Here is a 72,089-nt window from a genome sequence, read left to right on the forward strand (position 1 = left end):
AGCATACAATTCAACCGTGAAAGTAGGATACGATTTGTATAAGTGAAGTACTCCACCATAATATTCAATTACGGACCGTATGAGAGGCAAGTGTACCCTATTTTCTTGGGTCGATTTCTTTGATTCTCATAGCTAATTACAACTAGTAATTGATCCTTTCTTGGTTGATAATTAGTTCTTGTGTCCGTATTTTCGTTCGTGCTAGTTCTTTTCGTGTTTTTCTCGTTTTCGCTTCGTTGTTAATTTCTTGGATCAAGTCCGTTAGTTTGTATCGAGTCGTCTGCTCTTCATTTAACAAGAATCCATTCCGACCTTGAGTAGTAATTGTGCACCTTACGAACCACCGGAGCAAAATAAGATTCAACAATTATCGACCAATCAAGTGGTAAAAGGCAAGAGAGTATGAGTTCAATTGAGTGGTGCTAGCCAAGCACAAAGGTGTGTAAACACGAGCGATTGTGTGGTTTGCTTTACTACTATGTTTGTTAGTTTTGTTGAGTGTTTTTAAATAGGTACTTATCCATGTGTTACGGTTCGCTTTTACGACGGTAAGACATAAAGTTACTACGAGGTTGTTAGTGCTCTAATTCGATTTTAGTATTTTTTTTTTAGAGTAGCCACCTAATTTATTATGGAAAACTAGGAAAACTGGGTTTAAAGTTTTTTCCTAAAATAAGTAAAATCTTTTAGACCAAAGTTCGAGATAAGGGTTCTGGTGATCCCCAAGGGAAGGTCTTACGCACCTTAGTATTAGAGATCCGTAGAATACGGTTGACCTACGAGCTTCAATGTGTGATTTAATGTACTTATTTGTTTACAAATGTTTAATTTTCATCAAAAAGATGTCATTTTTATATCATATCATAATTTTCAAGGAAAAATTCGGCAAAAAGTCCCCTTATAAAAAGGGGTTTTGGGTTTTTAAAATCCGCGTAAGTGTTCAACTCACTTTGTTGTCGGACTAGGACATACTTGGGATTTCTCCTGAGTAAAGTCACTACTGTTCGAGTCCTAACAAAATGGGTATAGTACCTACGGGTTTTTATACGTATATATGGAAATATGGACTATATCTCCGTTTTTTGTACTTATATATACATATCTATGTATGAAAAAATACAAGTTTATTATAAAAAATCAGTTCCGTTTTTATTGTTGAAGCCATAGGTCAATAGAACTCTAAGTCCAAATCCATCTTATCCTCATACTTGGTCCAAAATGTATTTCAGTCCCATAAAGTTTTGGGCCTTAGCCCAACAATTGAAAATGTTTGAGTTCAAAAGCAGTCCATTTCCACCAACCCAATTTTCTCAAAACCTCAAGTTTCCAGTTTTTTAAACCATTTCCAGATTTTGCTCAAATATTAAAATGCCTCAAGACCCCTTTGCCATCAAAATAAGCCACATTTCCCATTTTTCCATCCAAATTCATTCCTTAGCTCAACATCAAACTCACAAATAATCAAAGCCAATGGGTTGAAGGCCCAAAATCATTTTTTCACCTCTTTTCAAGTAAATTGTTTCCAGATTTTTCTTGCCAAAGATCCAAAATTTGCCACTTAGCCATTTGAGAAAAACCATTTACCTTATCCTAAAAAAATGTAGAGTTAATTGTTAAACTTTTAGCAAAATCAGGTTGAGTACCAATTTTAGTCGTGCAAAACTAGAATTAATCGAGTTTGAAAATGTTTTGAGCGACTTCCTAAAATACTAAACGTTGATTTCCTAAGTTCTACACATGCATAAGGGTTTCACTATTTACATGTTTGATACATATACAACATATATACATGTCAAAAACAAAGAGGAGAAAGAAAGTAGACTTTCAAACTGACGGGCCTATCCAAGCACATCAGTGCCATTTTCACCCATTGGCTGGGCCTTCTAACACGAATATTTGCTTCCCTTTCCATTCCTTAGCGGACTCAATCAAAGAGAAGGAGGTTGGGCCTTAGGCCCAACAAGTATTGATGCAAGAGACGGCCAGAAGGGCCCAAGATTGGTTCCCATGAAACACACAAGAAGACTAGGATTAGTATTTGTCCAAGTAAGGATACTAAGAGCCTGTTTGGATGGGCTTAAAAAAAGCAGCTTATAAGCTGAAAACAGCTTATAAGCCAAAAAAAAAAAAAAATTGGGGTAGCCCAACTTATTTTTTTGGCTATAAGTTGCTTTTTTTAAGCTAAGCCAAACGAGCCTAATTATTTTTTTGGGCTTATTTTAAGCACAAAATGGCTTATAAGCTGGTCAGCCAAACACTCAAAAAAGCTAAGCCAAACGGGCTCTAAGTCACAAAACAACTACATTCAAGCCAAACAAATGCATAAGCTAAACAAGTAGGTCATTAAGTGGTAATATAAGTTTTTGGCAAAAACAGTGTAAGGCCCAAATGATAAAGAAAATCCCAAAGTCCACATGAACTATTTACTCAGATTCAGGAAGAAAAGAGAAATATTCAACCCAAGTACAAAAATCATTTAAAGTGCTAGAAGAGGCCCAAACACTAATCAAAACAAAACAGTCAGCCCAAGAGACTTAAACTGACACAATGCAGGCTCATATTCACAAATGGCAAGAATGATATACCTTAAGCATGACAAAGACTCCAAAGCATTAACTGAAACTCATTAAAACCAAGTAAGGATGATGAACTTTACAAGCATGTTGTGATCAAACAACTTTAAAACTATCAGATGTTTAAATTTACCTATTACCTTTTCCTAATCACTTAGCCAAGTAATAACCTTCACTTTTATTCAAATATCATGTGACAGTATCAAACTCTTCCTTTTAAGTGAATGATTTGCAATCAAATGCATCCTAGAGTCACAAACATCCCTCATGCCACTCAACCACAAAGGAAATAATATGTGTAAACTAAAAAAAAAGGACTAATGATATTCCTCAGATTTCCTTAGACACTGATCAACATGCCTCTTTCAGGCTCATAAGTTGACAAGTGACTAGGGTCCAATATTACCCAAAAAAAAAAAAACACTTTCAAACACTTAACAGTTATGTTAAAAGCAAACAGAATTCACAGACCAAGATACTAATACGATAATCATGTCACATTACTTCATTCAAAATGTAGATGACTCAAACTTATTCAAGTATCCCAGATTTCATGAATGATTCACACTTAGAGCAGAGCCATTCCTATAAAATAGACAAGAAAACTATAAACCAAGTCATTACTTTCTAATCACAGGGGCATACTAATTAGCTAGCATGGTCATCATCCAAACACACATACCTAGTGAATTTATAACAATATATGAACAAGAGACAAGGCAAGTGAAAACATGGTTAAATAGACCCTAAGCTTTATCACATATGACTGATCAAGGTTAAACTAATATAACTAAGCTAAGAATTTCTAGATTAAAAAAAGACTCATAACTAATTAATTCTTGAACACATAGGTCACACTTCAAACTATCATAAGCCAGAAAGAGCATGGCCTAACAAGGAAACTCAAACCACTGATCATGAAGAAATAAAACACATATTTACATAATTAATACTCCCTCTGTCTCAAAAAAATTGTCCTCCTTTCCTTTTTAGTCTGTCCCAAAAAGATTGTCTCCTTTCTATATTTACAAACAATTTAACTTTATGAGATAATTTACAGCCATACAAATATCTAAGGTTTATTTTGGATCACACATTTCAAAAGTCTTCCTTAATTTCTTAAACTTTGTGCCAAGTCAAAAGAGACAATCTTTTGGGGACGGAGGGAGTAGGTTATTTATCTAAACTAATTCATAACTTAATCAAAGGATATACAAATGAGTTCTTAAAATCTACATAACTAATCTTCTAAGTGTACATAAGACTAAACCATTACAAAATTAAGTAAAACAAGATTAAGCTAAAACAAAACTAGTATTATAAGACTAAAAACATCACAAATAAACACAAACATCAAGCCATACAAGCATTAGAATACATAAATGACTGAAATGAACTAAAAGAAATAACTAAGGAAAGAAAATCACCTCTTTAATGCGCAACCCTGGTCGAGTGTTGAAATTGGAAAGTCTTATACTTCTTTCACCTCATAATCAGCCACAGAATAAAGAAAAAGAAACTTAAAATTTTAACTTAGGACTCCAAATCAAAGTTTCAAAGAAAAAATTGCCAAAACTAGAGCGAATTGAGTTCTTTTAGTGAATATATGTATATTCTTTCCCTCCAAAAGTCCTCCTTCTTTTGCAAAGTTGGAATAGAACCCCTAAATCATAAAACCTTAAGTCCCAAACGATGTGGGACTTCTGAAATTTCTCAATAGCATGCTATCATAAAAACATCAACGGCTAAGGAAAAACAAATGAACAGATAAAGGGTTAGATTTAACCCACAATGAGTCGATCTTCTCGGTTCTTCATGAACCAATAGCAACCAAGGATTCAAATTCACAAACAACCAAAAACAATTAAGGATTCGCAGAGTATTACCGTTGAATCGTCCAAAAAGCAAAGAAAAGTAGCGAGATATGCCGTGTTTGGACAGTATTTGATAAGAGAAATGTAAAAAATTAAATGTTTTGCTCAATATGGTCACACTAGACCTGATAAAAGCATGGTCCACCTGCAAATTTGCCGAAAATGGCAAGGATGACATAGGAGTGGGTCCATCGCCCCATGGTGGCGCTAGGGTTTCCCAGGGAATGAGGGAAAGGGGAAAGGGCGAGGCTGTTTGGTCAATGAAAATAAAAAAGAAGGGGCTTTTGCCCCTCTTTAGTTGATCATTGGGCCGGTTCTAGCCCTTGTTGGGCTGGACTCAGCCAACTTAAAAAAAAAAGGCCCGGTTTTTTTCCCACATATATATATATACACACATAGTGTACAAATGCATACACACACATAGTGTACAAATGCATATATTAGTGTATATATATGTATAAAGGACAAATTGTGCAAATTAATAAGTAGACAAAATTAAAAGGGTTGATTACTAAAGCAATTTAATGAGAAAATAGTCAGATGCCCCCTCAACATCTGGCTGATTTAATTATGACACAGCCAACCTTTGCGGGCGTCCTATTAACCCCCTGGCCTTATTTTTTCTATATTTTTGTACCTTTTTTCGGCCATTTTTACACGACCCCCACTTTTTTAGTGTTAGGTGAGATACACGCGCCCATGTCTTCTTCTTCGTCATTTTTTTTCCAGTTTGCTCAATTCTTTCTTTCCAACTGATTCAAATCTATTGTCTCTTCAATTTTTCTTCTTTACATCACCAAACCCTAACTGAAATTGAACCAAAGTGAAAATCGAATCACTTAGTAAATAAAATTTCAACTGTTAGAATAAAAAATTCAGTCACTTAATTTCAACGCCCCCACCGCAACACCATCTCCACCACCCAGTCACGCACTTAATTTTTGTTCAATTGCACTTTAAAATTTTAAAAATTTCATGATTCTTGAACCCAAATTGTTTGATTTCTTGAAAATATATGTATGATTGATGATGAAATTGAATGTGGGTGTGTTAATGGATGAAGAAAATGGGTTTTAATTGTGAGGAAGATAAAGGAAAGAAAAAGAAAAAAAAATCATGATTCTTGAACCCAAATAGGTTGATTTCTTGAAAATATATGTATGTTTGATGATGAAATGGAATGTGGGTGTATTAATGGAGGAAGAAAATGAGTTTTAATTGAGGAAGATAAAGGAAAGAAAAGAAAAAAAAATCATGATTCTTGAACCCAAAGAGGTTGATTTCTTGAAAATATATGTATGTTTGATGATGAAATGGAATGTGGGTGTGTTAATGGAGGAAGAAAATGGGTTTTAATTGAGGAAGATAAAGGAAAGAAAAAGAAAAAAAATCATGATTCTTGAACCCCAATAGGTTGATTTCTTGAAAAGATATGTATGTTTGATGATGAAATGGAATGTGGGTGTGTTAATGGAGGAAGAAAATGAGTTTTAATTAAGGAAGATAAAGGGAGGAAGATACATTTGAAAAGATATCTTCCGTTAATTGAGGAAGATAATGGAGGTGGCGGCGGATATGGTCTTTCCGGTGAGATATGGTGGTGGAATTTTTTAGTGATGAAGAAGATAAAATTATTGGATGATTTTAGTGGTCAATTAGAGTTTAATTAGTGTAAATATAATTAATAAAAGAAAAATCAAATGAATAATAAGGAAAAGACTAAAATTTTAAAAAATTCTGACATGGCCATGTTAAAAAATGCCCTCACGCACTGCTGCTTCGTGTTGACACGCCCATGTAAGAAATGGCCAAAAATGGGTACAAAAATACAGAAAAAATAAGGCCAGGGTGGTAATAGGACGCCTGCAAAGGTTGGGTGCGTCATAATTAAACCGACCAAACGTTGAGGGGGCATTTGACTATTTTCTCCAATTTAATTAAAACTAATTAATCAATTAATTTAAAAACATGGTTGATTTCATAAAATAAACTGGATTTACAAGCATGGCCTTAATTGAATCAAAACATGAAATTTGTTATTTCAATTATGGCCCTAATTGACTAAATAATTGATTATTTCAATTGTAGCCATAATTAAACACATAATAATGACCAACATCGTGGTTGTTACATTTCTTCTCATGTCGTAGTCCGCTAAGATTAAAATGGACTAAGAGAGAAGACCCTTATATTGGCAAAACGAAATATTTGGTCGATATGGTGAATGTATCATTTTCTTATGGAGAGTATCAAGAGGAGGTGTGGTGTGTTGTACTTGAGGTGGGTACATGTGACTTGTGTTTGGGATATTCTTGCTTTGAAGATCATGGGGTTGCTTATAAGCGTGATTGGCATAGGTATGTAGTGGATAAAAGGAGAAAACTTGTCTTTCCATATGTACTACCTAGAAAGAATCCAAGTGGCAAAAAGCCAATGTGAAATGTCCTACCTTGTCTATGGAAGCTAGTGGCGAAGAGTATGACCAATGGGAGTTCATGATGGATGAAATCTGTTACATCCCGTACATCTGAAGAAGCACTTGTTAAATTTAAGCGTAAGTATGTCGAGCTATGGCTAAGTAAAATAACTTTGGAATACATGAAGCGAAGCATTATTAAGTATATTTTATGATTAAAGGATGTAAATAAGGAATACCGGAAGATCCTATAAGGAAATGAGTAGAAGAAATTGAGTAGTATGACTTTGGAGAAAAGATGGGCAAGGTTTCGTACGATAATTCTGGTCTAACTTGGGGAAGGAATATCTTTTAGAGTATGAGGAGTTTTGAGGTGAAACAAAAGCATAAAATGAATTTCGTCGAGTCTAGTTTTCAATACAACAAACCGCTTGTCGATATGACATCAGAGTAGAGAATTATGGAAGTTACAAGTTAGGCTGATAGAGCAGAACTGCGTGCTACAGTAACTGCTACAGTAACCGGCTTGCTACATTACTACTACAGTACCGACCTTGAGCTCCTATTTAAGACCAAAATTTGGTCTTTGGCTTCATTTTCTCCACTCCTCTCCACCAAAAAGCTCCCAAGAGACCCAAGAAACATTGAAGGATCTTTTTGTTTTAGTGGATTAAAGTAACGGGAATACATCCGAGGCTCGGGAAGCATAGAGAGTTTTGTAGTTCCTGTTTTATACATCAAATCTTGATGGATCAAAGGAGTCTATTGAAGATAAATATGATTTCAAGTTCTTCCAACCTTGATTGAGGTAAGGATATTCCTTATTATTGATATTACGAATTGTATCAAGGAGATTTAGTAGTTAAATCTTCGTAAAGTCGATTGATTAGTTGAGAAATTGGGTAAACATCGTGTGGGATGTTTTATTGAGTATATTTTGGTATTGAGGATGATGTTGTTAATGTTAGCGTTGTTGTTTTTGTTGTTGTTTTGTTGGTATTGTGATTTCGGGCTAGGAATATAAACGGGGGGATACTGCCCAAATTTTAGCAAATTTTAAGAGGATTTAATTTGAAGGCTTAAGACAAGCATATGATAATGATCCTAACAATAGTATGAATGGTTTTATATGTAGATTACGAGACTACGAATGATCTTATGTAGATTGCAAGACAGAAAGTAAGTTGAAAAAGTCGAGAAGTAAGCTTCCAGGTATGTTAAGGCTTTTCCTTTCTTTCATTTTGGCATGATCCTATGACATGAGTGAACAACGAGTAATCGAGTCTCCATATTACTCTACTCTTAGAAGTACTAGGAGTATCTCAGTTCTTGATCATCCTATACCCCTTGTTATGATTGTTCCTTCTGTTCATGGGTCCTGAGTTTTATACCATGATTATGTTAGTTCACATTCATGCATTGCATTCATTTACATATATGCAAATTGACCCGTGACCAGAAGGCATTATATACGCGTATATTATGTATCTATATATATATATATGGGGTATAGGGAAATGGGCGAGGCGTTATATACGCATTACCACCTGATCAGCTGGTGCACAATGATGATGATTATGATGCCCGAAGGGGCCATTATGCTATTATGCCCAAAGGGGTCATTATGTTATTATGCCCGAAGGGGCCTATATGGGATATGGATCGGGTCGTACATTCCTCGACACTATGACCTATGCATATCATACGCCCTCAGTGGCATTTTCAGTAAGCAGATGCATTCATACAGGTATGTTTAGATAGTCAGACCTATAGCTGCATTCATACAAATATGTTCAGACAGTCAGACATACAGACGTATTCAGTCAGTCAGTTTAGCTTATGATTTTCATATTTCATTCATGACTCCTATGTGTATGTTACTCTTCTGCCCTACATACTCGGTACATTTTTCATACTGACGTCCCTTTTGCTGGGGGGCACTGCATTCATGCCTGCAAGTACAGATCGACAGATTGACAGAACTCCTCAGTAAACAGTACTTGACTTCCGCTGGTGGTGAACTCCCTTTGTTTCGGAGTTGCCAGGTCTATGTGGAGTCTTCCTTTTGCGTTTATGGACGACGGGTGATCCGGAGCCCTGTCCTGCCCATGACTCAGTTACGCTTCTTCAGAGGCTTGTAGACGCATGTACAGTACAGTCAGTCAGTCTGTGGCCCTGTGGCCCATCCTTTGATGCATAGTTACTTATGAGAGCCGTTTCGGCTCGTACAGTGGTTTGAGCAGTTTTGCATACATTCCATGAGGGGATCGGACCGCATACAATTATGTTTTGTTTCTTGAGGAGGCGGCCAGACCGCATAGAGTTATCTGTATATATCTGTGTTGGGATTTTTCTGAGTACAGATGGCCACTCTAGGCCTATCCACTTTCTTAGCTAAATGTAAGTTTAAATGTTGGTTCGCCCGGTCCAGGTAGGCACAGGGTGCCGGTCGCGGCCCTCCAGATTTGGGGCGTGACAAAATCTTTGCTAGCTACAACTATTCACAAGGAACGAAGATAGAGTTGGCTCTTAATACCTTTGAAAGAAAGCTCGTCAACTATTAGGCGGCCTATATCAAGAGAGAGAAGGAGGAGGGAACGCTAATTGAGACTTGGGGTGCTTTGAAGAGATACTTGAGATACCATTATGCCGAGCCACAAGAAAGGGGATATAAAACAATAACCACTTCCCAAAAGCAGGGGAGCAGAATGCCTCTTGTGAGATACCATAAGAAGGGGAGATTGCCGTACCCTTTGAGAGACAAAAGATAGAGAGGAGTAAGGAAGTGCAAAGTGGCAACTCACGAGTGGAAAAAGGAGAGGATGTGCGGAGTGAAGTGAGGGAGTTTCCATACATTCAAACTAACCTTTCTACTTCTTCATTTTGTTGTGAAGAAGCTTTTGTAGGTACCCAAGGAAACGAATTGCTAAATGAGTCTTCACATGAAGAACTCCTGTACTTGAAAGGAGGAAAGGAGAACAAGATCATCTCTATGATTGGCCAAGTGAGCTTGCCATGGAAAGCTCAAGGTAAAGAAGATTCTTCGTGTGAACTTCAAGGTACAATAGCTAAACCCAATACTTCCAACTTTTTGAATGAACAATTTTGTGATGAGAGTATGAGTAATAGCTTGTCTTTGTGTGAGCTTAATGATTCTTTACCATGTGTTGATAATGTCCTTGTTGAGAGTGCACATACACTAGTTGATCCTTTTGATGACTGAATTGATTCTTCTTGTGAGGTCAATCTGTGTCCACCTAGTGTTGGCACTTGTGATAAAAGTGATAGTGCATTATCATGTGATAAAAGTGCTCATACACTAGTTGATCCTTTTGATCACCGAATTGATTCTCCTTGCGGGATCGATTTGTGTCCACCTAGTGTTGACACTTTTGATTCGAATGGCGGCACATTATCATGTGGTAATTATGTTAGTAAATCGTGTGAGCTTGACATGCTACCAACTTGTGTTGATATTTGTGATAATCAACTTGCTTGTAATGTTAATTCACTACTTGAGGAATCTTGTAATGTGCTTAATGAGCCTCTAGTTAGTGGTGATATTGATGTAGTTTGTCATTTGAAAGGATGTGACACCTCCCCTTTGTTTGTTTCATATCAAATTGAGTTTCTTGATCTTTCTTTAGTGTCATATGATAAGATTCAAGATTGTAATGGTGACGTGTGTCATGTAGATAGTCATGTGAATGAAAGTACTTTGAAAGATGACGTTTGTCTTTATGAGAATGAAATTGCATGCTTTGACTCCTCATTGTTCATGGATTACTCTCTCATAAAAGATAATGTCTTATTTGATGCCAACATAACTATTGAAAGTGAAATATCTAGTGGAATGTATTGTAATTTTGAAAGTGTAGCCGCTTTTGGGAATCACATGGTGTTTGAAAATCCACTATGGAGTGATGACACTATTCCCTATGATGGAGAACCTCCCTTGGGGATTCTATTACACTTGCGGGGAAGGAGTGTTTTGAAAAGGAAGGTGATACTTGTTTACAAATTGTTACTTCTTCCTTGTGTGTTCAAAATTGTAGTAGCATGCTAGATCTTGTTTTTGAACCTAATAGTGAGGCTACGTTTGAGGACACCATAGATGAATTTGTTTTACATGACACCTTTCTTTACTATCTATTTGCATATGATGACAATCATGCTATTATTGGGAGTGTATCTTATGTTGGGCGGGGTCCTATTGGGGTATATAGTTATTGCCTTGATCATGATATGTGGGTATCTTTCCCTTTTGACCCTGGTGAAGTCTCCAATTTGTGTGATTGGTCTAGTTTGGAATTAGAGGATAATTTGTGCTTCATGTCTCCTAGAACCAATGTGACATTGTCTACTTGGTATTTTGAAACCATTGGTATCTTTAGGATATCCTCATTTCATGACCTTTGGGATAGCCAATTGCGTAGTGCTCTATGTGAGAGCTTGTTCTTCGTAAAAGCAGTTGATACTTGGCTATATCATAAATTTGTGCATCCTTGGCATGCTGGTAGATTGGTTTATTCTTACGCTAACCCTCATACTTTGAGGACCTTGTTTTTGCTTGTCTCCCTTATGGTTTTGCAAGATCTAGATTCGAGGACGAATCCTTTTCAAGAAGGGAAGAATGATACAAGCCCAACTCCATCAAGCTTCATGAAGATGGAGTCTTTGAAGATCATGGGAGGTCAACATAGGACGGCCTTCAAGACATGGGAGACATCTTGGATGGAGGGCTTCAAGAACATCACATTCAAGATACGGAAGATAGCTTGGGAGGCTATTATCCCAAAAAGGGGTTATTCCATAAATTCAAGACTTTCATCCCTTGAGAAGACTACCAAACAAGGCCCTTGTTTCATTAAGGGTATTATTGTAATAACCATAGTAGTCTTCTTTCCTTAGTTAGTAGGGCAATTTAATTATATGTGACTCTTAAGTCTTTTTTTCTAGTTGAGGTGACTCAACTTTTAATTATTGAATGGAGGTGATGTTTTTTTATTAGTGATTAAGAGGTTTTGACCTTGCCCAAAAGTTTTCATTTTGAGACTTTGACCCTTAACTTTATTTTTAACACTTTGCCCTCAAGTTTTATTTTTAACACTTTGACCCAGCCAATATAAACCCTAAAATACCAAATTGGGTCCAAAAAAAAAGGGCGCCAATAGTCGCACCCGTTTTTGCTCTTTTCCCTCCACTGTTCTTCTTTTCCTTTATCGGTTCATTCTTTCTTCTTCTTCTTCTTCTCCATCCGCCTGTTCTCATTCTTTTTTCTCCCTCCATTCTTCTTCCTCATCTTCCATTGCTTCTTTCCCTGCTTCTTCTTCATCCATTGCTGTGCCATTTTGAAGAATCTGCTCAACAAAAGAAAAAACTAAACCACCAGATTTGCAATTTTTTTGGCTAGATTTCGTTAATGTCTACATGGGCATTACTTCATAAGTATTGCTGCTTCCCCTGCTTCTTCTTCTTCCATTAGTGCGACATTTTGAAGAATTTGCTCAACAAAGAAAAAACGAAACCAACAGATTTTGCAATTTTTTCGTTGGGTATTACTTCAGAAGTAATTTCCGCTCATTTGTTAAGTAAAATATTGTTGTTTTGTTTCAATTATTTATCTGGGTTTTCGTGCTAATTTTCCAAAAATTTACAGTAGCAATTGTACTTGTTGCAACAAGTGCTAAAGCTGCTGTATAAGAGCTTCTAAATTTTTGCAACAACTGTTGTAGTTTCTGCAGAAGCTGCTGTAGTTTATGCAACAGCTATTGTAATTGCTGCCACAATTACAACAGATTATGTAGTTGTTGCAACTTCTATACTAATTGTTGTTAAATACGTAGTATGAATAAGTTGCAACAAATTTGTGAGTTGTTGCAAGTAGTGTACTACCTATTGCAACAAGTATCTTACTTATTGCAACAACTCACTGATCCGTTGGATTCAGCTTCAGTCCAACAGAACCCAAAAACTGGATCCAAAAAACTGTAGCTGACTCCAACAGATTAGTTAGTTGCTGCAACAAGTGTATTACCTGTTGCAACAAGTAATATACTTGTTGCAACAACTCACTAATCTGTTGGATATCTTCAACTGTTTTGGATTAAACAGAACTCAAAAAACTGAAGCTGACTCCAACAGATTAGTTAGTTGTTGCAACAAGGATAGTACTTGTTGCAACAGGTAATCCACTTGTTGCAACACCTGATTCATCTGTTCCAACAAGTCATTAAGTTATTGTATTTTGTTACTATACTGTCATGACCTTTTTAAAAAAAATAATAATATTCAGGTAGCATTAATGGGGGACTCAATAACAATAGGTGTTGATTGCCATGGCGAATGGATCGAGAAGAACAATCGATATATTTGGCGATGGAAGGGTAGTCACATGTTAGAGACGATAGCGATGAGTGTCCAAAGAGAAGTTGTGTTTGATGATTTTGTGAACTTAATCATCACCTATTGTGAATTAACTTGTGAACCGAAAGATCTTGCCATCACTTATATGCATAGCTCTTTTGAAAACCAGAGGATCTTTCCTTTTAAGATAACCGATCATGATCGTTTGCGTACTTATTTGAATGATGTAGCTAGGTCCATTTTAAGGGTATACGTGGTTGGAAGCCCCGTAGAGAACCATAATTTAGGTCAAGACCAACAAGATTTGTTAAATGATAAATTGGATGGGGTGGATGTGGATATGGATATTCCAGATAATGGAAGTGGGGGTGAGCCGATTCCTACACCCGAAGTTGCGAGCAATACACCGTGTTCTACATAATTTTCACAGTACAGCCATGTTCAAGATGATGAAACAGGCTTTTATAAAGGAATGCCATTCAAGAACAAGGAACAACTAGCAACTATGTTGAAACTTGCTTGCTTGAAGAAAGATTTTACACTCAAGAAGGTGATTAATCCGCGCATTGTGTATTGCTTTAGATGTGTACATCCAGAGTGCAAGTGGTGGCTGAGGGCTATGAAGCTTTTAAGTTCTGACAGATTTTATATTACAACCTACGTAAAGTATCACACATGTGGTTCTGAGCATATTACTAGCCATAATCCACACGCCACAGCGAAAGTCATTGGTGAATACTTCAAAGATAGGTTTCCCGACAGTAAAGGCCCATCTACAAAAGATATGAGCCAATCATTCCGCACAGAACTGGGTTGTAAGGTAAGTTATTGGAAGGTCTGGAAGGGCATGGAGATTACAAAATCTTTGACAAGGGGGACACATGAGCACGGGTATGCAGTGCTTGATGCGTACCGTTATATGCTTCGTTCCGCAAATCTAGGAAGTAAGACGACATTAAAGGTTGATGCTAATGGGAAGTTCAAGTACTTTTTTGTAGCCTACAAGGCTTGGATGCTTGGTTTTGCGCAAATAAAAAAACTCATAGCTGTCGATGGGACATTCTTGAAGAGCAAGTACGAAAGAGTGTTGTTGTCAGCCGTGACGCAAGATGCGGAGAATATATTTTTCCTGTGGCATTTTGTGTAGTGGACAAGGAGTGTGATGCCTCATACAAATTTTTTTTTGAACAAATGAGAAGCTTTGTAGATGATACCAAAGAGTTGTGCATAATTTCTGATAGGCATCCAAGTATCAAAAGGGCAGTTTCAATTGTCTTTCCTTTATCTCATTATGGTTGTTACATGAAGAACCTTGGGAAAAATCTCCGAACCACCTTTCACAATACGAAGGTCATATCTCAGTTTTATAAAGCAGCAAAATCGTATAATATAGATGAGTTCAATGACCATTTCAATCAAATCAGAGATACCGTCCCTGGGGCCGCCGAACATGTTGAACGTGTTGGATTCCACAGATAGAGCAGGGTATTCTTCCCCGAAAATAGGTATTCATACATTACTTTTTCAACAAATAACACATCTGTTGGAACAACTAACTCACTTGTTGCAACAGGTAAGTTAGTTGTTCCAACAACTCACTTAGTTGTTGCATTTTGTTATGACATAGAGACAATAACTGAAGATCTCTCTAACAAGTAACACATCTGTTGGAACAACTAACTCACTTGTTGCAACAGGTAAGTTAGTTGTTCCAACAACTCACTTAGTTGTTGCATTTTGGTATGACACAGAGACTATAACTGAAGCTCTTTCCAACAAGTAACACATCTGTTGGAACAACTAACTCACTTATTGTAACAGGTAAGTTAGTTGTTCCAACAACTCACTTAGTTGTTGCATTTTGGTATGACACAGAGACTTTAACTGAAGCTCTTTCCAACAAGTAACACATCTGTTGGAACAACTAACTCACTTGTTGCAACAGGTAAGTTAGTTGTTCCAACAACTCACTTAGTTGTTGCATTTTGGTATGACACAGAGACAATAACTGAAGCTCTCTCCAACAAGTAACACATCTGTTGGAACAACTAACTCACTTGTTGCAACAGGTAAGTTAGTTGTTCCAACAACTCAATTAATTGTTGGATTTTGTTATGACACAGAGACAATAACTGAAGCTCTTTCCAACAAGTAACACATCTGTTGCAACAACAAACTCACTTGTTGCAACATGTCACTTAGTTGTTGTAACATATTTAAGCAGCTATTTGATATTTTCCAACAACTATAATCGTTTGTACGTTAAGGATTACGTTATTGTTTATTTTCACAGGTATAATCTTATGACGTCAAACATTGCTGAGTCGGTGAACTCAATGTTCAATGTTGAAAGAGAATTTCCCATTACTGCTTTATTTGATGCCATAAACAGGAGATTTGCAAAAACAATTCACGAGAGGCGTATGGAGTTCATCGACTCACCAAACATCTTTGTTCCTTCAGTTGATTTTTTTTTCAAAATTTGTCAACTTGGGGAACAAGTTATTAGCCCATCAAATAGCCAACTACAAGTTCAGCGTCATCGGTCACGGTGCAGTTGCGACAGTCGATCTGTAAAGTAGATCTTGTACTTGTAGCGTTTTTTACCCGGACAAAATACCTTGTCCACATGCAATGGTAGCGCTTCGTGTCCAATATGGTGACGACTTTGGAAGGCGGATTTATGACTACTCATCTCCATATTATAAGGTGGAGAATTACATAATTGCATATTGTGAGGAAATTTGTCCTATGCCTTCTGAAGAATCTTAGGAAGTTCCTTTGGAGATTTTAGAGAGAGAAATACCTCCTCCATATGTTGATCCAAGCAAACCTGGAAGAAGGCGGTCAAAGAGGAAGCGTGGAATCGAGGAATCATTTCCAACGAGGAAAAACAAATGCTCTTTATGCAAAACAGCTGGCCACAAAAAAACATGTCCAAGCCTAAATGCTCCATAGTTGTAAATTGCATTGTGCTTTAATAATAGTTATTTGTTGGAACTTTATGACATTTTAATGTTATTGTTTCTTAGCATGGTAATTTATGTTTAACTTGTTCAAATCACAAATGTGTGTATTTGTTAATAAATTATTGAATAGTTTCCAACAAGTAATAAACCTGCTGCAACAACTAAGTTACATGTTGGGGTTTTTTCAACTAAGTTATGTGTTACAACTTGTGTTTTATCCAACAAGAGTAAGGATTTGTTCAACAACTTAATCACTTGCTGCACAGATACTACAATTGTTGTAACAGATTCTACATGTGCTGCAACATATATTGTACTTGCTGCAACGGATACTACAGCCGCTGCAACAGATACTACAGTTGTTGCAACAGATTCCTCACGTGCTGCAGCAGATACTACACTTGCTGCAACAGATACTACTTGGTTCACCCATATTTAGTGATAAACAAAGGAAATCAACCATATTTAGTTATAAACAATGGAATACTTAATCAATTTGATGTATTTTGAGGCAGCAAAGAGGATCTCCTAAGTCAGCATGCACTAAATCGAGTGATCATTAGAGTGAATTGATGTGAACTACTCGATTCACCCATATTTAGTGATAAACAAAGGAAATCAACCATATTTAGTGATAAACAATGGAATACTTAATCAATTTGATGTATTTTGAGTCAGCAAAGAGGATCTCCTAAGTCATCATGTACTAAATCGAGTGATCATTATAGTGAATTGATGTGAACTACATATTTAGTGATAAACTAAGGAAATCAACCATATTTAGTTATAAACAATGGAATACTTAATCAATTTGATGTATTTTGAGTCAGCAAAGAGGATCTCCTGAGTCAGCATGCACTAAATCGAGTGATCATTAGAGTGAATTGATGTGAACTACTCGATCCACCCATATTTAGTGATAAACAAAGGAAATCAACCATATTTAGTGATAAACAATGGAATACTTAATCAATTTGATGTATTTTGAGTCAGCAAAGTGGATCTCCTAAGTCAGCATGCACTAAATCGAGTGATCATTAGAGTGAATTGATGTGAATTACTCGATTCACCCATATTTAGTGATAAACAAAGGAAATAAACCATATTTAGTGCTAAACAATGGAATACTTAATCAATTTGATGTATTGTGAGTCAGCAAAGAGGATCTCCTAAGTCGGCATGCAGTAAATCGAGTGATCATTAGAGTGAATTGATGTGAACTACCCGATTCACCCATATTTAGTGATAAACAAAAGAAATCAACCATATTTAGTGATAAACAATGGAATACTTATGTCACAATGCAAGTACATTGTTGCAACAACTATGTAAATTGTTGCAACAGAAGATCCATATGTTCCAACAGATTCCTTACTTGTTGCAACAACTAAGCAAATTGTTGTAACAGAAGATCCACATGTTCCAACAGATTCCTTGTTGCAACATCTTCAGCAGTTGCTGGATTATTTGTAACAGAAGATCCATATGTTCCAACAGATTCCTTAATTGTTGCAACAACTAAGTAAATTGCTGCAACAGAAGATTCATATGTTGCAACAGATTCCTTACTTGTTGCAACATCTTCAGCATTTGCTGGATTATTTACAACAAAAGATCCATATGTTCCAATAGATTCCTTAATTTTTGCAACAACTAAATAAATTGTTGCAACAGAAGATCCATATGCTCCAACAGATTCTTACTTGTTGCAACATCTTCACATCTGTTGCAATATTTGCACTAGTTGTTTTATTTTTATCAAAAATTTAGGTATTTGTTCCAACATATATGTCACTTGCGTAAAACTACTGAAACAACTTAAACAATATATAAGGGTACTGAGCATAGAATATATATTTAACAAATTTACATAATGTGTTCATCTACCATAATTCAAATGCAAGCAAAATATGAGAGAAATTATTTAATGCAAACATAGTTTAAGAGAAATTTTTTGTCCCCACATTAGGGCTCCAACACCTTATCAATAATTCCACAAGCCCACCTCTATTGCATCCTCTCCACAGTATTGTCACTCAATAAGGTATCAGGCTTAGTCATATTCGTGCAGGTAAGCAAAGCTTCAACAAAAGCAAGTGACCAGGAAGCACATGCCTTATTGGTCTCATTGCGGGGGATATCCTTCTTTCGATCAAACTTCCATGATTCATTCAACAACTTTTCAGGTAAGTGTAAGAACATGCCACTCTGCTTTAGCAACTTGGGGAACAAATCCAATAACAGCTGCATGTGGTAGAAGATAGCACTGTCTTCATTACATGGGATATTGCAATCATAAGCATTTATGATACCCTCCTCAATGATAATCTCAATAGTGACAAAATGGTTGTCATTAATATTCATGACAGCTATGATCCTTTTGGCACCAATCCACTCACAGCCACCTGGGTAGGGCACACTACCTCTGGGAAAAGCGACACCATCATCGTCCCACCTAAAGAGAGCAAGTCTTTGATCATAGGGCACGGCAACCACATTTGTAGACTCATCGGACAACCCTAAGTACCTATTGCGACAGTGACGGTAGAAGTTGAGGTCCATGATTCTATCAGAGGAATCATAGTGCTTAGGGAAATTGAGCTGCCTCATACGCATCAGCAATAAGATTTCATCTACATACTGCAGTAAAAGTATCAAAAAAGTATCATTACAACAGGTAGTTAGAGTTGCTGGAACAACTGGTGAACTTGCTGCAACAGGTTGTTCACTTGTTGGAACAACTAGTTAACTTGTTGCAACAAGTTCATCGAATTACATGACTTGTTCAAACAGCATACTGAATTATATAGATATATATAAGTGTTGAAACTTACCCAATCCTCCCACCATTCGTGCATGTTTGTCATAACCTTGAAGTCTTCGGCCCCAAATTCATGCATTGAGTACATTGCTCTCCCACTCTTTTTGGATTTGATCAAGGTTTCAAACTTCTTCTTTTTTTGGGGGGTTTACACGCTTGAAAATATCAACTTTTTTCAGCACTTGTGGCACAACTTCAGCAGGAGGAGTAGCAATAGACTTCTGTGGAGTACTTGTTTTCTTGCTCTACAATCAGCAAGTGCCTTGGAAATTGTTTTTGCCCTCTTGCGAATCCCAATAGGAGTATAAGGTGAGCTGAGCTTTTTGGATGGCTGGACACCCCTCTTGGACATCAAACTCTTTATAGCTGAATTTGTATCTTTTTGTGCCTAAAGCAACTCTTCAACCTTGTTTATCAAACCCTCCATTTTCAGCCTGCAAGTACTGCATTCACAAGCACAAGAATACACCTTGGAGGAATCGGCACCAACTGAAGAATATCTACCCAACCTATAAGGGATATATGTGGTCTGCCCACCACCACCACCACTTTGGGGAGTATATCCACCAACTCCACCACCAACTCCATCACCACCACCATCATCATCTCTTCTTTTATCAGCAAGACCTTCTACTACTTGTCTTGCAACATCAACAACAGTATTAATATCAACAGCATCCCTAACACCATCACTATCACCAACAACATTAACATCAACATCATCATCACCATCACCACCACCACCATCAACAACAACACCAGCCCTTATGATGGTTGTGGCTCCAGCCAATTCTTCTTTTATCTGATCAATCAATTCATCATGCACAGATTCCCTATGCCCTAAACTAACAAGACATGGCATCGACACCTCTCGTTTTGTCGGGATAAGCCTTGGGTGCACAACCTACAACAAACAAACAGATATATTCAACCAATAAGTGTGTAATCTATTGGAACAACCCCCACATATGTTCCAACAACCTCCTAGGTTGTTGCAGCATATTCTTTAGCTGTTAGAAAAATCAAAACAGTTGCTGAGGAAGTTGCAGCAACTGTTCTGATATTTTCCAACAGATTGTGAACCTGTTGCAACAACTGAGTAAGTTGTTCTAACATCTTAGGAGTTGTTGCAACATATTCACTATCTGTTGGAAAATATCAGAACAGTTGCTGCAACTTCCTCAGCAACTGTTTTGATTTTTCCAACATATTATGAGGTTGTTGCAGCAGATAAATGTATATGTTGCAACAAGTAGTTACTTGTTATAAAACTATTCAGCGATATTTTCCAACAGATTCTGACTTACTGCTTCCTTGGGGGGGGGGGGGTTAAAAGGATCAAGAATCATTTTTTTGTTGCTATTTTTGGTAGTCAACCATCTTAGGATCCTTGGAAAACAAACTTCTTCCGAGTAGTCCCTGACTTGACTCCGTAGGTGAGGAATGACTTCAAATGCCCAAGCCTAGAAAAAATTATGCCACCAAAAATCAGAATAATTAATGAAGGAAAAGAATTAAAAAGATAAAACATTGAAGAAAGAAAGTTTACCATGAAGGCCCAAGGGAAGCCATAAATGTTGGAAGTCTTCACATTAGGGTTCAAAGCTTTGCACAAATATTCAACAGTCAACTTAAAACTTTTATGACCCCATGGGTAGTTATTGAATGCCTCAAACCAAGTTGTATATTATTCTTTACATCCCTTGCCCAAAGAATGGAATTCACAAACCAAACTAAGCACAATGACTCTTTGTGCTTTCTTAACATAGTTTCTGACTTCAAGTCTGCTAGCAAATCCGCTACCTTGTAGCTCTTTCCAACAACATCCACTAAATCCAAATCATCATCAACCTTGGCTTTGCCTTTCTTGGCTGCCTTGGATGACTTGGGTGCCTTGGCTTCCTTGGATGACTTGGGTGTCTTGGCTCCCTTCTTTAATGTAACTGTAGGAAGAGGCTGAGAAGGAGCATGACACCTCAGTTCGGTGATTATGTCAAACTCCTTGATGCCAAAACAAACTGGCATGCCTCAGTAGTTTATCCAAATCTCATCAGTTTTGCTGCAGATAATTCTTCATTTGAGAAGACCATACACAATGGTCATTTGAAACCTTGCATTGTTGTCCTCAAGCAAATCTAGATACATGCCAAAACATGTGGCCCTGAAGAAATCCTCCATGTCCTCCTCCTGAAGTATCTTCCTAAAGTAATCAAAGGGCTTGCCCATGACTGATTTTACAACAAGATCACCATTCAAATCACCTAGTTTATCCATTGGCATCTGCACATGGAACTTCTCAATACTGAAAGTTTTGACAACTTCATCAGTGGAAGGTCTGTCAATATCAGTCCCAATAGAAAAATCAACAACCCCGGTCGTCGACCTTTCAAAAGATGCAGTTTTATCCTCTTCATTGTCATCATTATTTACATCATGTTCTTCTTCTTCTTCTTCTTCTTCTTCTTCTTCTTCTTCTTCTTCTTCTTCTTCTTCTTCTTCTTCTTCTTCTTCTTCTTCATCATTTTCATCATTGTTTTCTTTTTCTTCTTCTTCTTCTTCTTCTTCTTCTTCTTCTTATTTATCTTGTTCATCTACTTGATCTTCTTTACTTTCTTGGCCAGAAACTCCTACTTGAGGGGTTTCCTGTTCAACAGTTTGTTCAGAAAGAATATTTGCCTGTTCAGCAAGATCATCTAATGATGCCCCCTTAGCTCTTTTACTAACTGTAGATGATTCCTCCCCTTTTCTTTTTCGTGAAGACATTTTATCTGCACACAGGAGATAAGCAAAAACACTTTCAATTTATTTGTGCACCATTTAAAGTAAATAAATAATGAATTTTTACAACAGCTGAAGCATATGTTGCAACAAGTGTGTAATATATTGGAACAACTCCATTATATGTTCCAACAACTTCATAAGTTGTTGCAACAGATTATACATCTGTTGGAAAATATCAATACAGTTGCTGCAGCTTCCTCACCAACTGTATTGATTATTTCCAACAGATGGATAATCTGTTGCAACAACCGGTAAAGTTGTTGGAACATATGATTGGGTTGTTCCAACAGACTAATCTGTTAGAACCATCAGAACAGTTGATGCAGCTTCCTCAGCAACTGTTTTAACAATTTTCAACAGATTTTAAATCTGTTGCAACAACATATTCACTTGCTGCAACAACCTCAACAACTGTTTGGGTTTTTACCAATAGATTAGAAATCTGTTGCAACAGATTACTCAGCTGTTGGGTAAAAACAAAAATAAAAAAGGAAAGGCCCTTTTTCCTAAGCCTTACAAGGACAACAACAGGACAACAACATCTATTTCACTATCAGAGTGCAATATCAGCGTATTACAAACACACAACAGTCAAAAATTGAACAAAATACACAGCATTGCATAGACACCCTGCCCATGTTCTTCCTCTTCTTCTTTAACCAAAATTAATCATTTTCATACTATTTCAAAACCCTAACTTTTGAACCAGAAAAAACATCTATTTCAATACAAACACACAACCATCATAAGTTAAACAAAATAAACCAACCTCAACTGTCAAACAAGTGCTGAAGTTGCTGCAACAACTTACTCAGCTGTTGGAAAAAATCCAAAAAACAATAAAACCCTTTTTTCGAAACCCCAAGGAGAACAAGAACACAAACAGTACCAAAAACCATAATTTCACAACCACATACGCTATTTAACAACACAGAAACCCCAACAAGTGGAACAAATAGAGCAAATACAGGTTTTGTCAAGCCCAATAAGCCCTTTTTCGAACTCCTAAGGAGAACGAGAACACAAACAACACCAAAAACCAGAATTTCACAACCACATACACTATTTACAAACACACAAACCCCAACAACTCGAACAAATACAACAAATAAGGGTTTCTCAAGCATTGAACAACAAAATAAACAACATTGCAGACAAACCCATGTTCTTCTTCTTCTTCTTCTCTGACCAAAATCATCATTTTCTCACTTTGATTTCAAAACCCTAACTTTAAAAGAAGAAAAAGTTGAGCGATTTTACCTGAGAGAAAGGGAGAGCAGCAGTTCATTACTGAGTCGGCTTTTGAAGAGGTTGACGACGGTTTGAAGAAGCACATTTAGTAGTTGAGATCAGTTCGTGGGTTTGAATGTTGAAAGTTTGAAGGAGCAGTTGAGATGATCGTGTGTTTTGAATGAAGTTCGTGTGTTTTGATATGGACCGATGTTGAGTTTGAAATAAATGTAGGGTTGGATTAAATGGTTTGGGGTCTTTTTTGTATTTTATAAAAGATTAACAAGTTTGGCAAAATACATTTTCAACCCCAATTTTCTTAATCCCAAATTTAATTGGGTTTTGACTTGGTGTGGTCCCTACAAGTCACCTCTAGTAATTTCCAAACTTAAAAGTCACCTTGAGTTAAATTTTCGTAGTTAGTATACATACTACTTTAGTTTATTTCATTAGGAAGTTTTTGCTTAGGATGAATATTGAGTGTTGAATGTTATATCTAGAGAGAGAAACATATGAGAGGCCTAGGAAGGCTCTTATTGAATCTTGTTTTGTTGAGAGGTTGGTTGCTTGGGGCATAGTTCCCTTGAGGTCAACTTAAGATATTTGGTTAATAGAGTGTAATTAGGAGGTCTTGATTATTATAGAATCTTGGTTGCCTAATTGTGCCTATTTTTGTATCAATCTATCTATCCTTCTACGTTTCTTATTATTTTCTTGTTTCCGCATATCCGTTATTATATCAAGGTATGCAGCAACAAACAGCGATAACATTCCAATGACACAAAACAGCGATGCCCATATTGCAGGTTCATCCAAACTCTTAAATGTATTTTATACATATAAAGAGACTATCCTATCCCTAAACAGCTGATGTGTAAACTCAACATGGCTAGTTGTTTCTTCTACTGATAAATTACAGATACTCTAACCAAAGTAAAAAGACTTATAGCTCATAATTCAATCGGACATGTAGGTTATATTCACTTTTTTCGTTTTGCAACCATATTCTTAAGCATTGAGTTATTCCTAACTGATGTAAGCTCAAGATCATACATGTCATAGTTCAAGAAGTTGTCAATAGCCGCAATCATAGTTGATTTTCCAGTTCCTGGTGGACCGTAAAGAAGATAGGGGCGCTTCCATGCCTTACCAACCTTGGAATAATAGTCCTTCCCCTTGCAAAAAGCAGTGAGATCATTGATTATTCTCCTCCTCCTTAGGGTCCATAGCCAGGTATCAAAAGTTGCAGGATGCTCGAAATTGATGTGGCTCCACATGCCATACCAATACGAATACCCCAACTATTCCCATTGGCAGTAGAGTAAATCCTTTATTTTTCTTATTCTTGAACTCAAAGGCGTTGTCTTATTTCATCACAAGCCTCGGGTATTGTCCAGTGACCACATCTCTATATTGTTGATTGAAAGTCAGCGTGTAATATTTCTTTTCAATCAGAAGTTGGGAATGGTCGTGCCCTGTAGCATCACCGGGCAATGTTTCCTTGTAAGAGCGCTACCTGAGTTTCGCACCTTGGAATCATCAATGACCTCTTCTCCTTTATCCAAGCTAATTGCTAAAGATTTGCTCTTCTTGAATTAGTATACTGTTTTGCTTTTTTTGTTTTTACGAAAGAAAAACAATGAGGGAATTGATAAGGACTCTCCTAATTTTCGTTCGGGACACATCTTTTGGTGGGGTAATATTACAAATTTACAATGGTGGTTCATACGTGGATTCGAAGTGAGCCAGTGATGTTGTAAGAATAATATATATAGATAGATATTTACATTGGTTGTTTACATCAAATCATACTAATTCATCATGTTTAAGTAATTTAATAAGGTGAGAATATATTACTTAACCATGATCAAGTAAGACAAGTGTAGCTTGAAATTAGAATTAAAAAAATATATATATATACAAATATACGCATCGTGTTTTGATTTTCTTAAGCATCGTGTTTTGATTTTCTTTCCGATGTAGTCTTACATTATATATTTAGTTTCACTTTTCGTATTATGAAAAATTTATTTTTTAGCTTGACTAAATTTATAAAAGACCAAGTTTGTCAGTTCAGATGTTGACCGCGCGAAGTGTGGGTAAATTGACTAGTTTAAAAAATAACCGATAATTTCAAGACCTCCTTCTCAGGTTTCGCTTCATAACATTAAGTTTTTGAATAAATCTCATTAAATCCCCTTAACCTTTTAGGTTTGGAAACAATACTCTCTTCAACTTTTGAGACTTTTTTGGGGGAGAATCACTCGGCGCGGGGCCTCCCGTGTGAGGGCAGGTGATGGTCAACAACTCAGGCAGGAAATGCTGAAAAGCGGCTAACGATGCAAGAGCTCAATCTTCCTTTTCTGATTGAAAGTAGCAAGCCACTCTACTATTGGTACAGAGGCCAGATAGAAGGTTGCTCTTCCTCTTATTGTCAGAAGTCAAATGGTTAAGTCCAGTTGGGGCAACTGGGCCAGACGACATTGATAGCGGGGAAGTCAAATTAATCCTTGTTCATACATAGGCTTCTCTGGTACGAAATGAGCCACTTCAAATAGGTTCATTGCGTGAACCTCCTTGATTTGAAATATGATTTAATTCGTTCTCAATAGCCATAAGTTGATCATCTTAGGGCGGTCCTTTGATCGGCGGATGTTCTTATTACACTCGTATTCTCTGAAGGATTATCAAAGATGAGTTGGATCATTGCATATATTTAAAAAGTAAAAAATGACCTTTAATCAAGATCAACTATTATAATTTTTTATAAAAAGTGAAAAGAATAACTAAAAGTGCCAATATTTATAGTGTATAGAAAGGAGTAATTTCATTTAATTTACCTAAATAATTTTTAGGTAAATAAATAATACGGCATGCATTTCATCTTTTGCATGAAATAAAAAATCACTTAAATTAACATAGTCAGGTGATTTCAAAATTTTGAAATATTATCTCACCTATAAGTTATATTGTCATTCGAAGTTGTTTATTTTTAAAAGATAGTTCCCTTTAGATATGCAAAACCGACATGAAAATAGAATAATTGTGTTACAGAAAATTAATCAATTAAAGTAAAATTTTCGATACTAGCAAAAATACAAGTGACAAGATGGATAGAGATAAATTTTGAGCTCAACAAAAAGAATATTCTAGGAAACAAAATGAGGTTCTGAAAATCAAAGGATAGCTAAGAAAGAAAAGTGGAGACGAAAGTTTAAATTTTTTTACAATATAAGTACAGTTGCTTAAATTTTTTACCTGTTGAAAGAAGTACATGTTATAATCCATGTTAATTGAGCGCTATTTTTAACATTTTGATATATATGCAATGATTCAATTCATATTTGGCCATTGATTTAAAATTGAAGGAGTTCGTTATCTCTTTCAAAAGGTGAAGGGGTATTATTATCCACACCCAAAAGGTTAAGGGGGTTAAGTGAGATTTACTCGACGCGATTGTCCCCCATGAGTTGCTGGGCCGAGCAATCCCTAGCTAGTCCAGGTGTACGCAGGTGTTGAGGATATTGGGTTATTTGGTTTTGGCCATGAGTTGTCACTTTACATGATATGCATAGTATTTGATATCATATGAGTGCCTCTACTTGATTGAGTTGATTCTATGTTAAATCTCCATTACTGTTTGTTGAGTTATTCTCTTTCCTTGTTAATTATTAATCGTTGAAGATTATTCTATATGTTCAAGTTTGTAACCGATGATACTTACTGAGTAGATATTGTTTTTTGTACTCATGCTACACTTACTTCACTCTTTTGTGCAAATTCAACTATGTGTACTAGTGGAGCTTGTGGTCATGTTTGAGCATCCGTGACTTGGAGATATTCGGAGTGAGATGCCTAGCTGATCCGCAACACCAAATTCGTTCTCTATTTACTTCATTTTTATTTTGTTTAGTCTTATATAGTGTATCACCACTTTTCGGATTTATATTGCTTACTCTTAGAGGCTCTTGTACTCATATCACCATAGATTTTGTGTCTATTTCTGCTATTTCCACATTATGATTATTGAGACTCAGTGATGACTTATCACTAATTCACATGCTTATTTTTCTGCTTAAATTAAATGAAACTGGTAATGGTTTGCCTACGTGGTTAAGATCACGACTTAGTGATTTTGAATCGTGACGACTATCTGTATTAGTGAAATATGTAGGGAACGCAAACCTACCCGCTTGGAATAATCTGTGGAAGGTTGTGAGCCACCTTTGATTGACTGGGTCAAAAGGGAACTAGACCCTACAAAGACAGATGGCCCAGCGAGTCATAAGGATATCAGTGATATTAACATCTGGAATGATTCCTTAATCAAAGCGATCCAGATGTGATAAGCTAGATAACGTTTAAGTTCCGAGATACACAGGATTTCACCTAACCTCATTTAGAGCCCTCGATCTCAGCTATAACATGTGAAGTATTAGGGAAGTTAGTTAATGTCATCTATTCTACAAAAATCTCCTTTATCCCATTTAATTTTTCACTTGAATACTGAAAGCTCGCACATTCTCTCTATAAACACGATCATTCAGCATTGTTCTTAAGCAACATTTGTTGCTTGATAAAGTAGATTGAATAAGAATTTCTCTCTTGTATTATTTCGTCTTTTGATTATTTTTATTTGTTGCGCTTGTTATTTCGGTTATTATTTCATTGCTTCAATCATATAATCAAAGATTTAATTATATCATTTGAATTGATTATGTTGCTTAAACCTCATTCAAATAATCAAATTCAATTGATTTCTCTAATAAATAGATTTTAGACTAAACGTTCAGAATTATTTACAAAAAGTAAAATCAAACACAACTCCAACTTCAAAAATTTCAAATAAAGTGTAAAATATTTGGTTTATATGGCCAAAAGCCTACTTAATATGTTGAGAACTTTTCTGATGCAATGAGGTAAGCGTTCGTTTTGCTTGCTAATAGACTGATAAGAAGTAAACTTTTCTGTAAGCTTTACGCTACTCATGCATGTTGCACAGTACGAGAGAAACTCTCAGCTATTGGAAATTATAATTAACCATAGGCTAAATCTTCATATTCAAATAATCAAAATTCATAATTTTAACTGCTCAAATTTAGGAGACTAATTTTAGGTGAATAATACATGTTTTTTTTTCTTTTTTTTTTTTAATGTAATTAACTAGCATTCGACTTTGGGCCAGAGGCTGACTCAAATGGAAGAGTGGGAGTGCACGTGCACTCGTTAGCTTCGAAAAAAATTATGTATATATATGTGTATATACCTTGAGGAATTAGCATATATTTAATTGCGCACTCTAACAAACAAAAGTATCTTTGGGGCACGTTGGTTGCAACTGCTGCTTCCCTTATATGTCATCCCGGATCGAACCCGAATGTCACTTTTAATTAATTTTTTTAGCTTAGGAAAACAATAATCGTTAAATGAGCTCGCTCAGATTCGAATATGCACCGTTAACACATGTTAGCATCTTTTATTTGCTTCACTGTGTTAAATTTTATTTATTACTAAAAAATCATATTTGACCTATACACTTATATTTTCAACACACAGCTACTCTATTAGTGAACGATCAGGCACGGTATTATTGCTCAATGTTCATTAAAAATTTTGTTGAAATTTATGTTAAGATAATGATGTCCCGCCCTCTTAAAATATTGGGTCCACCTCTGCCTTGGGCCCATATATAGATTTTTTGTCCTTCTAATAAGTACACGCCTTAAACCTCAAAAATCACACACAGCCACCGTTTATTCATACGATGGACGACATAGACATGGATGCCTGGTCACCCCAACATGAAGACGACGAACATGAAGATGACTTTGAGGACTACTACGACGACTACGATCAACATGAAATATTACAAGAAATAGACTTTGATGAACAAGGTAGACAAAAAATAATCCAATCTTTTTCCCTTAACTCTTGTTTTATTTATTCATAGTTAAATTTATGGCCACTTAATACATGGGCAGAGCTAGGGTACCTGGAGGGGTTCATTCGTCGAAAATTTACCCTGTACATAAAAGGTCATATTATTTTTAGCACCTATATAATATCTGCTGAATCTGTTAGAAAAATAGGTAAACATAATCGAAGAAGAAATGGCCTTAAGAGATATTGATCGTATACGGATTGGGAAAAATACAAGCAATTTCCTTCAGGAAACAATAAAGCCCATGTTTATACTTGCAGATCTTTCTTATGCTACTTCATGAATGTCCTCATATTTATAAAATTTGAGAGATGATTTTTCGGAATTATCATATTTTTTCACTAACAAACGTGTGTCTCTTCAATTTAAGACCTCTATATATTACAAACTATCTAAAAGAATCCCCTTAGCTTCATTATATGTTTACAGCTTTCTATTTGACTCAACTACTTCAGCAAGACAGCAACTTCTTAAACTTTTTGTGATGGTGTAAAAAATATTGACATAATTAAGCTTTTTTTTTTTTTTTATAATATAATTACAGGTTATTAAATCTCTAAATAAATACTACTTACTTAGTAGTGTAAGTAATTTAGTTGAAGCTGATGGGGGTGGGGTGGGGTGGGGGTGCTTAGTTCAAACTTACTTGTTCTTTGTTAATTAGCATACTGATATGGATATTTGGGATAATGGTTTTCAGATGAAGCTGATGATTCCCTTCATACATTCACAGGCCATACTGGTATATTGTACTTTTTAGTATTCTTTTTATTTGATATTGAATAATGAACAATGCTCAGTTGATATGCTATTTTGTTGCAACTAGCCAGTAGCGGAGCCAGGATTTTGGCGAAGGGTGTGCAAATTTTCTTCTCACTTATGTTAAGAGTGTGCAAAATTAAATATATACTCATAATACCTAAGATTTAACCTATGTACACCACATAATTTCTGGCGAAGGGTGTGCACCTGACTACCCTTCACCTAAGGTGGCTCCGCCCATGAAACTAGCATTTTAGTCCTGCAGTAGTTGGAAAACCTGAATTTGCCTGATGTTATGTTGAGTTCACAATTATGGACATGAAGGAAGAACATTCAGTTTCTTGGCCTTTTTGTGTTGGTTATTGCTAGGTTGTTTAGCTGACTAAAATGTTGCAATTTCAGTCACATACAATTGTATGCATAGGAGTTATATTTCCTTTGAACGACGTTGCTTAAGATAAGTGGCGCATATTTTAGTGCGAAATGAATTATCAATCTTCAATCAAAGCGAGCTAATTTGTCTAAGAGGCAAGCTTGAATTGACGATAAGTACTATAAAGAAAGATCCTAGGAGTCAAGCAGTAATAGTGGAGCAGACATACCATTGATGAAGACACAAACGGATCATGGTGTAGTAGAAGTCGTAGAAAGTAGATACCAGATTCCAAGGCTTAATACCAAACAAGTTTTATATGTGGAATATGAAATTGGAAAAAGGGCTATGATCAGCGTGGCCTTTCAGCCTTTTCTTGGATCTAGATTGTTCCCGGAGGACTAGATTCAACTTTGCCCAAATTAAGGTAAAATTTAGGACTAAGTTTATAGCCAACTAAATCCTCGTGATTTCATTTTGAGAGTTATATAACATGCTTTTGGAAGTCGACATAATTCAATGGAAGAATAAATATGTTATGATTCTAGCGAATTGATCCAGTTGTTAATATTGTGATAAGAACTTAATCTGGAAATACAATCAAGATTTTGCATCAGATTTTAGTCCTCCTATACATGAATTTTTCCTATATATTACATAATAAAAAATTGCATCACATGTTTGTGGAGTCTACTTCACATAAGATGATTTTACCTCATCGGCAAAATAATTTTATATATTGAGGCCGTTAGATGTGTTCTCATGGATCTCATAGTAGTTAATAGTTTGATGCAATCATGTGTTAATTGTAGTCGATGCCTCTGGATTGGGTATAGTCTATTATTAGTTTGTACTTGGATATTGATTTCTTTTACTGTTTTCTTTAGAAGTTAATTGTTTCAATTCTTTTTCCTCTTAATAGGTGAACTATACACTGTTGCCTGCAGCCCAACAGATGCTAATTTGGTGGCAACAGGTGGTGGAGATGATAGAGGATTCATGTGGAGGATTGGTCAAGATGATATGCCTTTTGAGTTACAAGGTAATTAAGTCATGACTAACACCAAGAATATAATTTGTCTTGTGTTCATCATCTGAATGATTCATGGTTTTGTATTGCTAACTAGATGAGTCTTATTCGTCACGCTTTTTTATTTAAGCCCTTTGAGACATGGTGCAGGTCACGATGATTCTGTATCTAGTGTGGCATTTAGTACTGATGGTCAGTTGCTTGCTTCTGGGAGCTTTGATGGGAATATAAGAGTGTGTAACATAGCCTTGGGTGGTCCGAACAGCATACTTGAAGGTCCTGAAGAGGGAATAGAGGTGAAGCATTTGCTTGTGCGTAACAAATCCAATTTTGTGTTACAATTTGAGATCAATTATGAATTGTGAGGTTGCTCAGTGGGTCAGGTGGCATCCGAGAGGACATGTAGTGTTGGCAGGTTCAGAGGATTCTTCTGTTTGGATGTGGAATGCTGATAACAATACTTTCATGAACACATTTTTAGGTCATCATGGTAGTGTAACCTGTGGTGATTTCACTCCTGATGGTACATCCTTGTTTCTCCATTAAAGTTTCTTGTTTTTTTCTTCTTTTAGTAGAAGCTACATTTCATATATATATGCTTTCTCAGGTAGATTAATTTGTACCGGGTCCGATGATGCGACCCTGAGGATATGGGACCCAAGGAATGCCCAAAGTATCCATGTTATAGAAGGTGAGTTTTTTTTTGCTTTCTGGCTGCTAAATCTTGATTTCTTTTGCATTATGCGTTTCAAATTCTGGTGAAAAGTAAAGTTATAACTCCACTTAACCCCCGCTCCCCACTACACACCCAAAAAGAAGAGTATGGGGCCCACAATTAGAAGGCTTTCTGGCACTTGTTAAAGGGAAAAAAGGGAGTAGAAGCCTAGAAGGATTTCTGGCAATCATAATAAAATGTGTTTCTCCATATTTAGGGGATGCGCTTGAGATATAAAATGCTGGATAAAAGTTGTGGATTGCAGCTTATATTAATATTGCTAACTTAACGTTTCTCTTCTCTCATCATCAAGGAAACTTTTCTAAATTAATATTCCATGAATCTCAAGATGTGGTCTTATTATTATAGTAATTATTTATTGTGTCTTATTATTATAGTAATTATTTATTGTTTAAAGGTCATCCATATCACACAGACGGCCTGACATGCTTGACTATCAGCTTGGATTCAACCCGTGCTCTCACAGGCTCAAAGGATCACTCTGCTCGCATAGTGAATATTATTACTGGAAATGTCAGAATCCTTGATGGATGATCATTTATACTAGGCTTACATATTCACAACAATTTTTTTTATGTAAGTGATGCTTCCAGACCTTGGAGACAGTTTGTCTGATCACTGATTAATATTTTCTGTGTCAGGTTGTCACTTCTCTGATTGCTCATACAGATTCGATAGAATGTGTCGGCTTTTCAGCAAGGTTTTGTCTACATTTGACGTCTTTCTGTCTATCCTTGTATTTTTACCCTTTGATGTCTTTTATCTGAAAGATGATGGAGGACAATTTGAAAAAAAATTGCAACAACTAAACCACAAATATGTGAATGTGCCTTCACCACTGAGACCTGACTGTCATATTGTAAAATTGCATCAAGGGGAACCAAATTCTATCTGCAAGCCTGAGGATAATTTTACTGAAGAGAGAGTAGTTATGTGGGCATAGTCCATCATAACAAATTAAATTTATTGGTTAAGAACATATTAAAAAAAAAAACTCTGATGCACCTTCAGTATTAACTGTGTCTAAGCAGAAATCTATCAATTTATGTGAGGATATTTTATTGGTGTAAAATTGGATTAGCATGGATTTGCTGTGTTGTATTCAGGTATTTTGGAGTCTTCTTGTCGTATATTTCTGGATTTGATCTCTAGTCGTCTAAGAAACAGATTGTGGTTTCAAATGAGAGCATTCTGCTTAACAACTTCTTATCCTTAAGAAGGTTCAAAAAAGTGTAAATCGTCATGGCTGAAACTAGAAAACTGTTTATGCCAGGTCTCGCCTTTCTCCTGAGTGAGAGACTATTAAAATTTTGTTGAACTTTGGTCACCTCAAACTTTTAATGAGTTGATCCAGTTGGGAAACACATGCGATGAGATAAATTGGTTATGGACTTCATCATGGCTCAAAGTTCCAATAATAAGACATGAATTTTACCTAAGAGAGCATCAAGCTTTTCAGGGAGAGAAAGTCATGGTGGAGCAATATAGCATCAGTTTAGTCATGTGTCTGTCAAACTAGCATGTCAAAAACTGTTTCCAGAAGAATTTAATAGCTTGGGATGTGAATGGAGAAGAATGGCTATATATTTTTGATGAGTCATGGTGGAGTAATGTAGCAACAGTTTAAATATTTACCTGGCGAACTAGTACGTGTTGGGATACATAGTAGTTAGGACTTTATATTGATTTTCACTGGTGCGGCTGTACTCACCCTTTGCCTGCCAACAGATCCTGATATCCTGGATTGCATGCCTTGAATGTTCCTTTCTCTGTTAGTAATTTTTTGTTTGCTAAATTAATTTCGGTGCTTTAGACTACTTTCATAATGTTTCAGCGCTACTTGGGTTGCAACTGGAGGCATGGATAATAATCTCATTATTTGGGATTTACAGCAGTCCACACCTCGTTCCATATGCGAACATGAGGTTTGAGCTTCCTTGTGCTCTTTAGTGTATATACTTGTATCTTTAAATGCAGTTGAACATCCATTTGCTTCTGTGACTACCCTATGCTAGTTCCAGATTTTGGAGTAAACCACAGTGCATAGATCCAAGTTTTGTAATAAACCACAGTTTTTTCTATTCGCTGACAGTAACTTTGTTTTAGGACGGTGTAACATCCTTATTGTGGCTGGGGCAACATAGATATGTGGCAACAGGCTGTGTTGATGGGAAAGTGCGGATATGGGATAGCCTTTCTGGAGAATGTGTGAGGACCTTTAGCGGACACACTGATGCAATTCAGTCTCTATCTGCATCTTTCAATGGGGAATACCTTGTTTCTGCCTCTTCTGATGGAACAGCACGCGTTTTTGGGATAGCAGAGTTCAACTAAGAGGAGACCCCCATCTTTGTGTGTTGGTGAAGAGTTAAGCCCAGAGTTGCACTTTGCAAAGCATTTGTCTGATTCTTCTTTTCAGTTTTGCACATACACTTGATATATTAGCAGAATGAGTATTCTAAAATCTTGAAGCAAGCTCCAATTGTTTTTTAAAAATATACTCTTTTTAGCTATTGACTCCTTTTTTTTTTTTTTTTTTGGGGGGGGGGGGGGGGGGGGGGGGGGGAGTGCGGGGGTTGTTTATACCCACTTCAGGTGTACATGGACGAGAAAAAGGAAAAATGTTTAGGTGCATCTGAGTGAGTTTGGAGAATTTAGTTAAACACTCCTTTCTTTTTACTCCGTTTTAAAAAGAATGACACTTCTAAATTTAAAAATAATTAATGACACTTCTAAATTTGAAAATAATTAGTTTTACACTCGCGGTTGTACCCTTAATGAGAAGGTTTTATAACTAAACAAATATTATGACATGTTTTAGACCATATGTTTCAAAAGTTTTATAACTATCGTTATGACATGTTCAGGGCCATCAATTTCAAAAATTATATAAGTATACAAATTACATGTTTAAGAATATAAGTTTCAGAAATCTTTATTATATTTTTAAATTTCATGCTGATTCAAACAAGTCAAATAAATTGAAATGGATGAAGTACAGTAAGAAAATGGGAGATTTTTTTTTTTAAAATTGAAAATCAATACAATCAAACCTCTCTATAATGACAGTGTTTGTTTGAAAATTTAATGACTGCTATAATGAGGTGTTGTTATGTATGTATACTGGCATTTGATGCTTAGATCTCACTTAGTTGTTTAGATACAAAAGAAAGTACGAAAAATCTGTACTTTTTATGTTATAAACGAAAACAAAATACTTGTTAAATTTAAAACCTCAGTTGAATGATCACTTACAAAATAGGCTGAAGTGGTTAAAACGTCCCCAAATTTGGCATGAATTATTACGTTCATCCTCGAACTATGCCCAGTACTAAAAATGCCCCTACGCTTGGATAAGTGAATTTAAAAATGCCCCCGAGGCGCCACATGGCATAGCAAGTGGTCTCAGGCTCTTTTATATGCGTGAGAGCGTAACAAAATGCCACATAAGCAGCCAAACGGTAAAAAAAAATAAAAAATTATAACATACCCCTTTATTTTTAATCCCAACCCAACACTAAAAAGTCTCTTTCTTTCCTATCTAGGTGTTCCTCCATTAGAACACACCCCAAGTTCGGACTTAAATTTGCTTCTTGTCCTTCTTCTTTAATGGCTAAAGTCTTAAGTCATATTTGTAGGTTTCTATCTCAATTGTCTTGATGGCTAAATTTTGTAATGGCGGTGTTTGACTGAAAATTCCATGACTGTTATAATGAGATATTGTTATATATATACTGTCATTTGATGTTTAAATCTCATTCCAGATCCAAAAGAAAGTACACAAAAATCTTTACTTTTTATGTTATAAGCGAAAACAAAATACTTGTTAAATTTATAATTTCAATTGAATGATCACATAAAAAATAGGTTAAAGTGGTTAAAACACCCCCAAAGTCGGCGTGGATTATTACTTTCATTCCGAACTATGCCTAGTACTAAAAATGCCCCTACGCTTGGATAAGTGAATTTAAAAACCCCCCCGAGGTGCCACATGGCATAGCAAGTGGTCTCATGCTCTTTTATGTGCGGGAGAGCGTAGAAAAATGCCACATAACAGCCGAACGGAAAAAAATTAAACTTTTTAAACATATCCCTTTATTTTTAATCCCAATTCAACGCTAAAAAGTCTTTTTCTTCCCTATTTAGGTGTTCCTCCATTAAAACACGCCCCAAGTTCGAACTTAAATTTTCTTCTTCTCCTTCTTCTTTAATTGCTTAAGTTCTTAGTCATAATTGTAGGCTTCTGTCTCAATTGTCTTGATGGCTAAATTTTGTAGATGTGGTACCCGAATTTTGAGAATTTCATTATAAGCGACAATTCTGGAAGCAGATTTTGAAGTCGATGATTGTCATAAATATTTTAATATTTTATTTTTATATTACATTTCTACAAAATATTATTACACAATATTTGAGTATGCTGTTATAGAGAGGTAATTTTACAAAGAGTGTACCACTGTAATGAATGACACTGCTGTTATAAGTAGAATGATGTTATAGAGAAGTAAAATATAATATGTAACATCTGTGCCGGAAAAAATCATACCATAATAAAATGTTGTTATAACGAATGATAATTATAGAGAAGATTGATTGCAGAAGTAAGAGTATACTTGATGCAGCTGTTAGAAGATGCATGAAACCATACTACTTGGTGTTACACTTATCCACCCTCTCATTTTCACCTTTTTGATTATACCTAATATAATTTTTGTTCTTACTATATTTTCTCCTTTAAATATACAGTATTCAAATATCGCTTATTAATTAATTCAAATTCACGTCAAGTATATTCAAATAACGAGATTCTTACCGTTGTATGATCTTTTTAATCCCACGCTTAAAACCTCACCTCTGACAATATGAAAGTGTTTGTCTAAGTTTATAAACACCTTTAAGTTTATCTAAGAATTTGGTAACTCAAAGTGCTTATCAGTCAAGATAAACTAAAAGTTGTAAGTCAAAATACCTTTTTCAAAACAATACCCCAAACTTTTTCTCCATTCCATATCATCGTTCATCTATTTTCTTGCAAAGATATTTTACATTTATATCTTCGGATAAGGGTTAAAAATGCCCTTAAACTATGTGAAGTTGAACGAAAATGCCTTGCGTTCATAGTTTGGTCCAAAAATGTCTTTAAACTATACAAAATTGAACAAAAATTCTCTATTGTTACTTAATTCGGTCAAAAATGCCCTTTTCCAATAAACATATTGTTTCTTTTTCTTTTAAATACATTATTTTTATAAAAATATTATTTTTAAAGAAACCTTTTCTTATTTCTTTATTTTAAAATCCCTTTACCTAATAAAAAAGTGAGCGATAATTTTTTTCTTCTTAATTTCATTTTATCAATTAAAATAAAATTACCCCATATACTTTCCTAACTACAATATAATGCTTATCAACCAATCCCAGAGACAAAGAAAAGAAAAAGAACACACACTCAAAGAAACACTCAAAAGAAAACTCACAATCTCATCGGCATTGCTAGAATTTTAGTTCTAATTCAATTTTCAAATTGTCAAAATTTATTATTTAAACCGTTTAAATTAATTTTTTATTTTTTTTTGCGCGGATTGCCCTTCATTGGGGTGTTCTTTAATTTTTGCCCCTCAAATTGGTGGTCTTTAATTTTTGCTCCTCAAATTGGCGGTCTTTAAGTTTTACTCGTCAATTGGTGAGCTTTAATTTTTGTCCTCTGCCTTTGCAAATTCTGCCTTAAGGCCCAAGGTAGAGTTTGCAAAGGCAGAGGATAAAAATTAAAGAACACCAATTTGAGGGACAAAAAATTAAGACCACCCCCAGCGAAGGACAATCCTGCAAATTGCCCAATTAAATTAGGACAGTACTCCAATTTAGGTTGCACATGGAGTATTTGTTTTTTGCGCGGATTGTCCTTCAAAGGTACTAGTCTTTAATTTTTGTCCCTTAAATCACTGGTCTTTAATTTTAGGCGATTCCCAGGATTTTGGGTTCGAACCAGAGTCGGTAAAAAAAAAAACAATTTGCAAGGCAGAGTTTTATAGCAAAATTAAGTATAATCGAGCAAAAGTTAGACCTTAAGACAGAGGTTTGCAAAATTCAGTTGAGTAAAATAATTAAAAAAAAATCTATCTTAAGGCAAAACTCCACTTAGTTTGCCTTAAATAGAATTTGCAGGCAAACTCTGTCTTGTGATTTTTTTTTTAAATTTTAACTGAACTGGAGTTCAAACACGAAATTCAAAAATTTAAGCAAAGGACAAAAATTAAAGACCAGCAATAAGAGGGACAAATATTTAAGACCCCTCCCGAATAAGGCCAATCGTGCAAATTGCCATGGCTATTTATTTAAATTTTAAAACTCATTTTCCAATTTTGGGCCATAGATTATCTTCCTTCTAATACCCTCCTTAAACCCCAAATCAAACATCCACAGCCAACCTCATACATACGACGTCGGTTTAGCGTATAATAATGAATGCTCCATCACCCCACCACGAAGACGATGAACATGAAGAGGATGTCTTCATAGATGAAAGTGATATCATTCAAGAAATCAACGTTGATGAAGAAGGTACCGAAAAAAAAAAATCCAATCTTTTTCCCTAAAAACTTCATTTATTTGCTTATTTGTAGCATAAAAAATTCAATTATCCCCCTCAAAATTCTTCATTTATTTGCTTAACTTTAGTTAGATTTATGGACAATTACAAAATTAAAAAAAGATTTCTTTAATTTATGGTTGCAGAGCTTGTTGATGCTGATGAAGATGATGATGAAGAACAAGAAGGAGAAGGATTCATAGGTAACTGAATTTGGTTCAATTACTTCCAGAAACTTCCTTTTTTTTAAAAAATAAAATAAAATAATTACGTACTCCGTTTGACTTGGCACAAAGTTTAATAAAGTAAGAAAGACTTTTGAAATTTTGTGTTCTTAAACTAAGTAGGCGTCTGGCCCAGTGTTGTCAACGGCGTGCTTAAGCCCTGAAGCAATGCTCAAAACATGTTGAGCACTTCGCCTCGCTTTATGTGCCCTTCAGTGTCATCATCAAGGCTCTAAGACATATTTTTCCTTGCCAATGAGCCTCTCTTGAAGAGGTGACACTTGATAATTGATATTTTTCTTTATCATAATGTTTTTACAATTTCTTTGTCCATATATTAGTTATTCATGCTTATTATTATTATTAGTCTATGTAGAAACTATCCAATCTTGACTTGTTCCATTCATTCATCAAGAGAGAATATATATAGGATACAATCTTGAACCCTAGTGAAACAAGAAAACTAAGATCCTAGTGAAACAAGGAAACTAATTAATATATGGTAATTAGTGAAACAAGGAAACTAACTAATGTATGGTAATTATCTCCCTACAAATATGCTACCAAATAATATAAAGATATTATATCGCAATACCCCCCTCAAGTTGGAGCATGGGAATAAAAAATGCCCAACTTGGAAAGCAAGAAGTCAAATTGAGTTTTGCCGAGAGCTTTGGTAAAAATGTCTGCCAATTGTGAAGATGTTGAAACGTGTGACGGTGAAATCAAACCTTCATTAATTGCATCACGAACAAAGTGACAATCTACCTCAATGTGCTTTGTTCGTTCATGGAAAACCGGATTTTTTGCAATGTGCAAAGCGGACTGACTATCACAAAACAATTTGATCGCCTTGGGATGTTGTATACTTAAACTCAACAACAGACCTCTCAGCCACTTCAACTCACAAGTGACCGCAGCCATGGACCTATATTCAGCCTCTGCAGAAGATCTAGAAACTGTGTGCTGCTTCTTTGTCTTCCAAGAGATGGGAGATTGACCTAGAAATACTAGCCAACCTGTCAACGAACGATGAGTAAGCGGACAAGCCGCCCAATCAGAATCACACCATTCCTGCAAAGTCAACTCACTGTCAGCACGTAACAAAATACCCTATCCTGGTGTGCCTTTCAAATAACGGATCACTCGTAAGGCCGCTTCCCAATGTTCAATCAGGGGTTCTTGCATGAATTGAGACAAAATATGAATAGAATATGCCAAGTCCGGTCGAGTGACCGAGAAAATAGGGAGAATTAGACTCAATTTTGGATGGTGGTGGAGGAGGTACGGCGTCACCGGCCATGGAAATTTACGATGAAGAAAAAAAACCGTGTGGCTCTGATACCATGTAGAAACTATACAATCTTGACTTGTTCCATTCATTCACCAAGAGAGAATATATATAGGATACAATCTTGAACCCTAGTGAAACAAGGAAACTAAGATCCTAGTGAAACAAGGAAACTAATTAATAGATGGTAATTAGTGAAACAAGGAAACTAACTAATATATGGTAATTATCTCCCTACAAATATGCTACCAAATAATATCAAATAATATAAAGATATTATATCGCAATAGTCTTGGACTAATCATATATGTATTTGCATTTTTGCACCATTGCGCCTCTTTTCATTAATGCCCACACTTTATTTGCGCTTTGCGCTGAAAGCCCCGGTTGGCCTTAGAGCTTTTTTGCACTTTTCGCTTTTGATAACACTGGTTTGGCCATAGAACCAAATATTCTTTTACTTTATTTGGCTGTTTGAATGTACTGAAAATGAAAAAGTGAAAGAGGGTTTTAAATGTTTTCCAAATTCCAAATACAATTTCAAGTTGTATTTGGAATTTTTATGGCCATTCAGATAAAGTGAAAAAAAAATTCGGAAAATGGTGAATAATTCTCATTAAACAGGTACTAAAGATATGTTAAATGTACTAAAATGCCTTTTAATCTTGTGATCTTACATGCCATGTGGGAAAGTGGGATTAAAGAGTTGCCAAAAAAGGAAAGAGACATTCTCTTTTAAACGGACTAAAAATGAAAGTAAGACAAACAAATTGAAAGGGAGGGAGTAAGTTTTTAGCTTTCTATTGGACTCAATTACTTCAGCAACTTCTAGAAACCTTTGAGCATATTCAGCCAAATTTATTTTGGTTACTCATATTGGTGCTGTAATTCTTTTACTTAAGTATATTTTACTTCAAGCTGCACACTCAGTGAGATTTCATTATTGCTGCAATTCTTAGTTAAGACTTTGTGTTACTCATTACTCCCTCCGTCCCAATTTATTTGGCACCTCTCGGATTTCAGAGTCAAACGAGTTTTTCTTTGACCGCAATTTTTTCATATGCCTTTTGAATATTTGAATTTTAATTATTGTGACTTATAGTACTTCTTATGTAGTTTCCAAATATGTAAATTTTGTTTTAAAAAAATCTAAAGATTATACGCCTGAATTCACAGTCAAAATTAAGAAATTTGACTTTCGAAATCCGAACTGTGCTATATAAATTGGGACAAACGGAGTATTTTTGTTGGGTGCATTTTTTTTGGGGGGGGGGGGGGGGGGGGGAGGGGGTGATGTTTAATTCTAAACTTATTCTATGTTAATTAGCATACTGATATGAATATTTCGAATAATGGTTTTCAGATGAAGCTGATGATTCCCTTCATACATTCACAGGCCATACTGGTATTGTACTTCTTTTAGTATTCTTGCAAAGTAAACTTTTTATATTCAATACTTGATAAAAAGTGCTTAATTTAATATGCTATTGAGTCCAAACTTCCATTTTATTTCTGCTGTAGTTGGATAACTGGAGTTTGTCTGAATAAAGAAAGCCTGGCCATTCTGTGTGGTTACTGCTAGGTTTTTTAGCTAACTAAATAGGGAATCTTTGCCTTTCTATAGAGGCGGATGCACACTAGAAGCTATCAGTTCGCTGAAGTTAGTTGCTTTGACTCTGACCCTGTATATGTGTTCAGATATCTACTAAATATGGACAACTGTTAAATTTTGAACTTAGTTACTCAAATGGTCAATGAGTTCAGTGGCATTTCTAACCATAAAGTTAAAATCTTGGATCCTCCTCTACATTTAGTCACGTCCAACTGTATGCTTCGAAGTGATATTTCTTTTGATTGCTGTTACTTGAGATAAGGAACACAGATTTCATTGATAAGTGTGTCGTGGAATCTTCAGTCATTTAAGTGCAAGCTAATTTGTCCAAAAGGCAAGCTTGAAATGACAATAAGTACTAAAAGAAAGATTCGATGATGAAAGAAAAACAAGTGGTCATGGTGGAGCGTACATACTACTCCCTTTGTCGCAATTTATGTAGTGCACTTTCCTTTTAATCTGTCCCAAAAAGAATGACACCTTTCTATATTTAGAAACAATTTAACCTTAAACTTCTTATTTTACCGTTAGTGAGATAATTTACACCAATATTTATGGCTGGTTTTACAGTACACGTTTCAAAGCCTTTCTTTCTTTCTTTCTTAAACTCTACGCCCTGTTAAATAACATCACATTAAATGGGATAGAGGGAGTATTGTTTAAGACACATATGGATCGTGGTGTAATAGTAGCCGCAGTAGAAACCAGATTCCAAAGCTTAATACTAAATAAGTTTTATACGTGGAACATGAAATTGGAAAAAGGCCTTTCTTGTATCGAGATTGTTCTCCATAGGAAAAGACTCAACTTTTGCCCAAATTAATATAAAATTAGGATCGAGTTTATAGCCAACTTTATCTACATGATTTCGTTTAGAGAGTTCTATACCATGCTTTTGGAAAACGACATCTTTCAATAGAAGTGAACAAAATACTTGATTAAAACATGAAAAAACTAAAAAGAACAAGATATGATATGATTCTAGCTAACTGCTCTAGCTGTTCATATTCTGATGAGAACTTAATCCGGAAATATAAACAGGATCTTTGCATTAGATGCTGGTCCTTGTTTTGGTATTTGTATACGGGAATTTCCCACAGTTCAACATAACTATTTACCTAAAAAAAATTGCATCTGATGTTGGTGAAACCTACTTCACATAAGATGGTTATATTATACCTCATTGGCACAATGATTTTAGGTATGGAGGTTAAATGTGTTTTTAGTCAATACCTCCTGATTGGGTATAGTCCATAATCAGTTTGTACATTGTGGTGCTTACTGTTTTCCTTATAATTTAATCATTTCATTACTGTTTCCTCTTTGTAGGTGAACTATACACCGTTACCTGCAGCCCAACAGATGCTAGTTTGGTGGTAACAGGTGGTGGAGATGATAGAGGATTTATGTGGAGGATTGGTCAAGGTGACTTTGCTTTTGAGTTGCAAGGTAATTGAGTCGTGACTAACAAGTTTTGTATCACTAATTAGATGATTCTTATTCATACACTTTTTAATTTAAGCTCTTTGAGATATGGTGCAGGTCACACAGATTCTGTATCTAGTTTGGCTTTTAGTACTGATGGTCAGTTGCTTGCTTCTGGGAGCCTTGATGGGAATATAAGAGTGTGGGACATAACTTCAGGTAGTCTGAAGGGCACACTTGATGGTCCTGAAAAGGGAATAGAGGTGAAACATTTTCTCGTGCATAACAAATCGATTTTCCCGTAATAATTTGAGATCAATTATGAACTGTGAGGATTCTCCAGTGGGTCAGGTGGCATCCGAGAGGACATGTCGTGTTGGCAGGTTCAGAGGATTCCTCTGTTTGGATGTGGAATGCTGATAACAGTGCTTTCATGAACACGTTTTTAGGTCATGGTGGTAGCGTAACCTGTGGTGGTTTCACTCCTGATGGTACATCCTTCTTTCTCTGGTAAAATTTCTAGTGTTTCTTCCGTTTGAGTAGAACTTATGTTTCTTATAAATACTTGCTCAGGTAAATTAATTTGTACTGGGTCTGATGATGCGACCCTGAGGATATGGGATCCAAAGAGTGCCCAAAGTATCCATGTGGTCAGAGGTGAGATTTTTGCTTTCTGGCTGCTAATATCTTGATCTCCTTTGCGGTACGCATTCCAAAATTAGGTGAAGAGTAGAGCTGTAATTCCACCCTCCTCCGACCCCCCCCCCCCCCAAAAAAAAAAAAGGGTTAGCGGGGCTTACAAATAGAAGGCTTACCGCCGCTGATTTAAAAAAAAAAAAAAAGGGTTGAACGCTTTCTGACAATCGTAACAAAATGTGTTCTCCCATATTTTGGGGGATGTGGCTGAGATATAAATACTGGATAGGAAATTGTGGAATGAAGCATATGTTAATATATTGCTAAGTTAGCATTTCTCTTCTTGCATCATCACCTCAATTGATGCTGATCAATGTCTTGCTTGTTTCATTCCTTTCATTATGTTATGCAAAGCTGGCTCTCTGTAATTCCATTCCATGAATTGATGTCAGCATTCTTATCAGTGGCTAGATTTGTGATCACGATGTTGGTCTTTTATTAGACAAACTAGTTTTCTAGATTAATGCATGATTTGTGAGATATGGTCTTATTATCGTTTTTTGTTAATTTCTGAAAAAATGTTTATTTGTTATTGCAAGGTCATCCGTATCACACGGAAGGACTGACTTGCTTGACAATCAACTCGGATTCTACTCTTGCTCTCACAGGCTCAAAGGATGGTTCTGCTCACATTGTGAATATAATTACTGGAAAGGTCAGAATCCTCGTTGGATGATAATATATCCTTTACATTTTTCACAATGGTTTTTTATGTAGCCTGTAAGCTATTTGTCTGATCACCGATTATTATTTTCTATGTCAGGTTGTCACTTCTCTGAGTGCTCATACAGATTCGATAGAATGTGCCAGCTTTTCAGCAAGGTTTGTCTACACCTGACATCTTTCTCTCTCTCCTTGTACTTTTCCCCGTGAATGCCTTTCCTGAAAGAAGATTGCATACAAATTGGAAAAAATTGTGCAATAATTAAACCACAATATTTGGTGCTTTAAACTACTTTCATCTAAAATGATTTTCAGCGCTGCTTGGGCTGCAACAGGAGGCTTGGATAATAAGCTGATCATTTGGGACTTACCACAGTCCTTACCTCGCTCCACATGTGAACATCCGGTATGAACTTCCTTGATCAAGCAGTTGCTTCTGTAAATACTCCTTGTTATTTCAAGAAAGTTTTGTACTAAACCCCAGTTTTTCGACTGGCTCGCTATTCGCTGACAATACTTTGTTTTAGGACGGCGTGACGTTCTTATTGTGGCTGGGGCAACATAGATATGTGGCAACAGGTTGTGTTGATGGGAAAGTGCGGATATGGGATAGCCTTTCTGGAGAATGTGTGAGGACCTTTAGCGGACACGCTGATGCAATTCAGTCCCTAGCTGCATCGGCCAATGGGGAGTACCTCATTTCTGTCTCTATCGATGGAACAGCACGGGTATTTGAGATAGCAGAGTTCAACTAAGAAGAGACCCCCGTCTTTGTGTGTGTTGGTGAAGAGTTCAAATAGTTACACTATTGGCTTGTCCTTATTTTCAGATTTAAATGTAGACTTGATATCTGAGGGCAGAATTTGTTAGTGTCTTGACCACATCGCTATTAAAACATATATGAACCACATTGCATTGTAGATAGTCATGGATAGTGCAACATAACCCCATGCAAACTTCAGTGAGCATGTATGTCGTGCACCTGAGAGTGACCTAGTGACTAATGATGTGGGTGAAAATTGATAGAGATCAGATTAGGGTTGAAATCCCTATAGAGACGAAACACGCCAACGGGTTTATTCATTTGCCTAATAGACAGAGAGATGTTGGTGGGAGGTAGCATGTACAGATGAAATAGTTTAGGTGTGTGGGATAAGTATCTATGCTAGGGGTGTGCGTACTTCGGTAAATATTGAATTATTGTGCAAGAATCGTAATTTTCAAACTTTGGTTTTGTTGGGAAGAAACAAGCAATAATCAAATTGCACGATAAGGTAACAGCGGAAGAAATACTCAAGTCAAAACTTTCCACACTATTTGAATCAAGAGAAGACAATAAATACTAGCACAAATGGAAATCCGAGCAGCAATTATACCAGCAATAAAATAGCAAAGCAAGTAAAAATAAATCGAATGCAAGAGACACCAAATTGACGTGGTAAAACTCTTTCAAGGTGAAAAGGAAACATTCATGGGACTTTCGACCCATAAAAGCTCCATCATAATTAACAAGAGTTACAATAATGTTCTCCAAATGGCTACAACATCAATGCCAAACACGGAGCAACAATACATAAAAGATAGCACCAACTAGTGAAGAAAGGAGAGAAATCACCCCAAAAAATGAGTTACTGTTCGTACTCGAAAATTGAAGCTATAGACCACAAAATCCAACCTCCACCGTTGAAATTGAAGAACCAGATGTTGAGAACCCCCAGTTCAAATATCAGCACGATCTAACGGTTAACGAATCAGAAAACGCAATTTGAAGCGAACTGTTATAGCTGATTTTCATTGGTTCGAAAATTACCTCTTCTCTCTCAATTTTTCTCTCTATATGGCTGCTATGAATTCACTCTTGTGTATTGAAATAAGACCTAAGTTGATCCTATATATAGTGGATTTTAGGACAAAAGTAGACTGGTCTAAATTGGATTGAATTTTATTAATCCAAATCACATAGGAAGGAAAAACCCAACAATTCTCCCCCTCCCGACTATGTGGAGGAGACCGTCATCTCGGCGATCAAGCAACACTCTAAATCTAGACTTGCAGTCAAGCCCAGAACAATCCGAATGGATGACATCTTCACAACTGGAGAAAAGATTTCATCAAAATCAACTCGCTTCTTCTGACTAAAGCTCTTGACAACCAATCTAGATGTTACACCTCATGAATTTTCGCGTTGTCGTAAGCAAACTAATGTGAGTCCAGAGAGACTATGATACCCCTAAAAGGTTAAGGAAGACTTTTAATAAGTGTTAGACAAGTATTTAAGGGTTTCGGGATCAAGCGAATTGAAGAAATTAGGTTCGTTGAAAATTTGGAAAAACTTGGCAGAATTTTTGACAGGATTTTGGTCCAACTTTGAAGAGGCATATCTCCTAGAATATAAGGAGTTACGGAGCTCATAACCTATGTAAATTGAAGTTCAGCAAGTCTTCTTTCCAGTGCAACTGACAGATCACATTTATGTAAAGTACGGAGGAAAGTACGGGCCCGTACAATAAAGTACGTCCCGCACTTTTTGGGCGTATTTTGCCAAAATTTTCAAAAAGTTAAAATTTTTGCCTCCAAAGTATGGGATGAACAGTATCACGTACTTTGAAGTACGCGATGAACAGTAACCCGTACTTTTCTCGAAATTTTCAGAAATTTGAGTCAGTGAATTTTTTTTCCCAAGCTTTTGAATACCCATTTCCACGACTTGGGCCTCATTTTTCACCCAAAATCAATCCTTAATTTCTCTCTAAGCTCCCCTTAACACCCATAAACACACTAAATCATTCCAAATCAAATCAAGAGATGATCAACCTTGAAAACCTAGTTAATTTATGAAAGTTGGATGTTTTTGCTTTCACTTAATTTTGTGGTGAACTTGGCCTTGAAACAAGTTGTGTGAGTTGAAGTTCTTCAAATACAAGGTGTGTTCTTCACCCTGTTTGTATGTTTAAGTTGATGTACAGGTTTAATACCCCTTAGAAGGGAAAAAAATTAAAGTGGAGAAGCTATAAATATTGTAACGAAGAAGGTGACTATGAGGTGAACTCGAAAAGGGGATTTGGTTAAATTTGAGACTAATTCATATGTAACTTCTTGATTATGATATTATAGATGTTGTTATTGTTATTTGGGGGCTATTTTGCAATATGGTGGAAGTTGATAAAATTGGGGAAGTGCTGTCCAAATTTCGTTAGTTCGTAATTATGCTAGTTTGATTTTAAGAAGGTTTTCAAGACTTAATCTTAGTGTAAATCCTCTTGAATGTAGATTTCGCAGACGTTGGAAGAGAATGTTAAGTAAATAGAAGTCGTAAAGGTATGTAAGGCTACCCCTTTCTTTCATAATGCATGAATCCTATGTTGTGATCCCTTATATGCTACCTATATTACCTTTACCCCTAGAAGTTCTAGTGAACCTTAACTCTCAAGAGTCTTATGATATGATTGAGCTTACTGTGAAATTCTTGACTACATTTATGATGATCTTATCTAATGTTGTTATTCCCTCAAAGCGAGACAAGATAGTGATGATGCTTATGATGATGATTTTCATCCTAGAAAGGCTAAAGCTTAAAGTTCTCAATGTTTTCATGATTCTAATGAGTTTGTCACAAGTTTATGGATTTTATTCATTATTGATGATCTCACCTTGAAGGAACTATTGATGATCTCACCTTATGATTATTGTTCCTTCAAGGTGAGATGTAGCGACGATTAATGTTCCATAACATAATCGGTGGTTACTGACCTTACGTCACTCCGACAGAGTTGTAGCTTTTAATTGGGCTCTCATGCATGCTTATTTTTATGTATGATTACACCGGGCCTAGTTGGCAGGGCAGACACCACTTCGGTGGGCGGCTTATGGATGATGATAGTTATATTGAGCCTAGTTGGCCGAGCAGTCACCACTAGTGGGCGACGTGACATGATTACCCCGGACGCGAGCTAATGATGATTTTATGTTATGTATGTATGAAAAATGTTTTCTTAAAAGGCTAAGCAGGCATGGTATTCGCCTTAAGAGGCAGTTTGATATACAAGTTATCTCTTTCTCTCATGTTTCCTTATTGCTTTATTACATTATTGTTCATGCCTTATATACTCAATACATTTTTCGTATTGACGTCCTTTCTTTTGTGGACACTGCGTTCATGCCTGCAGGTAGGCAGGTAGACGGATGTGATCCCTAGGAGCTTTGTCAGTGGAGATTCAGGAGCACTCCACTACTTCGAAATCACAGTCTATTGGTATACTTCTTTTGTGTATATATTGGGCATGGCAGGGTCTTGTCCCGTCCCTTGTGATTTCTAGTACTCCAGATAGAGGCTCGTAGATATGTGTGGGTAGTAGATGTTTCATGACCTCACTAGTGCATATTTTGTATATCATTTTTGTAGCCTTGTGGACTCATATATATATATATGTGTGTGTGTGTGTGTGTGTGTGTGTGTGTGTATGAGGTGGAGTTGAACGTTGTCTTATAATGAGTTTTACCTTAAGAATTATATTCATTCCGGTTGTGTCAATTGAGATTTCGATATATGGTCCACTGAGATAGATTGGAAGAAGCATGCTAGGCGGTGGTCGGTAGACTAGCTCCAGGTACCCGTCATGGCCCTCCGGTTGGGTCCTGACACTAGCCTTGTACCGTGGAACTGGGTTACCACCTTCATGTTTCACTCTGAAAACTCACCTGTTTTTCAAAGCTTTTCTGTCTCTAGGAAGCTTAACCAGATCAAATGTATGGTTATCCTGCAAGGATTTAATCTTATCTTGCATAGCATCAAACCACCTTTCTTTTTCTTCACTATCCATGGCCTCATCAAAACTTTCAGGTTCTCTCCCATCAGTCAAGAGTACAAACTCATTGGGAGAATAACGAGATAAAAGGTACTTTCTCTCTAGTAGATCTTCTGAGAGAACTCTCTGGAGCATCAATAGCAGTTGGTTGCTCGCCAACCACATCATCTTCCACTGGAGCATCATGCTGGTCATTCTGAACATGATCAGTATCTTCAATTTGATCTTCATTAGTTTGAAGATTTTCTTCAGGTGCAGTAGTCACAGGAACTGGATCAACATCAACTAAGCTCTCATTGCTCTGAGAATCATCCTTCTCAGCTTTGTCAAAATCTTCAGTTGTTTGGTCTTCAAAGAACACAACATCACGACTTTCAACAAGTTTCTTCTCAACTGGATCATAGAGACGATAACCAAATTCGTCATGACCATAACCAATGAAGATACATTGCCTAGTTTTAACTTCCAGCTTTGACCTCTCATCCTTAGGAACATGCATAAAAGCCTTACACCCGAAGACTCGCATAAGAGACATCCTTACCAAACCAAACTCTATCAGGAACATCACTATCCAAAGCAACAGTAGGAGATAAATTGATAACATAAGTAGCAGTATTGAGTGCTTCTGCCCAAAATGAATCCGGCAACTTAGCATCTGAAAGCAAACATCTAACCCTCTCAACTAGAGTTCTGTTCATTCTCTCTGCTAAACCATTTAACTGAGGAGTCTTTGGAGGAGTTTTCTGATGACGAATACCTTGTTGTCTGCAATAATTATCAAAATGACCAATGCATTCACCACCATTGTCTGAGCGGATGCATTTTAGTTTCTTCCCTGTCTGTCTCTCAACCAAGGCTTGAAAAGTCTTGAACACATCAAGTACTTGATCCTTGAACTTTGATACAAATCGATTTGGGGGAAACACCAAATCAATCACAAAAACGCGAAATTAAAGGATAACAAGAAATTGGGATGAGAATTGAAGAAAATGGGATAAGAGATAGAGGATAAAAGCTAGACCCTAATAATAATGAATCTATGGACAAACCTAAGCATATGAAACCTATACCTTTCCAATTGGATTTAATCAATAGAACCTAAGCTATTTGAAATCAAGTCAAGAGATATTCAAATTAGATCCACAAATGAACAACTCTTTATGAAATCAATGGAAATGAGGTTCAAAACTAACAATGGGATCCACCATTATCAAAGCTAATCCTAGCTAAACAATCTATCACTCAACAAAGGAGTATCTCAATACATAATTCATCCAATCTAAACTAATGAATTGAACTAAGTCTAGTATTTATACTCCTAGACTAAAAGAAGACTAAGTTATTACAAAAATGTCATTAATGAGGCAAGGGCCTTGTTTGGTTGGCAGTCTTCTTTGGGAATTTTGAAAATAGCCCTTATGTGGAAATCTTCATCTTCCAAACACTAATTGTCTTGCAATTGTAGCCCAATTTGTCTTGATTTGCATCGTATAGCCATAATTTGCACTTTTATCCCTTTTCACTTTTAGCCACTTGGCGTAGAAGTCGCCACAATCTCTTCCCAAGCCATCGTCCAAACATCCCATGTCCTTCCAAGCACCTTTGTGCCCTTTGTTCCATCTAGGATCATATCATCCTCCCCTTCTTCAAAAGGATTCATCCTCGAATCCAAACCTTGCAAAAACATAAAAGAGTATGAGTACACATCCTCGCACAACAAACAAAGGTAATCATCATATGGCAAATGATAATACCTAAAGTAAGCATAACATGCAATCAACTCACTAAATATCTCACTCTTATGATATAACCAAGCATCAAAGGGATCTAGAAAGAACATGTATCCAAATGAAGCCAAAGACACTTGGCTAGTCAAGTTATTTTGAACAAAGGGTCAATCAAAGAACCCAATGCAAATAGGAATCCCAACATGCAAATCTACATTGGTCCTAACAATTAAGAAGCATACATCTCCCCTTAAGTCAAGAAACAAGTGAAATCCTTTAGACTAAGTGTAATATCACAAATAAACCCAACCCAAGTCAAGGGTCCAACCATCACACTAGCCCACCCCAATAAGGAAATCACTCCTTAAGTCAACACCAGGTGTTACACCTCCGAAAATTTCATGCGTTATGTGGTAGATAGACTAATGCAGGGTAAGAAGTATATGAGTTTTGTACACGTAAGAAGTAGTACTTAACGATTCTAATTAAGATTCCAAAAACATTCGGGGCAAGAGAAGAAAGTTCGTTGAAGAATGTAAAGCATAAGCCGTGTTTTGAAAAGGGTTTGCAAAGTACCGAGCTAATGTTGATTTAATGATGTCTTGAAGAAAAGTTATAATGCTCCATAGGTTGTTAATGAAGTCTTAAGCAAGTGTTAAGAATGTTCCATAAGGATTGGAGATCAAACGAAACGTCGGAAATAATTTCAGAAAAGTGGAGTTATACGACCACTTATACGGTCCGTATAACTTTATACGGTCCGTATAGCCCAACAGAAAAGATAATTTCCCTGATGGTGGAATACGGTCACTTATACGGACCGTATAAGGGTACGCATAAGTCCCGTCGGGCTGAATATTTTCCAAGTATAAATACATGTTCCCACTTCTAATTTCTCATTTTTCCAACTCCTCCACACTTCTTGAAATCTCTAGAACTTTCTATACCTCCTATTAACATAAATCCAAGGCAAATCAAAGAACAACATCATCAATCCAAGGAAATCAAGTGTAAGGAAGCTCTCTAGGGTTGCTAGAAATCAAGAAATCTCTTTGAATTGAAGTTAGGGTTTTCTCCAAGTGAGGCAACTCCATCCAAAACCCACTCCTACATAATCAAAGGTGAGTTATATGATCATTTCATGTTATTTAGAATATTGAATGGTTGAAAGACTTGGATTATGGTCAAATGTAAAAATAATGATATTCTTGAATAATAGTTTGACATGAACCATAATTCTTGAGATGTTATGAGTATAATCTTGTTATAAATGGTATTAATAATATTGGAGGAGCATGATATGAGAATGAATGCGGTGTTGTATTATGGCCATGGTTAGGGATGATCTTGAGAGGAAATTTTGAGAATTGAATAATGACTCAGTTGGTTGCCGCTCAGGCTCAACGGCAGAGTATGGGTCCAGGTGACAGGGCGAGTAGTGCTAGATCCCGTGATTTCATGAGTTCAAATCCTCCAGAATTTTTCGGGTCAAAGCCGGATGAAGACCCATAAGGTCTTATTGATGAGATGCTGAGAACGTTGAGGATCATCCATGCTTCGGATACCGAGTCAGTGGAGCTGACATCTTATAGACTCCGGGATGTAGCGGTCCTTTGGTACAATAATTAGATTTCTTCAAGAGGAGAGGATGCACCTCCCCCGGTTTGGCAAGAGTTCGTGAAAGCTTTTTATTGGTCATTATTTGCCACCCGAGGTCCGTCAGGCTAGAGCTGATAAATTCTTGAATCTTAAACAAGGGAATATGAGTGCCCGGGAGTATAGCCTTCACTTTAACTCATTGGCTAGGTATGCTCCGACTATGGTGGCTGACATGGGAGATAGAGTGCATAGATTTGTGAGCGGCTTAGGGCCACACTTGTTCAAGGATTGTCTGATGGCTTCACTACAGGAGGGGATGAACATTTCCTGTATTCAGACTCACGCCCAGAATTTAGAAGAGCAATAACAGCCGCAAAGGGGTGAGCGTGATATTGACGAAGAATAGAACAAGAGGGCCAGATCTGTCGGTGCTAGTAGTGAGTATAGAGGGGGTCAGCGGCAACAGTATTCCAGCTATTTAGGCCAGTCCGTGACCAATGCACCTCCTCGGTTCGCGGGTAGGAGATTTGATCGCCCCATTTATTTTGGTCCGGGTCAAAGTTCGAGAGTCCCAGGTTCTCAGTTTGGAGGTGATGCTAGCCAGCGGAGACCACCGGTGCCGCGATGTAGCCAGTGTGGTAGATTACATTCCGGTCAGTGTCGCGGAGTTTCAGATGCTTGCTATGCCTATGGTCAGGTTGGGCATATGATGCGGGATTGTCCATCGATGGGTGGTAGAATTGGGGCTCAGCCCACAGGATCCGCAGTCAGTTCTTCCTCGTCTGTGCGCCCGGTAGGCAGATTCCCCAGATTTCAGCAGGCCGCGGTAAGGGAAGAGGGGGAGCATCCAGTTCAGGTGGCACTTAACCCCGTATTTATGATTTAGCCGAATGTCAGGATCTTAATTCCTCCCTGGATATGGTTACAGGTATACTATCCATATTCTCTCATGACGTTTATGCATTGGTTGATCTAGGTTCTACGTTGTCTTATATTACTCCTTATATTACTGGCCGCATAGGGGTAAAACTCGACCAATTAAACCTTTTGAGGCATCTAATCCGGTTGGTGACCCAGTAATAGCTAGACAAGTGTATAAAAATTGTGTGATTATGGTATGTAATCGTCAGATTATCACTAATTTAATTGAGTTGGAAATGTTAGATTTTGATGTGATTATGGGCATAGATTGGTTGGCTTCTTGTTATGCCAATGTGGATTGCAGAACGAAAATAGTCTGATTCCAATTCTCGGGAGAGCCTATGCTTGAATGGAAAGGTAATACAGCGTCCCCAAGAGGTAGGTTTATTTCCTACCTTAAGGCAAGGAAGATGATAGCTAAAGGATATATTTATCATCTAGTCCGAGTTCATGATACCAAAGTAAGCCGCCAACTTTTCAATCCGTCCCGGTAGTAAATGAATTTCCGGATGTATTTCCAGATGAACTTCCAGGCCTTCCTCCGGAAAGAGAGATTGACTTTGCTATTGATGTGTTGCCGGACACCAAGCCTATATTTATTCCTCTTTACCGAATGGCACCGACAGAGTTGAAAGAGCTGAAGGCGCAACTGAAAGATTTGCTCGAGAAGGGATTCATTAGGCCCACTTCGTCACCGTAGGGAGCACCTATCCTATTTGTGAGGAAGAAAGATGGTTCCCTACGGATGTGTATTGACTATAGGCATCTGAACAAGGTAACGACAAAGAATAAATATCCGCTTCCAAGAATCGATGATTTGTTTGACCAATTACAGGGTGCCTAATAGTTTTCCAAAACTAATCTAAGATCGGGGTATCACCAAGTGAGAGTTAGAGAAGAAGATATTCCCAAAACAGCTTTCAGAACGAGATATGGCCACTATGAATTCCGGGTGATGTCATTTGGGTTGACTAATGCTCCGGTGGTGTTTATGAATTTGATGAATAATGTATTCAAGCCTCTTTTAGATCTGTTTGTGATTATGTTCATTGATGATATTCTAGTATACTCTCGGACAGAAGCGGAGCATGCAGACCATTTGCGTATTGTCCTTGGAATTCTTCGGGCTCGCGAGTTGTATGCTAAGTTTTCGAAATGCGAGTTTTGGCTAAATTTTGTGACTTTTTTGGGCCACATTATTTCAGCTAACGGCATTCGAGTGGATACTCAGAAAATAGAAGTTGTGAAGACTTGGCCAAGGCCCACAACACCTGCAGAGGTCCGTAGCTTCTTAGGATTAACAGGCTATTATAGAAGATTTGTAGAAGGATTCTCTTCTATTTCAGCACCATTAATGAAGCCAACTCAGAAATCAGCAAAATTTCAGTGGACTGATGCTGTGAACGTAGTTTCCAAGAATTAAAGGACGGATTAACTTCAGCCCTAGTCCTGACACTCCAGAAGGTCCAGATGGTTATGTTGTGTATTGTGATGCCTCTGGTGTTTGGTTAGGCTATGTGTTGATGCAACACGGTAAAGTCATTGCCTATGCTTCCTGGCAGTTGCAAAAACATGAGAAGAACTATCTGACCCATGATCTTGAATTGGCCGCGGTTATTCATGCACCAAAAATGTGGAGACATTACTTGTACGGTGTACATGTTGATATTTATACAGATCACAAGAGTCTCCAATACATTTTTAAGCAGAAGGAATTAAACCTACGACAGAGGTGGTGGTTATAATTATTAAAGGATTATGATGTGAGTATTTTATATCATCCTGGGAAGGCAAATGTAGTAGCTGATGCACTCAGCCGCAAATCAATAGGTAGTCTATGTGAGGTTCCTCCGGAGAAGAAAGAATTAATCCGTGAGCTTCACCAGCTAGCTAGCCTCGGAGTCCATCTAATTGATTTAGGCAATGCAGGAATTGGTAGTTACAACCCAGCTATTTCATCCTTAGATATGGAGGTGAGAGAGCGCCAATATGAAGATTCCCAGTTAGGTCACTATAGAGATACACTTCCTGAGAAAGAAAGGTCGCTATTTGAAGTTTCTGCAGAGGGAGTTCTCAGGTATCGAGGCAGGCTATATGTGCTAGATGCGGCAGGACAGCGTCGTCAGATTCTGGAAGAAGCTCATTACTCCTGTTATTCTATTCACCCAGGAGCAACAAAGATGTACCACGATCTCCCAGGAGCAACAAAGATGTACCACGATCTTAAATTAATGTATTGGGGGGATGGAATGAAGAAAGACATAGCAGAATTTGTAGCTCAATGTCCAAATTTCCAACAAGTGAAAATCGAGCATCAAAAGCCAGGAGGATTGTTACGAGCCATGGAAATTCCAGCCTGAAAATGGGAATTGATTAACATGGATTTTATTGTAGGATTTTTTCGTTCTCGGTGCAAGTATAACTCCATATGGGTGATCGTGGACAGACTCACGAAATCAGCTTATTTTCTTCCAGTCATAACCATATATTCGGCAGAAGATTGTGCAAGGTTGTATTTTAGAGATATTATGCGACTTCATGGTGTCCCGATATCTATTATCACCGATAAAGGAGCACAATTTACAGCTAAATTCTGGAAGTCTTTCTAAAAAGGTTTGGGTACTCAGGTAAGGCTTAGCACAGCGTTTCCTCTACAAACTGATGGCCAAGCCGAACGCATTATTTAGACCTTGGAAGATATGTTACGGGCATGTGTGTTAGATTTCGGTGGTAGTTGGAATGATCACTTACCTCTTATTGAGTTTGCATATAACAACAACTATCATTCTGGTATTCAGATGGCCCCGTATGAAGCACTCTATGGAAGAAAGTGTAGATCCCCAATTGGATGGTTTGAAGTAGGAGAGATACAACTAATAGGTCCGGAGTTGATTCAACAAGCAGTGGAAAAGGTCAAGGTCATCTGAGATTGATTGTTGACAGCTCAAAGTCGCCAGAAATCCTATACGGACAACCGTTGGCGAGACTTAGAATTCCAAGTTGATGATTGGGTATTCCTGAAGGTATCACGATGAAAGGCGTGATGATATTTGGCAAGAAGGGAAAATTAAGTCCTCGCTACATTGGGCCTTATAAGATTATCCGCAAGATAGGTCAAGTAGCTTATGAACTGGACTTACCTCCAGAATTTGAATCAGTCCATCCAGTTTTCCACGTATCAATGCTCCGTAAGTGTGTCGGAGATCCCACTAGAATCATGCCGGTAGATAACGTTTAAGTTACGGAAAAGTTGACTTATGAAGAGGTACCCATTTCCATACTAGATAAGCAAGTACGGAGGCTTAGAAACAAAGAGGTAGCTTCAGTTAAGGTCTTGTGGTGAAACAATAATCGCGAGAAAATGACTTGGGAAGAAGAAGAATACCTGAAGTCCAAGTACCCACACTTTTTTCCACCCCCGGAGGAGATTCAAGATGAGACATCAAATTATGAGGTATGAAATGCTTTCTTTTTAGTGCTTTTGGTCGTGTGTGGCCATATTTTCTTACCATCGTATTGTAGCCCTGTGAGGCATTGTTATTGTGGGATGTTGTGATAGGATGGTAGTGCCATATTACAGGGGAAACTCTAGCGAAATTTTTGTAGGATTCTCGAGAACTTAACATTTGATGACGAATGTTTTTAAAGGGGGGAAGAGTGTTACACCTCAAAAAATTTCATGTTGTTATGTGGTAGATAGACTAATGCAGGGTAAGAAGTATATGATGTTTCTACACGTAAGAAGTAGTACTTAACGATTCTAATTAAGATGCCAAAAACATTCGGGGCAAGAGAAGAAAGTTCGTTGAAGAATGTAAAGCATAAGCCGTGTTTTGAAAAGGGTTTACAATGTACCGAGCTAATGTTGATTTAATGATGTCTTGAAGATATAACGCTCCATAGGTTGTTAATGAAGTCTTAAGAAAGTGCTAAGAATGTTCCATAAGGATTGAAGATCAAACGAAACGTCGGAAATAATTTCAGAAAAGTGGAGTTATATGACCACTTATATGGTCCATATAACTTTATACGGTCCGTATAGCCCAACAGAAAAGAGAATTTCCCTGATGGTGAAATACGGTCACTTATACGGACCCTATAATATTATATGGACCATATAAGGGTCCGTATAAGTCCCGTCAGGCTGAATATTTTCCAAGTATAAATACATGTTCTCACTTCTAATTTCTCATTTTTCCAACTCCTCCACACTTCTTGAAATCTCTAGAACTTTCTATACCTCCTATTACCATAAATCCAAGGCAAATCAAAGAACAACATCATCAATCCAAGGAAATCAAGTGTAAGGAAGCTCTCTAGGGTTGCTAGAAGTCAAGAAATCTCTTTGAATTAAAGTTAGGGTTTTCTTCAAGTAAAGAAACTCCATCCAAAACCCACTCCTACACAATTAAAGGTGAGTTATATGATGATTTCATGTTATTTAGAATATTGAATGGTTGAAAGACTTGGATTATGGAAGAAAGTAGAATATGGAGCTCAAATGTGAAAATAATGATATTCTTGAATAATAGTTTGACATGAACCATAATTCTCGAGATGTTATGAGTATAATCTTGTTATAAATGGTATTAAGAATATTGGAGGAGCATTATATGAGGATGAATGCGGTGTTGTATTATGGCCATGGTTATGGATGATCTTGAGAGGAAATTTTGAGAATTGAATAATGACTAACTTGATGAAGTTTATCGATCATGATAGTGTGGGTGTGTTGTTGATGTTTGGGAGTTGTTATATTATATGGAGAAAGTTGTAGGAACAAAGGAAGTACTGCCCAATGTTTATTAGCTTGAGCTCAAGCATAAGTATGTTATCGATTATCTAATTCTAGTATGAATTCTCTTGAATGTAGAATCGTGAACATTGGAGGGAGGCGTTTAATTGATAAAGTCAGCGAGACGTAAAGGTATGTGAGGCTAGTCCCTTCTTTTTCTAAGGCATGATTCCTATAACATGAATTCCTTTATCTTTCCATGACCTTCTTATATTCCGAAAACTATGAGTCTATGTTTATAAAGAGCTTTCTATGAAATAAAGATAAGAGATGTGTTGTGAATATGACAATGATTATGATGAGTCTAAGTCTAGAGATTCCAAAGCTTATGATATGATATTCTTATGAGGCTAATGATTCCTTGATGCTATTCATTGTTGCTAGACTCACCTTATAATGCTAGTTCCTTCAAGGTGAGGCATGATGATCATGACTACTCCATAATGGAATCGGGGGCTCTCGACCTTACGTCACCCCGATAGAGTTATAGTTTGTACTCGAGTTTTAATGCATGCTTTAAGTTAAGTACATGATAATGAGATTACACCGTGCCTATATGGCCGGGAAGACACCTCTAAGGCGGACGACATATACACCATGTCTAGAGGGCATGGGTAGACACCACTAGTGGGCGGCATAAGATCTTACCCCGGATGCGGGAGGCCTGAACGCAGGCTAAAGATGATCACACTTTACCTATATGGTTGGGTAGCTTATATATGTATACTCGATATGATGTTGATTATAATGTAATTTAGCATGCATTATTCTGTCTTAAGTGATATTCATTTGCAGGTTGTTTCCTTACTTACTGTTCTCATATCTCTTCTGTAACACCCCGTACCTTTAACCTAAGCTTTGACCATGATCCTAGACTTAGAAAACTAGATAAAGAATGTGGGAATTGGAAATTTCCTCTTCAGCTGTAAGATGGTGGTTTACGCCCATGAACAGTGACCGTATTTCAGTTTACGGCCCGTAAATCAAATCGTAAACTGGTAGTTGAATGTCATATGGTTAAATACGGACCGTATTTCACAATACGACCCGTATTTCAAATCGTAAACTGAAACCAAGAATTTCTGAACATTCTAGAATTTGACATTTTTGAGGTCATATGGTTAAATACGGACCGTATTTCACTTTACGGCCCGTATTTCAAAACTTGTTTGGACTTTGGGAAAACTTCCTTGATGAAAGTTGTAGAGCATTGAAATACCTTTCCAACGGTATCTTACGGGGGTCAAACGGACATCTGTGTAAAGAGTTATGACCATTTTACTGAAGAGAGGCAGTGCAGTCCATATGTCAAAATACGGCCCGTATTTCAAAATACGGCCAGTATTTAACTGGGCCGAAAATATAATTTTTCCATAACAGTATATATTCATCCATATCAGTTCAAATCATTATTTTTCATTCCTTCAAGCCCTAGAACGACCTCCTACCCTCTTGCATCATCAAGAACACCAAGGTAAGCCTACTCTAATTATTCCAAATCAATTCTAATACCTATCCTTGTAATCTAAACAAGAAATTATCATTCCTAAACTAGGGTTTTCAAGAAAACCCATCTCAAGGTTCAAGAATTCAAGATTTTGGAAATCTTCTTCAAAGCTCAAGTCTTTAATTCAAGTTTTGGAGCAATTAAGGTATGTAGAACTTCCATCCACATGTGGGAATCTCTACGTTCTTCCCCATGCTCCGTTTCATGATATCCATGAAGTTCAAACCCTAAGGCATTAAGCCCAACATATTGGTAGCCCGTATTTATGTATTTATGTACATGAATTTCGTATCTATATTCGTTATTGTATTCCTAATCTTCCATTACGGTTATTAGGAACCCTAGCTTAATCCATGAATCATGAATTCTTCCTCATGTATTCTCATTATGTTTATATGAAACTTTATGATTTTATGTAGCAAGTTACAAGCATGTTTTCAAGTCAATTATATATATATAATTATGAACTATTATTATTACTCATGAATCAAGAACATGTTTGCAAAACTATGACAAGTTATCTCATGAAACCATATTACAAGATATTTCATGAAACCATGTTTACAAGTTATTTCATGAAATCATGATTACAAGTTATTTACAAGTTATTTCACAAAAATCATGGGCTTCTTAGCCAACTATATCATGTTCATGTTTTTGGGAATTGCTTAGTTAACCGAGAAGGCTCAGATAGCCTGAAACTACGTTGCCACCGTAGGATAAGGGTTGTCAACAAGGAGTCAACACCTTCATTATGCAGTTTGGATCCTTACATGCTTATTATTACTTAAATCTCATATCCCTGGCAAGGTTGTGAGTGTTCTGCTGGTAGGACGCAAGTACCAGACCATGTTGTCGGTTATACTATAGCATTCCCCACGTTACAAGCAGTATTACATACATGTATTTCCATTGATTTACTGTTTTCAGACTTTACTCACGTTTTATGCTCATGTCCAAGTTACATTCAGTTTCAGTTCATGTCCTATACCTATACTGTGCCATGTTCTTCATTTCAGCAGGTTTTACATACTAGTACTATTCACCATGTACTAACGTCCCTTTTGCCCGGGGCCTGCACTTCACGGTGCAGATACCGATTTTCAGGAGCATACATCTGCACAGTAGGATCACTTCAGATATCAGCTTATTGGTGAGCCCCACTCCTCTCGGGGTTCAACATGGAGTCTGCATTAGTATTCAGTTTATAGTAGTCCAGGGCTATGTCCTGGTAGTTAGTATCCAGACATGTTTTAGAGGTTTCATAGACAGATGTTAGTTCACAGAGTCAAGTTATACTTTCATGTTTGCAGACTATTATGTTTTCATGATACTTCATGCTATGAGAAAATTTCAAGACTTATTCCGCAAATTACATTTTTCATGATTCATTTAAATTGCATCAGGTAGATTATATTGTTTTGATGCCCATGTTGACAAGCAAGCCATGAGGTTCGCTCGGACACATGCAAGCAAGGCCCGAGTGCCGTGTTACGCCCAGACCATGGTTCGGGGCGTGACAAAGCTTGGTATCAGAGCCCTAGGTTCAAGTGTCTTAGGGAGTCTATGAAACCGTGTCCAGTGGTGTCACTTTTATATGCGTGTGGCACCCACACATATAAACAGTTGACCACCAAGACATTTAAGATTGTCTCTCTTCTTTCAACTCTAGATCGTGCAATAGAGCTGTGTTCTCAGAAATCACTCGAACTCATGTTTGTTTCCCATTCTACCGAATACGCCTAGTCTCAATGGATGAGGAAGATGTAAAGCTAGTCGTTATCGATGTGTTTCTCTCCGATAGAGGCATCAGGAGTTATTCTAACTCGTGTCATGAAGCTTAGAGCAGTAAGTAACATTCTCTTTCCATCTAATTCTAAACTTATCAAATGTGTAAGCGGCAAGAAGAAAATTCAAGGTCAAAACTAGCTAAATAGTGCATGGTGTGTTTATCAAGTGATAGTACCATTTGAAAGACAAATTTCGGCATGGCAGTATACATAGGTTATATACCTTACAGAATAAGTTTATTTGGATTATCTAACCATGGAGCTACCATATAAGGGTGATGGTTCATATTTAAGACCCCACGAGGTAGGATGTTATGAAGTTAACCGCAGCAGGCATAAATTGTCCACGGTAGTTTTAAGTAGGAAATAGCCTAAGAGCCAATCACCTGTAATACTAGAAAGTCTCGACTTTTTTTAAGGATATATATATTTTTGTCATATGATCTATGCACATGACTAGGAATGGACTGATGCAATAAGAAAACCACGAGCAGATGATATTGAAATTTTTCTAGGGTTAGTTTTAAATTATTTCAGCTTATTCAGATCAGACCTAGAGAGTATGACGTTAGTAAGCTACTAAAAGAAGCAAATATTACTACGAGATAAAAGATATGACAATTCTCTCTTAGGTTATGTGATTAAATATTTATCCCTGGTGTATAGTATGATATAAATTTTGAAAGTGTATAGAGAGTTTGGGGTTAGTTGATCCAATTCCTTGTTTAAGACAGATGAAATTTCCCTAAGTGTAATCCATGTCTATAGTTCAGAAAGATAGTATACAACTCCATAATAGAGTCAGATAAGGAGGAAAAGTTAGAAATAACCTTATGCTTCACTTTAGTACTCAGAGAAGAATTAGAGATTATGATGCTAGTAAGTGGTCAACAGAAGCATAGTGAGTAAGTTTGAATAGACATAGTGAATTAGAAATTTTCAGCAGAGTTAGTAGAAGTACGATTTGAGTTACTTAGTCAAGTTAGCACTACTAAGGAAACTGTCTGAATACACCGAAGGCGTGTTAGAACCCAAAGGGTTTAAGTTAAATTCGAGGTATAGAAATTGGTGAAAGAACAAAATCATCTAAGCAGTAAGAGAGCAAGCTACAGAAGAAGAGTCTTTAAGAGTTATCAGAAAAGAGTTTTCCCCAAGACTGACAAAGCTAGCATGCCAGTTATGTACATTAGAAACCCGTTCATTTAAGTAATCCAGTTTTCCCAGTAAGTAAGACTTTCTTGAAGTAAGCGGAAGAAATGAGTCGTCAGTATTTTTGAGGAGATTAGCAGAGCCACTAGATGACCACTTATCGCTAACTCGAGAGATCCACAGGCTTTAAATGTTAAGTTTTGAACTAAGGGGGATATTGTGTGATAAGGTACCGATATAGATTATGTGTTTCGTAAGTTGATAGGTGTTGAGGAGATTATGTTAGAGCATCACAGTTTTATGAACCCAAAATAAGATGCGTAAAATGTGATTTTTATCATGTTGTTGAGATCAAGTACTAGGTAATTATGATATAAGATAAAGTTCTAGAGCGAATAGTGGGTTTTAAGGGTATAACGGTTCCAATTCCAGAGTAAGTCATGTACTGTGTGGTACTAATGCCTAGACGTACTCTACTCGTGCCTTTCGTACCCATATCATGCCCATGTTAGAGATTGATACTCCGCGTTTAAGATACAAGAATTAAGACTTCATACGATAGTAAGGTATGCAAAGGAATGTCCTTTCATGTTTCGCACATCAGGTGTGCTCGTGTCTAAAGTTAAAAAAAAAACCGCATTGAGGTCTCACGTATCTATCATGCTTTTATATTCATGTCCATGTTATAGCATCTAAGTGCTTTTCAAATCTGATGATGATCTTGACCCCTATGATTATGTTATCCATGTTACCACATACTCGTGCCCCAATTCATTTCTCTATGCATTCCATTTATAACGGTATTGTAACAATGATTTTGTGAGATAATAATGAAGGTGAACCAAGATGGATGTCCTACCCATGCTTCTATGTAATTCATGCTTATGTTCCTTTAGCTAATGTTTTACGATCATGACGACATGATTCTTTTTTTTCCTTTCGCTAAGTATCTAGGTCTCGTTATGTTCAAGGTGACTTTCTATCCATGTCTTAGATGCTCGAGGAACGAGTTATACATGCCTATAATCCATTCTTTCATGTGACTTATTTATAACACGGGCGTTTACTCACGGTGATAAGAGTAAGCTATGTTGAACCATGTCCTATTTTATTTTTCGGTATATCTAAATTCTAAAGGTAATGTTTTATCCATGCCTTAGTCTCTGAGTACCCAAGAGTTAGCCTACAACTTGTGCTCTATGCAAGTCAGACTAACGCCTTAGTCTTACTTCAATACTCATGAACTCAAGTCCATACGCCATGGTATGTAGGTACTCATATAAACGCCATATTTTTCATGGTCCCATGCCCCATGTCATCCTATTCACGTTTCATGCCATATGAATCACGTTCCCATATACGCATGTTCCACGCTACGTCCTTCATGTACAATGCACCATGTCATGTCTGTTCTCTAAAGCAAAGTATCTCATGTGAATAGTACCAATAATTCTTTTTCTCTCAGTCCTTTATAATTCGCTCACGAGAATGAGCAAGATGAGCTAAGGTATTCATAATCATGATTAGGAGCTAACAAGATAATCAGAAGTAAGGTGCATTCCTATATTCAAATAGATAACTTTTCATATATCCTGTGGTACTTATCTCAGGAGTATTCTACTCAAATTCGACGTATTCATGTCATGCCTATGCTAGAGATTTATGAATACCTATGTTAGGATCATATTCTTGTTATACGACTCAAGTCTGTCGCATTCGCATCGAGTTGCGCTTACATTCAAAGCCTAGGTCATATTCAAAGCTTAAGCCATGTTCCTATCTCATATTACCATGGTGACATACGAACGTCTGTGATTAAGTCACTAAGTATCCAAATCCTACACGCGCTTAGTATTCAACCCACGTGTTGTAACAATCGTGTTTTCGATATTCAGATCCCATGTTACGATATCCATTTTCACACGTATTCGTATCTCATGACAGTTTAGCACTCATGTATTCATGTCATCCAGTTTCATGTATTTATGTCCCACGTCATGCGTCTCACGCCCAGGTAATCATGTCATGTTCGTGCCTATTTCCAATACTCCTGTCATTCATGCCTATGGATTTTCTTCCAAACCCCATGCATAGTAATCATGTAATCCTTCAGCCAATATCCGTGTGTTCAAGCCAGCTCAGTATATATGTTAGCTACATTCAAGATCCAGTAATCACGTTATGTCACATCAAGCGTATTAAGATACCGTGTGAGTTGTGTGTTGGTACTTTAGTTAGTTGGCAGGCATTTGAGAAATGTCGTGAGGGTCCGGATTATGAAGGAAGTCCTACCATAAATTTTGTAGATTCTAGAGTTAGTAGCGATTCTTAACCACTAGCCATAAATCGAGGACAAATGTTTCATGTTTCTCATTCATGTAGGCGCTACTCAGTTTCATGTTCCCCATGTACATGTTTCCATGTAATCACGTACTCAGTTCTCATGATCCATGACCATGTTCCCACGTAACCATGTCAAGCTCTTATGTTTTACGTCATGTTTCTTTCATGTTCATGAATTCAAGCCATGTCTAGCCATGTTCTTAACCATGACCCATCATTCGAGGACGAATGATCCCAAGGGGGAGATATTGTAACACCCCGTACCTTTAACCTAAGCTTTGACCATGATCCTAGACTTAGAAAACCAGATAAAGAATGTGGGAATTGGAAATTTCCTCTTCAGCTGTAAGATGGTGGTTTACGCCCATGAACAGTGACCGTATTTCAGTTTACAGCCCGTAAATCAAATCGTAAACTGGTAGTTGAATGTCATATGGTTAAATACGGACCGTATTTCACAATACGGCCCGTATTTCAAATCGTAAACTGAAACCAAGAATTTCTGAACATTCTAGAATTTGACATTTTTGAGGTCATATGGTTAAATACGGACCGTATTTCACTTTACGGCCCGTATTTCAAAACTTGTTTGGAATTTGGGAAAACTTCCTTGATGAAAGTTGTAGAGCATTGAAATACCTTTCCAACGGTATCTTACGGGGGTCAAACGGACATCTGTGCAAAGAGTTATGGCCATTTTACTGAAGAGAGGCAGTGCAGTCCATATGTCAAAATACGGACCGTATTTCAAAATACGGCCCGTATTTCAAAATACGGCCAGTATTTAACTGGGCCGAAAATATAATTTTTCCATAACAGTATATATTCATCCATATCAGTTCAAATCATTATTTTTTATTCCTTCAAGCCCTAGAACGACCTCCTACCCTCTTGCATCATCAAGAACACCAAGGTAAGCCTACTCTAATTATTCCAAATCAATTCTAATACCTATCCTTGTAATCTAAACAAGAAATTATCATTCCTCAACTAGGGTTTTCAAGAAAACCCATCTCAAGGTTCAAGAATTCAAGATTTTGGAAATCTTCTTCAAAGCTCAAGTCTTTAATTCAAGTTTTGGAGCAATTAAGGTATGTAGAACTTCCATCCACATGTGGGAATCTCTACGTTCTTCCCCATGCTCCGTTTCATGATATCCATGAAGTTCAAACCCTAGGGCATTAAGCCCAACCTATTGGTATCCCGTATTTATGTATTTATGTACATGAATTTCGTATCTATATTCGTTATTGTATTCCTAATCTCCATTACGGTTATTAGGAACCCTAGCTTAATCCATGAATCATGAATTCTTCCTCATGTATTCTCATTATGTTTATATGAAACTTTATGATTTTATGTAGCAAGTTACAAGCATGTTTCAAGTCAATTATATATATATAATTATGAACTATTATTATTACTCATGAATCAAGAACATGTTTGCAAAACTATGACAAGTTATCTCATGAAACCATATTACAAGATATTTCATGAAACCATGTTTACAAGTTATTTCATGAAATCATGATTACAAGTTATTTACAAGTTATTTCACAAAAATCATGGGTTTCTTAGCCAACTATATCATGTTCATGTTTTTGGGAATTGCTTAGTTAACCGAGAAGGCTCAGATAGCCTGAAACTACGTTGCCACCGTAGGATAAGGGTTGTCAGCAAGGAGGCAACACCTTCATTATGCAGTTTGGATCCTTACATGCTTATTATTACTTAAATCTCATATCCCTGGCAAGGTTGTGAGTGTTCTGCTGGTAGGACGCAAGTACCAGACCATGTTGTCGGTTATACTATAGCATTCCCCACGTTACAAGCAGTTTTACATACATGTATTTCCATTGATTTACTGTTTTCAGACTTTACTCACGTTTTATGCTCATGTCCAAGTTACATTCAGTTTCAGTTCATGTCCTATACCTATACTGTGCCATGTTCTTCATTTCAGCAGGTTTTACATACTAGTACTATTCACCATGTACTAACGTCCCTTTTGCCCGGGGCCTGCACTTCACGGTGCAGATACCGATTTTCAGGAGCATACATCTGCACAGTAGGATCACTTCAGATATCAGCTTATTGGTGAGCCCCACTCCTCTCGGGGTTCAACATGGAGTCTGCATTAGTATTCAGTTTATAGTAGTCCAGGGCTATGTCCTGGTAGTTAGTATCCAGACATGTTTTAGAGGTTTCATAGACAGATGTTAGTTCACAGAGTCAAGTTATGCTTTCATGTTTGCAGACTATTATGTTTTCATGATACTTCATGCTATGAGATAATTTCAAGACTTATTCCGCAAATTACATTTTTCATGATTCATTTAAATTGCATCAGGTAGATTATATTGTTTTGATGCCCATGTTGACAAGCAAGCCATGAGGTTCGCTCGGACATATGCAAGTAAGGCCCGAGTGCCGTGTTACGTCCAGACCATGGTTCGGGGCGTGACAACTTCGACATGTTATCTTCGTATATGCCTTACATACTCAGTACATTGTTCGTACTGACGTTCTTTCTTTTTGGATGTTGTGTTCATGCCCACAGGTAGACAGGGAGGTGGCCAAGATTCCTAGGAGCTACTCAGTAGATTTACAGGAGCACTCCACTATTCCGGAGGTGCCATTTTTAAGATATTATTTTGTGTATATATTTGGGCACGATGGGGTCTTGTCCCGTCCTTATGTCTTAGTACTCTAGTAAAGGCTCGTAGATACGTATGTGTGGGTAATAGATGTCCCATGATGACTACATTGTATATTTGTATATCATTTTGATAGCCTGAGGGGCTTATACACATGAATGTAGATATGCTTTGGAAGTGATAATGGTTTCCTTATGGCTAGTTGTGTTGAGAATAATAAATGCATTCAAGATGAGCCTGGTGGTAAGTATGATAGGTGGTGCTCAGTAGGGTATCTCCGGGTACCCGTCATGGCCCTAGTCGGGTCGTGACACCGAGGTCAAATACAAAGATATTCCCCACACTCTTTTGCTCACATCTCCCATGCAAGCCCAAAATGCAATTAAGTAGTAACACTAGAATGAAATCACAAGAATGGATAGGAGTGCTACCACTATACTTATCACATAAAGAAGCTACCTCCATGACTTTAGAAACCCCAAGAATAAGCATGAGCCATGAATACATACCGTCCGCGAAGGATGTACAAGATGTGACATCATACCAAAGCATAGTTCGATGAGGTCTTCTCCAATAGGCAGCCTCTTCAAGCTTCCTTCTTTGATGAAACTCCACAAACAAGTTAATCACTTTATCAAGTTCATCAAAAGAAGGATTTTTACCTTTAGGCTCTTTGAACCTATGCCAAGCTAAAAGTAGCATCTCCCCACCTTTTAGGTTAGAAGATCTAGCATTGTCCTTCCAAGAAGTGTGCTCTTTTCCCTTAAAATTTCTCCCCTTTTTTAAAGAGCACTCATCATTTCCGGAAGCCTTTTCCAAATTCGACGTTGGTCCATCAAGGGTTACAAACCCTCAAGAAGGATCCCTCGTCATCGGGGATGGTGTCAAGAACTTCACCCATCCCATGCTTGTCATCAAGACTAAGCTCATCGTCATCCCATAGTGGGTTATAAAATACATTATAGCCTCCAAAGGAAACTAAATGTTCAACATTACCATATATCCCACTATGCATATCATTTTCACAAGTCATGTCAACTTCAAATAAGACATTATCTTTAAAGAGAGGACAAGTATTAAGTGACAAGGGTTTAAAACATGTAATTCCACTCTCATAAGAACAAACGTCATCTTCCAAATCATTTTCATGCACATGACTAGATAGATGATCAATTATACCAACATCATCACTAATTCGAGGATCATTAAGCTCATCACAAATTTCCTCAAATAGTGGACTAGCATAGCAAACAAATCGATCAACACAAATATCCACACTAGTTGGATGCAAATCGATATTGCTAGAAGAATTAGTTCAGTAATCGCTAGGATCAACTAGTGGGTGAGCTATCATATTACACGACAATGTACTAACATGCAAAACACAAGGGTCAACACTAGGTGGACACAAATTGATCTCACAAGAAGAATCAAGATGGTCATCAATAGGATCAACTAGTGTTGGACCACCCATATCAACTACATTGTCAACAATCAATGAAGACTCACTAAGATTGTCACAAGGTAAAGGCTCATTAAGCTCAAGTAAGAACAAGTTATCATTCACACTCAATTTAACAACATGATCAATCACATCATTCATAGTGTCAAGTTTAGCTATTTTACCTTGAATTGCACACAAAGTATTTCCTTTACCATGATTTTCAACTTTGGAGCCCATTTGCTCCTTCGGGAAGCCTTCAACTACCTCATGAACTTCCAAAGTTTGAGGCTCATCATTCGGTTTGCTTCCAAGAATATCTGCACCATTATCAAAATAACTAGAGAAGAAAGAAAAGTTACAAGAGCTAGAATGGGGTTGTGACAACTCTCTCACATCACTCCTCATAACCTCTCCTTTTTCCACTTTAGAGTTGTCACTTTTTGCTCCCTTACTCCTGTCAATCTTTTCTCTCTCAATTGCGTAGGAGTTGAGATAAGTGCCAAGTACTTCTTTGCAAGGGTTAAGGAAACCCTTCACTTCAATTCTCTCTTTCACTTCACAAGGCTTAGACTTCTTCACCTTCACTTGTTGTTCCTTGCGTAAGTGTTCCATCATTAGGTGAATCTCTTCTAAATTCTTCTTCGCCCATTGTGGGATTTCGGGACCACTCTCCATAGTACGGGGTTCACTTGCAATTGCTTCATCTTTAGGAAGTACGGGTGGAAAGAGAGGTCTCCATTGTTGGTCCACTACATATTTGTACCATTCTTGCGCATAAGAAAACTTATGTTCTTGGAACCAAGGATTCCCTAAACACAAGTGACAATTGTCTAGTGGAAGTACATCACACCAAACCTCCTCTTGGTATTTGCCATGGGTAAACACCACTCTTGCACTCCGATCAACCAAGTACCCTCTTTGATCATAGTAAGGATCTCGTTTCATCACACACTCTATACCCAATGTCCCAACCACTTGAGGGGCAAGGTATTTGCCGTAGCTACAATCATCCAACATAAGGACATACCCCACACTGCCAACTAAGTTCACCTTTGTCTCAAGAATTTGCCTCTTCGGGTCATTTCTCACTTGAGACTTTGCATTTCGTCTACTTCCATCACCTTTCAATATTTCCCTCGTCCTACCTTCAACATAATAACTATATTGAGAACATGGTATCTTCGTATTAGGATAAGAAGCATGATTCATTGTATTCCTTGAAGTAGGAAATGTATACTCTCTACTTTTTCTAGGACGACTCCTACTTAGTCCAACCCACACATTTATACCACTTCGCTTGGAATAGAAAGTATCACAATTCAATGTACGTGAATAGCCTCTAGAAGATTCTTCACAATTATCATGTTCAACATTACTATCTTCATAGACATAGTCACTACAAAGCGCATAACCATAAGGTTCATGTTCATCACAACTTCCCATTTCATGCAAGCCTCCATCAATTGGCTCATAACGTAAGTGTGAGGAAGGGATATATCTCTAGTAGCCTCCATGTCCATGGTGTGTAGAATTAGGCTCTTCATAGCTCTCGTCTTCACTATAGGACTCTTCATAAGGCTCTTCTACTCCTTCATCTTCTTCGTAAGACCCATGAGATCCACTCGTCTCATATTCACCTCCGGAGTAGTAAGGTTCACTTTCATCTTGGTTATGATCATATGGACCATCATACAACCCATGAATACCATCATCTTCACTATCATTGTAAGCATAGTGATGCTCATCATCATCTCCATGAGTCATATCTTCTCCCTCATAGCCTTCGTCGCTATCGTAGTCATACCCACCATTGCCAGAGGCATAACTCTCCAATTCCTCACCACAAGATCCCGAGGCTATGGATGACATCCTTATGTCTTCTCCTCCTTGTGACTTCTCTCCTTGTACCTACAAAACGAGCAAACAAAATTAGTTGTAAAGTTCCTCACGTCACTCATATTTGCACTCAAGCTTACCTCTCAACCTAAAGCTTCTTCCAAAGTTGGCAATGAACCGCTAATCCAAATCCATTCACAAGGTTGCTAAGCTTTGTGGAAGAATAGATTCTTGCTTAGATGAAAGAAGGACGACTCAAAGCAAACAGACAAGAGCCAATAAAGTTTCAACGAGATAAAAGACAAAAGATTGAAAGAATTGGCACGAAAGAAATTAAGGACTCAAGAACTAGTTAACAACAAAGTAAGATCGATTACTAGTTGTTAATTAGTTGGAAGAATCAAAGAAAAGAGATTAGGAAAGATTCAAACCGTTTTGGACACTTAGAAAAATTACTTATTTTTGTTTTATGATTAGGTGTTGCTCATAAGTCAGGGGGTAACACGCAAAAATAATTCTCTGAAAAATTTCCGTTCTGTGTCAGGCCTGCGTCGCAGGGCTAACACCTGATTGGTATTTTCGTGTTGGGCTCGCGTTACGGGTCTAACACCTGATTGGTGTTTTCATGTCAGGCATGCTTCCCGTGTACAACATGCGGATCCCTGTACTCGATTCCTCAAACTTTAGGCCGAATCTTTTGAATTTTGCTGATGTATTGGGCCCACTCAACCTAGGAGCTTTCCTTTTAACAACTTTGCACACCTTTGACTTGGAAAACTTAGATCAAATGGCTCATTTGGTCATCTTCTTCCTCATAAATTTATGAAGAAGCTCAAGAACACTATGAACACCCAAAATCCAATCCACCTCCACATTAACTTATTTTTCCACCAAACTTCAGATCTAGACTCCCTTTCGTTGAGAACAAGGCCCAATAACAATTAAACGTCAATTTTCCCTCAATCACCAAACCCACATTTGAGTTCTTTAAAACCTTTAAGTTCAACAATGGTGATTGAACCAAATCACTTCAAACTACGGATATAGAGGTTTTTGATAGCAACAAACTCAAATTCAACCTCAAATCCAATAACAAAACAAAACAAAAGTGATTTTTGATTTTTTTTTGCAATTTTTGATTTTT

General features: G+C 37.0%; 2 protein-coding genes across 3 annotated transcripts; both read left to right on the forward strand.

The window, feature by feature from the left end:
* Positions 1–28,736: 28,736 nt before the first annotated feature.
* Positions 28,737–34,381, forward strand: LOC132603240 (uncharacterized). 2 transcript variants are annotated; one of them, XM_060316200.1, is made up of 10 exons: positions 28,737–28,924; positions 29,672–29,713; positions 31,029–31,148; positions 31,287–31,432; positions 31,512–31,659; positions 31,744–31,827; positions 32,270–32,385; positions 32,514–32,572; positions 33,707–33,797; positions 33,979–34,381. In XM_060316200.1, the coding sequence occupies exons 1-10, from the start codon at positions 28,795–28,797 to the stop codon at positions 34,204–34,206; spliced, it is 1,164 nt and encodes a 387-aa protein (XP_060172183.1). In that variant the 5' UTR covers positions 28,737–28,794; the 3' UTR covers positions 34,207–34,381. The 2 variants fall into 2 exon arrangements, with proteins under 2 accessions (XP_060172183.1, XP_060172184.1); XM_060316201.1 differs by having other exon boundaries at positions 32,288–32,385.
* A 3,851-nt stretch (positions 34,382–38,232) lies between these two features.
* LOC132603241 (uncharacterized) lies at positions 38,233–45,296 on the forward strand. Its single transcript, XM_060316202.1, has 11 exons — positions 38,233–38,433; positions 38,608–38,664; positions 41,340–41,381; positions 42,918–43,037; positions 43,131–43,276; positions 43,357–43,504; positions 43,587–43,670; positions 44,249–44,364; positions 44,473–44,531; positions 44,688–44,778; positions 44,900–45,296. Exons 1-11 carry the CDS (start codon positions 38,334–38,336, stop codon positions 45,125–45,127), a joined length of 1,191 nt encoding a protein of 396 aa, XP_060172185.1. The 5' UTR covers positions 38,233–38,333; the 3' UTR covers positions 45,128–45,296.
* The last annotated feature ends 26,793 nt before the right edge of the window (positions 45,297–72,089 follow it).

The sequence above is a fragment of the Lycium barbarum genome, chromosome 7 (genome assembly GCF_019175385.1).
Source record: "Lycium barbarum isolate Lr01 chromosome 7, ASM1917538v2, whole genome shotgun sequence".
Taxonomy (NCBI): Eukaryota; Viridiplantae; Streptophyta; class Magnoliopsida; order Solanales; family Solanaceae; genus Lycium; species Lycium barbarum.

Excerpts from the sequence above, each read along its gene's own strand:
- LOC132603241 (XM_060316202.1), top strand. The coding sequence starts at position 38,334 with ATGAATGCTCCATCACCCCACCACGAAGACGATGAACATGAAGAGGAT. Across the intron at positions 41,382-42,917 it reads TACATTCACAGGCCATACTG|GTGAACTATACACCGTTACC; the intron begins GTATTGTACTTC and ends TCCTCTTTGTAG. Across the intron at positions 43,038-43,130 it reads CTTTGCTTTTGAGTTGCAAG|GTCACACAGATTCTGTATCT; the intron begins GTAATTGAGTCG and ends GATATGGTGCAG.
- LOC132603240 (XM_060316200.1), top strand. The coding sequence starts at position 28,795 with ATGGACGACATAGACATGGATGCCTGGTCACCCCAACATGAAGACGAC. Across the intron at positions 32,386-32,513 it reads TGAATATTATTACTGGAAAT|GTTGTCACTTCTCTGATTGC; the intron begins GTCAGAATCCTT and ends TTTCTGTGTCAG. Across the intron at positions 33,798-33,978 it reads GTTCCATATGCGAACATGAG|GACGGTGTAACATCCTTATT; the intron begins GTTTGAGCTTCC and ends ACTTTGTTTTAG.